Genomic DNA, 72089 nt, shown 5'->3' on the forward strand with positions numbered 1-72089 from the left:
TGCACTTGACATTTATAAAGCATTTTATATTATTCTCATATTTGATATCAAAACAAAATTTAAGGTTTTATTTCACTATTATTGCCTGTTTATACATGAGAAACAGAGGCTGAAAGAGGGCAGATGACATGCTCAAGCTGGTGGACCCAGGCAGAGGCAAATCTGAGCAAAATCAGCACCTTCTACTTCCAGATTCTTTGCTCTCCTGATCTGAACCAGTTATCTCTAAACATTTCCATAGGATTTGAGAAGGTGTAAAATTATTTCACTGCAACTTCATTACTCTTCAGATTAAAGAATTTGGTGCTCACAGAATTCAAATCGAGGATGAAGTGGGTCCCCTCGGCATGTGAGCATCAGTAGTGAGGCCGGCCCTTCGGGTTTTACTGCTCTACACGGAAACCTTCAAATGTCACTATTATTCAGAGCCTGTAACATTTGAGGCTTATATTTAAAATCAAAGCTGTTCTAGACCTGACTCAATTGTTAAACTCATAATAATGCAAAATCTCAAAACTTCCTCTAAGTCAATTCAATTAGTCCATTAAATTACTGCCCCTAAGCGTTTTCACAGACCAGGAGATCTATGTACACATTAAAGATTGAGAAGGATCACTTGGGCCTACATCTAGACTTTTTCTTCTGATAGATTCTGTTGTGTTACAACCAGAAATGTAGTGAACTGTGAACTAAATGTCACCCCTAGTGCTTTGTTCCTTTCATAAACTGCTAGACTCAAGCTACTCATTTTACACTCACATGTGTAAAATGTATGATTCCTTTTCAAAGAAAGGAGAATATAGTAATCAGAGCACATAAAAGACAAGCAGAGGTGAATGCAGGTGACTCTACAATAGAATTTTGAAAATAGATCACAAGAGGTTTGGCAAAATGCTCTCATATATTCGAAATATCTTTTTTATTTTTTTGTACCAGGGATCAAACTCACAAACTCACTACCTCATACTTGCCAGGCAGGCGCTTGTGCTGCCGCACTAAATCCCCAACCCTATTGGACATATCTTTATTTGAAACAAATTAATTGACTAATTAATACCAAAGAAATGAAGTAACTTATGTCGATTCCAGTTTTACTTAGTCCTAAACGTTGTTACTATGGGCTAATCTGTAAACACCATCAAAACATACTATCCAATCATCTAGAAACTTCTATAAATGCTGTTAACTGTGCCCCTGAACCAGCTGCCTTAAATCATATATATATATATATATATATATATATATATATATATATATACAGTCTTTTTGAGACAGGGTCTCACTATGCAGTTCCAGCTAGCCTTGAGCTCACTTTGTAGCCCTGGCTAGTTTTGAACTCACAATTATCCTTCTGCCTCAGCCTCCTAAGTGCTAGGATTACAGGCAGGTGCTACCACGCCTAGCTATGATATATGTTTTTAGATGATGCATATTATTCTTAAATAACTACTTAGCTTCATAAAAGAAACATGATAACCTGCAATAAGCTTCAAATTTTCCACAAATAATTCTTAATTAAAAATTGACTGTGGGGGCTGGGGATTTAGCTCAGCGGCATAAGCGCCTGCCTTGCAAGCAGGTGGTCATGAGTTCGATCCCTGGTACCGATAAAAAACGAAAAAGACAAAAAAAAAAAAAAAGTTGACTGTGGTTTTGGAATTTGTACTCAAAGTCGTAGAATTATAGAGAATTAAATAGATACCTCGCATATCAGGAAGCCATGAACAGCAAGGTAGGAAATCAATTCCGGATCATATGTCTTTGAGAATGAATAAAATCTGGTATCAACATTAGACTGAACATTAACAAACCAGAGGGCCCAAAAGGACGTGTAGTACTATTAACTGCCTATGGGCAGTGACAATGAGACCCTTACTGAAGTGTCACCTGGCGTCTCAGCCCATTTGAATAGCAATAATTCTAATCCATTGTAACTGTGCAGTGTCATCATATCAGTAGCATGGTCCCATATAAAATCCTCTGAGATGGTAGGATAAAACATTAAGCAAATATTAAGAAAAAGACAAAATCCAGGAAGAAGCATGGATTGATAATAGACAATAAGTGTTTGTTTAAAAATCTTTTAAAAAGATCAATAACTCAATGGAAGCCATAATTATTACTAATCCCACCCTGGCTTTCTATCTAGTATCCTTTCTCTACTTGAATGTTAAAGGAGTTTTGAGTTGCTGCGTTTCTCTTCAGAGCAGTAGTGAGCCTCACCAAGTCATAATGCAGAAAAATTGTTACCTTACAAACATTTCTGCTGGAGTGGCTAATACACAGAGAATGTATGACATTTAAAAAATACAACTGCAGCCAAGTTTAGTGAACTGAAATAGAATTTGTAATGCAGAAAATAGAAAAGTAAATTTATAATTGTCACAAACCTTCCAACAGTGAAGCAAAAAATGCCTGAAAGAAAGAAGCAAAGTTTTTTCAGAAATTGAAGAAAGGATTGCAAGTCAGAGCACAAAACCGAATCCCTCTTGGCAGCAGGGGAAGGAATATTAATGAGACTATGATTTTATCGAGCCACACCCACACACAGTTATCAAGTTCAGTGGCCCTGATATTTTCTCAGAAAATGTGATACTCATATCTATATACATACATACATTTCAAAATTCAGTAAATGTTCCAAAAGTCAGCCTAAAAGTCAGGATTAGAAAGCTGATAAACCTATGAAACATTTTCCAAACATCTGCTTCGTCTAAAAGCACTCAGGAATATCAGTCGCGGAAGTAAGAGATCTACATTAGCTATAAAACCAACCATATTCATGAGTATTTCTCTATGCTACATTTAAATCATTCTTAAAATTAGTTTTTGTGGGAGAAAATAATCTCCTTCGAGCACTTTCACATTTTCACAGAAATTCAGCTACATTAGACACAAGATATTCCCTGTAAAATGAAGAATAATTAGTTATTTTTCTAAAATACCTCGTATGATTCAAAGGGTCAGCAGCCACTCTCTCTTAGGGGGAAAATGGGCAAAAATCTCTCCGATAAAACATTCAACATGTGACATTATGAAGCTGGTGACCTTTGTTAAAAGGTCAGAGTTGAAATTGGTAACAAAACTGATCTGAATTTACCAGAGAGAAAGAATCAGAGCCCTGAGTATGTCCATATTACACAGCAGAACAAATACGAAAGTAATAAATTATGATAAAATGTTTTAACTTCTCAGTAAGCATACAAAATCATAAATAATTAATAAATTTGAAATGTTTGTGATTTAGCAAGCCACTAGTCAGACTTTGAAAATGGTAGCGACTAAATGCATAATTGTCAAATTGAAAAAAAACAATAAATCTCTATCTCTGAGTTGTAATATTTACCTCAAGTTGAGTAAGTGACTTTATGCTAAATTTATTCCCCAACGCAAGGTCTTATATCACAGTACACATTTTTTTAAAGAAAACTGCAAATATACTGATACAAGACACAGAAAATATACCAAACAATATCCCAAAGGTAAACCCCCCAAATATCCCAAAATAAACCTTTCCACATTTCAGATACGTTGTAAAAGCATAGAAGAGAGAGAGGGAAGAAACAGAAATAAAAATGGGGAGATGAAAAGGAGAGTTAGAAATATTTCTGACCTTTCCAATGTCCTTTCAATTTCTAAATTAAATTGAAAAATAAATGGTTTCAAAATGAAAGCATGTCAGCCAAAAGGTTTGTTAACCAAAGTGAAAGTCTCTATTAGTCAGTATAATTTTTTCCACATTTAATTCCACCGCACAGAAGTGTAGCTGCAGAAGACATAAACATGAGACGGAAATAACACATTTATGAGACTTGTAAAGGTGAAGCACATTACAGCAGGGGAAGAGGACATTGCGGAGAGGAGAACTTTGAAGTGACAAGAAAAAATGAACAGGGGAGGAGAAGAAAAGAATTGGAAGAAATGGAGCAAGGAGAACATTATTTTGTGTAAATTAAAATTAATATAAAAGGATGGCAGTAACTCTGATCTTGTCAGGCTGAGGTATTTTGGTAGCAGACAGTAATATCAGAATTATAAGCAATTTGCAAACCACACGTCTGCAAGGACGCACATATCGCCTCTCATAGCATGGTTAATCAGAGGGGGTTTTTGTTTGTTTTATTTGTTTTTTGTTTTTTCATGGAGAAAAACAAATTCCATAGCATCAGCTTCATGAATTCCTGCCAAAATCAGGAGCTGTTTGGTTTCTGCCTGTGACATTCTGGAGAGCACGGCAAGATTATATAAAGACTGGATTGTCAGTGATACCCTACAGCTTCTTCCAGGAGGCCCTCTTGCAGACAGAATACAGGCATTCGATTTCCAAGCTGCCTTGCAGACTTAGCTCCCATCCTTGTCTCCTCCTCTGTTCAGTGCAGTCCCCAGGGTCTCCATGTCCCCGGCCACTGCCTCATCTTTGGTTGGGCTGGGTACTCCTGCCCAGGCCCTTCTTCATCCTCTCGTGCTCCTTTCCTAAGATCACAGGAAACACTGCATCAGGGAAGGGGTCTTATGTAAAACTATACAGACATCCTCCTCTTTTGAAGATTGTCCCCCTCCCCCTGGCATAAAAGGACAGACATATTGCTCTGCTTCTGCCAATATGGGTTAAGATTGTCTCTGAACTTATTCTAATGTGCTCCTCATCACAAAAGCAGAGCCCACTACTGACTGGAGGAAGGGAGAAAGGGTAGGAAGGAGGGCGAGCAGTCTCTAGAGACAGCATTTCCACTGTGCTTCAACGGTAGAGGAGGTGGGGAGACATTTGGTCACTAGAGTCATCCCAATGCCTGACCACTGTAATGGACCCAATACAGGTCCACTGTTCTTTCTTTTGCTTCTTGCTGTGGTAAACAGTGACTGCTTGTCAGTTTCTACCACTGAAAGACATGAATAGGTGTTGGCTCTGCATAGGTTTTGGGGAAAGTGCTTTAGCCCCATAGGGTCCCTTAAGTAGGAGACCAGGCTGAAGCTGACCTAACACCAACCACAGCTAGGGCTTCCTCCCATAGGAGAGCAGTGAGCCCTGCATAACTTAAAATATGACTCAAATCCATGGAAACGTATCTTTACTAAACATAAGAACTAAGACTGATCCCTTGCCATTCCCAGTTGTTTCTCTCCTGCCCTTTTATTTAAGCCCAGAAATATAAGGCAGTATGTTAGCTCAGAGCTCAGTAGCTTCCAGAAAGAGATCATCAGTTGAAGGTTTTTGGGCAAAAAAGAACTCAGAGAAGCCTTCAGTACCAATACCATCACAGCACAACTACTGAATATTTATGTACCCACAATTTATATGTATTAAGTGATAATGCCTTGGAGGCTTGACTTGGTCTTACATGGCAACCAGGCTATCAAAACTAAGACACCCATAGTACACCAACTTCAAAGCCTCACACAGCATTCCATCATACTCATGATTAATACCAAAAGCAATATTAGAGAGCCTTTCACATCACTACAAAATACAGACAAGACCACTGTTGTAGCTGTTCCACACTTCAATAGAGGATAAAGAACACCAAACGTAAGAGTCCTCATGTTTGCCAGTGAATAACAGAGAAAAAGAGAAGATGACAAAAGAAATGAGCAATATTCACTGAGAAAGGAAAGCAACAGAAAATGTGATACAGCAGAAACAAAATAAGGAGACAATTTCCAAGTAAAGTGGGAGATACAAAGTGAAGCTCAGGAATTGGTCTTTAAATGAGACTGGCCATAGGACACTGTTGACCTTGAGATAAGTGCTTTATTAGAATAATGAGGAAAGAAGCTGCATTCAACCATAAAGATTAAAAGGACATGAAGAATTAGGTGATATTTAAGATCATTATACTTCATGGTAAAAACAGCACTTATTAGCACTTAAACTATTTTAATTTATAAAGTAGTCCTATCTGTCGCCAGGCACCATGCTAAATACTTTATAAGTATTATCTCGCTATATCTTCACAGTAACAGTATTAGGTATGAAAATTTAGAAAGAATCAATAAATTACCTAAAGACAAATTTGGGAAGCTGCTGAATAATGAACCCCCAGTATGTCCAAAGCCTAAATCCTGTAACTCATAATGTTAACTTATATGGTAAAAGAAAAATTTCAGTGTGAATAAGTCTACATGCAAAAGACGATATGTTACTTGGGTTATCTGGGTGGAACCTAAATGGGTCCCAAGAGGAAGGCAGAGGGAAAATTGACACAATAACCCAACCTCAGCAGGACAGAGATTTGAAGATGTCTTGCTGACTTAAGAGAGGCCAAAAGATATAAGAATGAAGCTCTGGAAGCTGGATCAGACAAGGAAACATTCTCCAAGAGCCTGAAGAAGAAGAGCCCCACTGAGACATCTTCCAAACTTCTGAGCTGTATAACTACGGGAAAATAAATGTGCTTTGTCTTACTTATGAAGTTTGTGATAATCTGTTATGGAAGCTATTAGAAATTAATATAGAAAAGGTCATTCTTCAATTTCTATATAATTCTAAATAAGTACTTGTATCCCACATATGGACACAAAGGTCAGAAGGAAAAAGAAAATACGGAAGAGAAATAGAGCCAAAGAACAAAAGAAGGGAAAAAGAAGATTTTTTTTAAAAAGCAAGAAGAGATGAGAAAAGGAGAAAAACGTGACTAGGATCACAAATGTCTTAAAGTCTGCAGCAATTCTAAGCTCTTCTGGCTCCAAATGAATTTTGGGAATATTTTCCCTAGTTTTTGAAATACGTAAACAGTATTTTGATTGGGATTTCATTAAATCTGTATAACAATTTTGGAAATATGGCCATTCTCAATATGGTGGTTCTTCCTATCCACAAACAAGGGATATCATTCCACCTTCTGATATCATCTTCAATTTCTTTTTCAGAGTACTTCAGTTTTCAGTGAAGAGATGTTTTACTTCCCTAATTAGACTGATCCCTAAGTATGTCATTTTTCTTGATGATATTGTGAAAGGGGTTGTTTCCCTAATTTCTCTCTCAATAAGTTTATTTGTATACAATAAGCTATTGATTTTTAAGTGCTGACTTATATCCAGCTATGCAACTCTGTTGGTTACTTTTTCCTAGTTTCTGGGACAAAATACCCAACACCTAAAGTTAAAGGAGGAAAGGTTTATTTAGCTCACAGTTTGTGGAGGTTTCGGTCCATACTCACTGGCTCCAAAGCAGAATTGCACAGACAGAAGACAGCAAAAACAAGAGCAAAAGGGGAGAAGTATGAGAAAAGACTCTTCCCACCCTAAGGTGGATGCGGCACTCACACCCCCATAATCCCAGCATTGGACCATGAATCAATCAAAACTTGAAATCCGCCCACATGACTGCATGAGGCTTTGCCATGACATCTAGACACAAATCACAACAGCAACTGAATTTGTTAATAAATCCAAAAGTGTTTTGGTGGAGTTTTTGAGATCTTTTGCATATAGTATCATGTCATCTGCAAATCATGATAATAGAGTCTTCAAAAAGCTATTATTAGAGGCCCCATTTTACCCAGCTATTCATCTTCTTGAGATCTTCCTAAAAGAATTAAAAGCATACCACAGTAATGTATGCACATCCATGTTTATAGAGGCACAATTTGTAGTAGCTAAATCTTATAAATAACCCAAATGCCCATCAACTGAAGAATACATAAAACAGATGGGGTATTTTTTATATAGGGAACTACTATTCAGTCATAAAGAAAGATAAACATGAGACATTCATAGATGATTGGATACATCTTGAGATCATACTCTTAAGTGAAACAAATAGAGCATATGTAAATATCACATTGTTTCTCTGGTTTGAGAAACTAAAAGTGTAAATAGGAATCAAATTATATAATAGTATTGTGAAATAGGAAGAAATTGTTCAAAAGAAAAGGGAACTAGGAAGGGAGAAAAAGAAGGAAGAGAAGAGAAAAAAGTGAGAAAAGAAGGATAAAATGGAACAAAGTTTTCTAAATTAGGAGGGAAAAGGGAATTGAAGAGAGGGGAGGGGAAAAAGGAGGAATCAAGAAGCATCATACGTACAAATTCTCTAGGATGAATCGGATCATTATGTATATCTAAATTATACCACTAAACTCAATAATAATTTTTTAGATGTTTATGGTAAATTCACTTAAGGACTATTATTGCCACATGAGCCAGAGTGAATTTTCCCTTAGCTGAAAGTTAGCTCCAGTGCATGTAATTACAGTGTAGAGTAACCCATAGGATGAGGCGGCTCAGCCAGAGTGAAGACAGACTGATGCAACACGCGTTTGGAGGTCATTTGGCTCTGAACGTGTTGATAGCAGCAATGATTAAAGACAAAAATATTACATGGTGAGACATAATGTTCAAGAAGAAAATTTGACTCTTCTGTATCATCTTTTCAAGTGAGGCCTTAATTTAATTTTACAGATAGATTAGGTGAGGGTTTTTTTTAATTTTCATGTTAGCTTTCTGGTTCTTACTATTAGTTCTAACTGGCTATAGTGAAGTTATGCTGAGACTTTTCACTTAAATGTTATAAATAATTAACTAGTACTTTTATAAATGCATGGCTCCCTAGGTAACCTACTTAATTTCATGTTTAAATGATATTATTGTATATATTAATGACATACATGCGAAAAAATATATTTGTATCCAACATGTAATAAAATATAAGCAAACTTAGCAGGGAAACAGATGGCCTGTGTGTCTGACATCACCACTTAAACAACCTGAAACTCATTGCAAGGTTGTCCATGACTCAATCATGCATCTGAGAATTGTCACAAAGACTGAATCGTTAACTCTCAATCTCTGTGCCTTCCCGGGATTCTTTTCCTAGTCAAAGTTAGAGTTAAATGATTTTCCATGTGTTTTGAAGATTTTTGGGAGTTTGGAAAAAGATTAGAAAAAAAAAATATTTGGAGTCTATATTTAGATTCTGAATATACATGTTATGTTCACTTTCCTAATTTCTATCAAATATTCCTCATATAATAGAGCTGAAAGCTACATTAAAAAATAAAAATTAAGAATTAGCAAGAATAAAGGGTAAGGTATATTGAGAAAGACATTTAATTCTATGTCTCCCACTCAAAAACAGCAAGGGAAGAGAAAACCAAATAGCATAACACATGGAGTATCTGTTTTTCGATAAAAATGCCAGGCAAAGGGGTCTTATTTAAATCCACACAGACAATATTATCCTCCTCTTTTGAACATTGTTTTTTCCTCTGGCACAAAACGGGGAGCATACTGTTCTTTCTGCCGACCAAAGGCCCGAGTAACAGTGACATCTAGTGGATCATCGTTAAACAAGAACACAAAAGTTATAAAAGCTCAGGGAGCCCAGAGGGGAAAAAACCCAGAATGATGCTGTCAATATAAAGCTGCCTGATTCATCTGGAAACAAAACTGTATTCTAATGGACTCATCAAGTCCTTTCTCCCAAGAAATGATAACGTTCTGGGTCGATATTGGGGACACGTGAAAGTCACTCAGTCTTCATTACTAAGCCACGGAGAAGCCTAAAGGTAAATTCGACCACTCAATTTTGAAGTCAGATACGTGGCAATATTCTGGAAATTAAAAGATATGTATCATCAATCCAACCACAGAGGTTATGCGTCTTAGGAGAAAGGTGAATGCATAAGCTCCTAAATGTCAACCCTAAAATTCTACCAGGGATAGAATTTTTTCCTTTTATTTCTTTATAGACTGTTTTTCCACTATCTACAGAAATGGCCACCTCAGGCCACGCTCTCGCAGTCCGAACTCTGACACTCAGCCTTTGTGTTACAGCTACCAGCTACTCCGTTCTGCTCTTTTCTCCCTCAGGTGCCAGCAGCTATGTGCCTTTGTCCGGCTGCCAGGTCAGTAATCTCTCTTGGCATCTGTCTTTTCCACCCCTGGCCTCCTCTCCCCCTCCATCAAGAAACTTAATTCCAAGCTGGCAGGCAGAAGTTCAGAAATCTTTGAAAGCTACAACTTCCACTGCCTACTCAGGTCTCGACTGCACATGCTGCCAAATGCCAGCTTAGTTTTCTCCCCCTTCCATAACATCCTGTGTCACAGAGGTTGTCACCTGAATCTTGCCCTCACATCTGTGTCCTCCTCTTCCTACAGCAGCAGCGCTGTCTTTTATTAGTAACATCCTGCCTCATCCATCCCAAAGGCTCAGCACATCTTGTCATCTTTGAAGGATCTGCAGCCTCTTCAGTTATGGACTCTGGGCTTTGCCTCAATCACAGGATCCAGGGCCACCCCAGAACACCTGGGGAAAGAAAACTGACAGCCCCTGAATTCCACACAGTTACGTCTTTGGGCTGTGTTAGAGTCGAGAACTACAGGCTGATGTGGCAGAAAATAGACAAAGGACAAAAACCACACCAACCTGAATAGATAATAGGATTGTTTCCTTATATATCGTGAAATGACACATTGAGGATTGACTGTGCAGTAGACTTTCATGAAAAAATATTTTAATGCATCTTCATAATTTTTTGTCCACTATGAAAGAGATGTTTAAAAACACATTCATTAGAAGTTTTATATGCTTGTTAGTTTTTAAAGGGGACAAACAGTATCAGTGTATGGTTTTAAAATTAAAAATTCCGTATAAATTATATTTTACAAAAATAGAATTTTCATCCTTCTTGTTTGTAACCTCTTAATATGTCTGTGCTTTTTCTATTATTTCTCCCCTCAAATAGTAAAAGTCAGACCTATCCATAAAAAGGAGCAATAAGAAAAAAAGAGCAGGAGGAAAACTGAAAAGATATAAAAATTTATAGCTATAATACAAATATCTACCAAGCAGCAGCTGAAAAAATTGACTCAAAATTCTTGGAAATAAGGAAAATGTCCCTTTGTAGCAATCCAGAGAAAATGAATAAATCACAATCTAGCAAGAAGTGAAGTTATAGAAAAATCTTTGATGTGTACCTTGGTGATATTTTTACCTCTGTGTTGCTCTGTTATGAATGTCATGTCAAGACTCTTGGAAAAAATTGTTTAAACTGGAAAATTATATGGAGATCATTTATTTTTCCCTTCATTCTTTAATAGTCTATGAAGCAGAAGTTCAAATGTTAAGATATTGGGATTTTTGTTTTCTTTTAAAAACAAGAATCAGAACTCAACTGTTTAGTTCCCAGTCCAGAGTTATGTGTATGCTTATTTATGTTTTAAAATATAAAAGGTGACTATATTAGATATAAATTCTATTTTGAATATTTTCTCATTTCTAAAATAAAATATACTTATAATCATGATGTCCTAACTATGCTAAATCAACCAATTCAACCAATCTTCCAAGATAAGCCATAACATTTGGACAAGAGTTTAGTCTTTAAAATGCAAGCTACCTCAAAGTGGAGGTAACGCCACACCAGAGAACAGTATTCCGCAGAGTGTGTAAAAGAAAAAATATAGACACAACCAAGAAGAACAGAGGACTGGAAAGAGAAACTTGATGATTACAAGATTCAGACTTCAGACATGAGAGTACATTAGAGCAGAAGGTTTGGATGTTTGGAACTCACTTTGACATTACCACAGGTTATTTGTATAGCTAAGAAGGCATTCAAGTTCGGATTACAGGAAAGCCAGCAAGTCATCCAAGGACTAGTGGTAAAGAATCAGGTATATGGAATGAACAGGCTTCTTGCAAACAGAACAAAGGAGACTCTTCCGTTGTCTGCAGAGTAAATGATGGACTCAAAAGATATCTTTCACTAATCTTTCAGAACAATTTGTTTTATGTTCTCTACCTTAAATCAAAGAATGATGTAACATGGTTACAGTTTGTGAAAGTAACCATTATACTTCAACATACCCAAACTGAAGTCTCAATCCACTTTTCCTAGTTATATAACCAGCTAATTCGTTTCACTGAACATCAGTTCTCTGCTTCGATTCAGAGACAACACATGTCCACAGTTCCTCATGTGCAGTCCTTATGACCAGACTTCAGGAATTTTTTATACTGTAATGTCATTTATAAACTTTATTTTATGTAACACATTTAATGACTGGGGCAGCACTTAGCAAGGAAAACACTATATTCCTACAGATATAAAGTATCCATAATCCACTGAGAGAGATAAAATTTATTGTCAAGTTACTTGGCAGTTCAAATCAAATATTTTTACCAACATTACAAAATAGTTTTCCAATTTAGATCCTTCTGGATTTTGACATGGTAGATAAGAGATTAGTGAACTACAAATATATTAGTCATAGAGCTTTGTGAAACATAAATTACATAAAGGACATCCATAATAGTATCTAGGATACATTATGGATGAGACTCTAGAAATCAGAGTATAAAGGAGGGAAATCTTTGCTGAACTTAAATTCTGTTTTCTAAGATCACCAGCATCTAGTTGTCAAGTATCTACAAGACGCAAGTGGGAAGGTGCAAAAATTTCATTTCTTTCTACTTACAAGATTTCTCTTCATAATCTAAATCTTGGAGCCCCTGGAGAAAGGGAATAGGAGGTGGAGATACATATAAATAATGTTTTCCTTAAGGAGAAAACTTTACTGCCTTGTGTGTCTGTGGGTGACCAGTGAAGAGCAAAGTGGTTTGTGCTTGCCTTCAAGGATTTAAAGCACATGTATTTACAACAGCTTCTGTAATCATGACACTCACCAATGTGAGGGAAAGATTATTTGCATTTAGTGTCAGGAATTGTGTTCCCTAGTAGGATGCTTTCATTTTGGAAACTTCTTGGACTCCCATAGGATCCCACTTAAAGTCCTGGAAGTGCTCTAATTCTTCTTAGTTCAAAGTTCATGTCTCCCTTTCCAACCACCCCACTAGTTTCCTGTTTCTAACCCAGTGGCTCACTCTAAAGCATCCCTCACACATCCCTCCTCAGTCCCCAAGGACCCACCTTCCTGAATTCTATTACTTGGGGTTTTACAATAGAAAATTGCTTCACAGCTTTAGAAATAATGGCAGCCTTTTCAGCAATCAGAGTTAGCACAGATTTGTTTTCTCATAGTTCCTGTGCAGCTGAACAGTAGTCATAGACACAGACAGGTATCAAATCTGTCATTTCTATCCCTTGAATTACTGCATGGACATGTAGCTTGACTCAATCTAAATTCTAATTTTTCAAAGCCCTAGTGACAGACTGAGACAAAGATTTGTGGAAGTGAACAATTTCCACAAAGAGGCAGCCACCTACACAAATATAACTTATACATGATATTTCTTAAACATCTTCTTAAAAAGATGATAGTAAGTCAGGATAGGACTAATAATTTCTAGTACTTTACTAACTAGTAACAAGCTTGTCACAGCAACTATCAGTGGTGATTAAATACAGAACTCAAACATCATATGCATATATATATATGTGTGTATGTATGTTTCTATGTTTGCATATGTGCACTTAAATCTCATGATTTAGATACATTTAAAACCATTAAATGTAGTCTGTTCCTTTGTCATGGTAAATAAGAGTGTTTTAAAGTAGCTTATGTATCTCTTAGAGAAACATTAATTTATTATTGTAATGACGATTATTTCAGTGATTTAGACTATTCTTATTTCATGGGCCATCATTCGGATCTGATTCCAAAATGTACTCGTGGGCTTACTGTTCTTTATATTCTACTCATGTAGATTGTTTTTCTCACATTACTAAACATGGTGCTATTTGGCTATTGGGTCTCAAAACACCAGGTGGTGAACACTTGGAGAATTCAAGATGCTGTTACCATGGGGACAAGATGTGGGTCCTTCTCAGAGCAATCAACACACTTCCTTTTTCAGGAAAACTATTTCCACTGGAAACTAAATGAGCTTAGAAATTGAAGTTTTTAGTTTTAAATGAATGACTATTTTCTTTAAGCTTTATATTTAATAGTGCTAGCAGAGGTAGGTTAGCAAAGGAGAAATATACAGGAAATCCTTGTTTTCAAAGGCTTTCTTCTGACTTTTGCTAACTTCACTGGATAGTACTAGGTGAAGAAACAAATTTCAAATATTTTAGACCACACTATTCAAGGATTCATCCTATGTAGTAGATTAAAAATGGTCACAAACTGTTTCTCTTCTGTTATTTTCTGTTACCATTTATATTTCAGTCTTGATTCTTGCCATCTGGAGGTGAACGTATTTCCCCATTCCTTAATGGGGTGATATTATGCCTTGTCCAGCAACAGACTGGCGCAAAATACCAGTGATGCCAGTTCCATGCCTCCAGTTCACACATGAACACTCTGTTTCTTGCGATCCTGCCCAGCTTGGACATGAACACACCTGGCTATCCTGCAGGAGGTTGGAGGCATCTGGCTCTGTCATCACCATCACTGCCCAGCCTACAGCCACCACCGCTCAGAAGCAGAGCTTCCCAGCTGACTGACAGCTGGCTGCAGACCACTGAGGCAAGAAAAGCCACTGCCCAACAGAATTATGGGCTGAACATATTTAAGAATTTAAAGGCACAACTTTCTGTGTTGTTTATTATATAACAAAAGGCAACTTTGTGCCATATTATCCTTCGTTCTGTCAGTTTTCAAGAACATATTTGTCAATATACATGTGAATTCTTAAAAGTAAATATACACTACAGTGATATGAATATCTATTGAAAACCGCAAGCAATTATCCACAGGATTAAACAAATTGATCCACTTTAGCCTTGATAAATGGACAACACATAGTTTCATTTCATTCAAGAATTCAGATTTATGGCAGAACTTAAGGAATTCAAACAAACAAAACAAATAAAAAATTCCTCCCCACAAATTGCACACTAATTTAATGAGAGCAAGAATCTTTACTTTCCCAAAGGTAAATCACTATCCTGTGGAGAACACACAACCACACACACACACATAAAATGAAAGAGGATTCTGTAAATACTATGCCTGCAACATGGAAAGAAGTATATCTTCTTTATTTTATTTGCCAGTGGCAGGTGAGCTTTCCATACAGTTACAATTAACATGTCTTGAATTTTTAAATATTTATCTCTAAAACAGCTCTCCCTACATCCATCCACCCCCAAAATGTTTTTCTCTACCTCCAATTACGTGCATACATTATCCTCTCTCTTTTCCTGTGAGAGAGTGCACTGAGATGGTGACCCTGCAAATGGAAGGAATCAAGGCTTCCTGGTCACTCTTATGGAACAGAGCTGCCCGCAGAGCCATCCATCACACATCTGATGTTGCATGAACAAGAAAGAAATCATTGCTGTGTACATTAAGATTTCAGGTCATTAACTGCAGTACACCAAAACATAGTCTAATAAAGTATGAGGACACACGCATATGCTGATACAAATGATCCTGCAGAAAAGATGCAGGATTTAATGTGGTGGGGGTCAATCTTAGAAGCAATTTCCTTGCATAAGTGATCCAGTGCACAAGCAAATGTGTTGCCTTGGTTAGACATGTGAATGAGTCATTCATTTTCACAGACAAGACAATAGGAATGGTGTGTAAGAACAAAAGCGTGGAGTTGGTAGATTTGGTAGAGGAATAATCATGCAGTTCTTTTTTGATTCCCTTTACTTTGGACCCAATTTTAAAAAAAAAAGTTTATCACTCATTAAGAATACAGATAAGATGGGAAGTCTGCCAATGAAGCAATAGCGTGCACTCTTCTTCACAGAGAGGAGAAAAGGGGATACCTTGAGAAACACTGCAAATGAGTATGGACTCATAGGGGTGATTTTCTGTTAGGCATGCTTAGCTGGCCACAGGCTTTATTCAAACAGATAACTGTATATAATCTAGGTGGAAGTTTTGCAAGACAGGATTTATGTAACAGAAAACAAAGTACCAGAACAGTAAGTGGTAGAGAAGGATATTATTTTCATCTCAGACCATGAAATATGAGTTGAGAAGGTGGAATATGAAGATATTAGAGAACATATTATTTGCTGGAACTGTCACAACAAAGTACACAGATTGAGTGGCTTAAACAATAGAAACGCATCATATTATCAGTTATGGAGGTTAGAAGTCCTACATCAAGTACTACTAGAGTTGATTTCTTCTAATGCCTCTCTTTTTGGCTTGCAGATGAGTGTCTTCTGTAGTATTTTTGCATTGTCATCTCTTTGTTATCTGTGTTCTCCTCACTTCTTCTTACAAGGATTCCATTCACATTGGATTGGAACTCGAAATATGAATTCTAATTTATTTTAATGAAAGTGCCTTTTTAATGATCTCATATCCAAATACAGGTAAGCTGGTTTTAGTTACAAGGGTTAAGGACTTCAACATACACATTTTAGAAGAGCACAATCATTCCTTAACAAGAAAGTTAAGAGAAAAATACAAAGTGGAAGCCAATAATTGAGATTTAGGAATTGAAGTTTTCAAAGGTCAGGTTCTAGATTATGACTGTGGTGGACTAATTAGTGGTCAACTTCACTGGGAATGCACAGCTGAAATGAATCAGCATGGTTCTGGATGTGAAAGACCACCTGAGTATTATTACCCAAACAGCATAAAAAAGTACAGGGAAAGGGGGAAGACTGCATGCCTTTGATTTTCCTGCTGCAGCCTGCCCCAGATGGTTTTCCTGATATGAACGTGTCTGTTCTTGCCAGGCATGACTGCTGCTTTCTTCAGGGGAGCACCTTGAGTGTCGCTTCCCGGCTCCAGTGCAGATCCCTTAGCCTTCTGATGTAGATCCTTCACCAAGCTGGCACAGACTTTCTAGCTTCTACTACTGACCTCTGGACCTACCTGATGCAGATCCTTGATATGGATTTGAATGAGACTTCACCACAGGCTTTAGGCTTTGGACTGGACTTCTGTGGAACATTGCCATGGGATCCAAGGCCTTAGATGTATTATTTAAGTTTCTAGCACACAGACAGATCTCTTGCACTCCTCTACATTTTATTGTTTATCTGAATATTATAAAATAATCCTATAAGTTATGTGTCCTGTATTAAATCTATTCCCATGCAAACCTTAACAAAGACCAAAGATGGGTTTCAGGGGTAACAAAAAAGAAGAAAACATTAAAACATTTTGTGATTAAGAGATTAAGAATGCAGATATGAAATGAACTGTGCTTTTGAATATTGAAGCCAAAAGAGAAAAATGCAGTAAATCACAGAAAGTAAGTTCTAAAATCTCCCATTAATGCATGAGTGAATGGAGAAAAGGATAGTGAGCAGAAGGATGACAGAGAGCTGAAAAGAGGTGGGTATCACGTATCGCAGTCAGATGACAGGATGAGAAGAGAAAACAAAGAGAAAGAAATGGTAAGCAAAGGCAAAACAATCTTACTTACAAGCCCTGGAGTACACAGTGCACAAGAAAAAGAAGAGCCATCATTTAAGAAGTAGGGGAATGGGTGGGGGGAGTGGAGAAGATGGTGGATAGATAACAGCATCTACGGAGACTCTCTGAGATAGCCAGCTTAGATTCCAGGAATGGCGCGGTGTGGGGAGTCCTAAGCAGGGGGAGATATACCCTGCTGACCCAGTAACAACTAAGCTGAGAGAAACCAATCGGAAATGCAATCCCAGTGCTACAATTTGAACAGCTAAAGTCTCCATGCCGACGCTGTAACCCGTGACTTGAATTCCCTGCTGCTGCTGTGTCTGAATGCGCACAGCAGAGATAGAGACCTGAACGCTCTGAGAGCGAGAATCCACGAACCAAATTGAGAGCAGAGATGGAGGGGAGGCCTGCAGTGACCTGCGGTGAGTGAGAGGACCCTTCCATAGAATAGGAGGCTTTAACAGAGGACATTCTGGGACCCGGCAGACTGGCTGGAACAGGGCGCTGCAGTGACTTCAGTCATGTATTCCCCTCTCAAGCGGGATTGGTGGGGAGCACTTGACCTGAGTGATGCCACAGACTGAGGCCCAATAGGCTAGCCCAAACCAAGTCCCTGCACCTGGCAGTGCACCCTAAGGCAGTGAAGCCTTCAGCAGGTTGACTGACCTGGAGGAGGATGCCATGATAGGTCACCCTGGTCTGTGTCTCCCTAGTACACTGCAGTGGGCAGGAACACCTAGCCAGCATGATTCAAATAAACTATAACCCAAAAAGAAAGAAACTGGGCCTCCTATATACGCCTGTATGGAAGGAACAAAAAATATGAGAAGAGGAGGCAACAAGAAAGGGTCCTTGGTCCCCAATCCTGAGAACACTGATTCAGGAAAGGTAAATGCAAAGGAGAATGAGGCCAGAAAACATGCAGTTTCAGGCATGGCACCAATAGACATAAAGCAATATCTCCAGGACCTCATAGATGAGATCAAAAGTGAAATATTTAACCAAGTAAAGCAAGATATAAGTAGAATAGTCAAAGAAATGCTAAGCACCTCCCATGAAAAAACAGATGGTGGAATGGAAGAACTGAAAGAAAGGAGAGAATTGTTTGATAGATAAAATAGAGAAAACATAGAATACATGAAGCAGGTTCTGATTATCTGAACTGGATTATCTGATTATCAGATTATCTGAACTGGAGTACAGATTTGTAAGGTGGGACCGTGAAAGGAAAAACTTCTTAAAAATAACAAGAAAACAAGCAGTAACAATACAAAGGCTAGAAGATGGTAAGAGAATCTATAACTTAAGAATAAAGAATGTGAGAGAAGAAGAAGGGGTACAAACAAAGGAACTGCAAAGGCTATTCACAAAAATAATGAGGGAAAACTTCCCAAACATAGGAAAAGGGAAAGATGCTCAGATGTATGAGGCATATAGAACTCCAGCCACCTACAATCAAAACAGAACTACACCCAAGCATATAATAATCAAGACTCCAGAAATCCAATACAAGAACAGAATATTAAAAGCTGTCAGAGACAAGAAACAGATAACTTACAAGGGAATGTCCATCAGAATTACAGTAGACTTCTAAGCACAAACCATAAAAGCTTACAGAGCATGGGGCAAAATAATCCAAGCTTTGAAAGACAATAACCTCCAGCCAAGATTGATATATCCTGCACACTTGTCCCTAGAAATTAATGGAGAAACAAGGTGCTTCCAAGATAAAGTGGAACTAGGGGAATTCGCAACCACCAATCCAACTCTATAGAAAATACTGCAGGACATTCTAAAGAGAGAGAAAAGTACCAGGATCCCAGAAACAATGGCAGACAGGCCTCAATGAGTGGAGCAGAAATCAAAATGAAAAAGACAAACAGACAACTAATGACAGAAAAAGAGCACAACAGAAACGACGCAAAAAAGGTTGGATATAATTTCTAATATAGATGGCCTAAAAACACTAACTTAAGGGAAAAAGAGAGAATCACAAGCAGAGTGGATCAAGAGGTAGGGTCCACCATCCACCAAGAGGCTCTTTATAGGAAATATAATTAGCCTGAAGAAGATTATATAGACCAAAATCAAATATGAGTAAATGGAACTCGAAGTGATAGGGAACCAAGGAGTAATAGAGGGCCAGTATTTATGGAGAGGTTGAACATACAGACTTTAATAAATAAAGAAGTATAACTAGAAATCTAACCCAGGAGAGAGAAAGTATAGAAATACTTAGGTAATAGCAGGTTGCCCCCCCCCAATATAAAACTGTGAGTGCTGGGGAGACCCGAAAATACACAGTTCATTCTGGGGGAGTAATAGTCTTCAAAAAAAAAAACAGCAGAAGATATAGCTAATAGTGTATCAGGAATTAAAACCCTTATTACTCACACCACTCTGCTTGGTTGGAACTTGTTCCATCCTAGTTTACATACAAGCACTGGATGTGAGGGCACAGACAGCTGTCCTGAAGATATCAGGACATAGCACAGTGGTCATCTTTAATTTCCTATTAACTCAATCAGGATCCCTGTAAGACTTATACTGTTATATCATGACTGATCTTAATTAAATCTAACTTGTTTGATTGTTGCTTATTATTGACAGATTTTATTCAAAACTGTTAGGTTGCTGGTATCAAATTGAGGAGTTTGACAACTATACTAAAAATGACAATTATTCACCTCGATATTCATTGTGATTTGATTACTATCTGTGTTTGTAGCTCTACACTATCTACAAAGTTGTATTTCTGTTAATTCTGTTATGTACTGATATGTTCAATTATTCTTTATCTGATGATATAGCCAATTCGGTTGATGATAGCAAGAAACAGCACAGTAACCATGGTAGAACTACTTATACAGCAGTTTTAGATGTCTTTTTAGTTTTATGTATCTATAAGAATATGTTTAGTTCTGTCTTGTTTTGTTCTGTTTCTCCCTCTAATATAGAAAAGATAGAAATACTTGTTAAGACTCATGCTTGCATAAAACCTATAAACAGTTTATGAGAACAGATCTTATGACACATGATGAAATGAACAAATACTTTGAAGGTAAGAAAGGGGCACTGCAGTACCCAGTGCTGATTCCGGAGTGTTATGATGTGAAATCCAACAATATTATTAATCTTTGTTCAGAAGGATATTAATTTAATAAGTTGTGTTAGCTCTCAACATAAATGAAGATGTGGATAAATGTGTACATGACTAAGTGTATAGGATTGATACTCATATTAATAAGTTTTTGTTGGATAGTTGAACAAAATATCACTTTTGCACTAAACCCTTTGCAGTCTCCCTCATTGAAATCCCATTTATATGTTCCACTTTTGTATCTTGAACAATTATTTGTGGGGGGACAATAAGTAGAAAATCAACTAGTGATTTATTACTGTTTATTTCTTTTCTTTGAAAGTATACAGTATTTCTGCCTGTTTTCTATTCTCCCCCCATTCTCTTTTATCTTTCTCTAAATAAGAAAAAAAAAATAAGTAGGGGAATGCACTGGCCACAAAAAAGCCAAATTTTATTTGGAGCAAGAAGTTGAAGAACAACAGAAGATATTGAAGGTATGGGAAGTTTTTAATGACTAAAATAAACATTACTAGGAAAGGCCAATTTGGTTCTCTCTTTTCAACCACATAGAAGACAGAATTTCTCAACATCATTGTTCTGGGGATTGAACTCCTGACCCTGCACTTGCCAGGCAGGCACTTGTATCTGCTGAGCTAAACCCCTACCCTACACCATTGTTCTTTTAAGCAAAGCCATCTGAATATTTCCAGCAAAGAATGGATACCACTTCCAACTGAGGCTATGTGGGGCCCGTGCATAATTCCCCCATTTCACTCTGCCTGCTGAGGTCACCATGAAGGCTTCATTTCCAAATGTTTTTCAGTAGACGGCTGTAGAACCTCTTTCAGCTTCATCTCTTGAGATTACACGGTATGGACGCCTGTGGAATATAAAGTATAAATGAAAAGCAAGTCTTTATTTTCTAAGGGACAAATAGTGCTTTGAGTGACAGAGAGAGAAATTTGTGATTTGCTACCACAGCCTCTTTGACTTATATACACATCGTGAATTCCAGAATGGAGAGGGAAAGACATCATGATTGATCAGGGAATCTGCACAGCCACATTAAGGATGTGAAAATAAGAATAGTGGATAAGCTGTGAGGCTTGGGCTTCCTGAGGTGACCGAGTAAAGTGAAAGTGCAGAGCTTGATGGCATCTTGGAGAAAGATAGATCATCAGTATAACTATAGCTTTCATTAATGGGCCCCTTGGGCACTTTGAGGTGTAAAGATGGGGACTGTGGTTAGACGTGAGGGCCAGGGGGGATGCCACCACAGCACACACAGCTCTACAACTGGTCTTCCCATCTGCAATATCCTGTCACTAGCAAAAGGAAAACATTGTCATGATTTTAATTTTTAGGGGATTATTATAGGAAAAATTCTCCTTGGAACACATACTGGAAAATTCAGGCTGGAGGGCATGTTGGGTTATGTTTTTGTGTGATTTAATATCTCTACAAAGCATCCCCTGAAAACTAGAAAATGTGACAAAACCATGAAAAATTTGTGTGTTGAGAAGCTAATTCACCTGGCAGATGCTCTCACAGGTAGGTCTTTTTCTACTTAAAAGGGGAAGCTTCCTAAGCAGAAGACTAAGCTTTCATTTTATTTATAAAGGCTAAAAGTGAAAGAAATGGGAACAAAAGAGCACATAAAAGCAATTATCCAATGCCTATGTCTCTTGGCTGAACTAAATCAGATGTTAAAGGGCAAATAAGTCCAGAGGATACAAGCCATGTGTCATAGCAGAAAAGACAAAGGAAGGAAACAGAGCATACAAGAAAAGGAAATAGATGGCAATGAAGCCAAAAAGGCTAAACCTCTAAACAGAAGACTTGAATCGGGAAGGAGAGACGCAGCAGTATCTGGACACACGCTAGGAGCCTAGAGCGAGAACTGCCTTAAGTGAACAATGAATATGCTTAGAAGAGGAAACAGAGTCATAAAAGAAAAATGGAATAAAAAAGAGACAGGAAAATTGGGAAATTCTAAAACCATCCAGAAACTCTAAGGCCTCCCAACTTCTACCCAATATTTAAACCACATTCCAAGAAAGGAGTTAGGAGACAGTAGATCCAAAAAAAAATACTGATGGAAAAATGGGGAAAGGTGACACAGCAAAGCAACACGGGCTTTGGGAGTGAGCCAAACTTTCTCTAATACTTGGTTTTGGCACTGCTGAGTCAACAATGATGCCTTCTGTGTTCTTCATTCTCATCTGTAAAATGGCGATGACAGGTACAGTCACTGTTTTGCATTGTTGAAAGGATTAAATGAAGTATTAGCTATAAGGAATCAGCCAAGTCTATGCTACATAGAGAACACTGCAAGAAAGACTAGCTTTCACTTCCAGTTAGCATCACTGAAATGCTGAGGTATCTGTGAAAAGCTAAGGAATATTCACCTGCCTCAGTATGCAAAAGGTTTATTGGCCTTACTTCAACTTAGCTTAATGCCTATTCAACTCCATAGCAAATTCAGTTCAAGGTTCATACACAGAGTAAATACTCTGTTTTGCTAATATCTAAATAAAGAACACTTGCAATGATTCTGAGAAATGGTGAATATCACTTTTGCACTGAACCCTGGTAATCATCGAATTGTTAGCCTGTAGTTGAGGCCAAATGGAATTCTTGATGATACCAGCTTCTTCTCCTCCCAACAGGAAGAAAACTTGAAGATCTGTGTTCAGCAGTTTAAGTGTCTCTCTCTTTACAAAAGTTTTAAACTTAAAAGTGTCACTATTTGTGCAGACAAAACAAGGAGTAAAGCCGGATGATCTGCGCAAATCGAGCCTCCTGAGCCCTTCATTAAGCCTTTCCTTTCCAGAATGAAGCTCTTAGAGCACAGGACGAGTGCCCACTCTGCTGGGTATAGCTGGTGCACAGCAAAATCTAACACAGATAGCTATTAGTGGACTGGTGAACTTTGGAAAATGGATAATAGTTTCTGATTTCTGCATATTCATATAAGCTGTGCTACCTTTTTTTTTTACATCTTTGATTCAGAAAGCCTTGTTATTAGGCCATGCTGGGACTCAGGAAGCTTATTCACCCGCCCTCTTGGTAAGCACTTGTGGAGAGGGCCAGGAGGAGAACCAGAACTCCCTCCCGAGATCCTCTGGGGCCATGGTGGGACTCAGGCAGCTTATTCACCTGCCCTCTTGGTAAGCCCCTGCGGCATGGGCCTGGAGGAGAACCATTACCTGTAAGCCTACTGCCACGTGGGCTGAAAATCAAGTATACCTCCCCCGCCCCCGCCATAGCTACTGGGGATAGATGTCTCAGATCTCTTTGGAGGATGACCATATGCAGTATAGCAAATATGGGGGATTTTCTTCTATCTTCTGTTTTAAGGCAAAGGTTGTTTTCACTGTTTTGTTATGTTTCTTTTGCTCTATTCAGTATTATCAATTGGTTTTATAATGTTCTATTTTTGGTTTGATTTTGCTATACCTAATTGACTGGACAACTATTGTGAAATTAAAGAAATATACCATAGGACTTATTACTACTATCCCAGTATCCTACTGTGAAATCCTGTACCAGTTTCATCGCATTGTCTCGACTGGCTTTGTTCTGTCTTGTCCTGTTCCATTTTTACTACTTTCAAAATAAAATTAAAAAAAAAAAATAGCAGTTTCCTATAATGCCCCTCAAGTATTCACTTTAAAATTCTTTCAGTTGTTTTGCTCTATATTTCTAAGTAATAAGGTCACAGAATTTATTGTTTTTTTTTTTCATTTTCAGACATTATCTTTTGACTGCCTACTACAGAAAACAAGGCAAAACAGTGTCTACTTAAGAAAATACAAATATATACCCCCTCCCCAAAAAAAGAAAGCCTTGTATTTGATTAGTTATATCCTAGGTCATGCATGAAAAAAAGGCTTGAGCTTACAAACATGAAAAGATATTTTCAGAGAGCTGCCCAAACAAAACGCTACAGACTTGGAAGTTAAAACAATAGAAATGTATGTTCTCATGATGCTAAAGCCTAGACAGTCAAGACCAGGTATTAACAGGGTTTTTTTCCTTCTGAGTGTCATGTTGGATGAAACTGGATGGTCTCCTTCCTTGACTGTTTTCTCTTTTCTCTCAGTGTCTTCACATTGGCTCTCCTTGTTCTGTGTTTCTGTCCAAATTTTCTCTTCTTATAAAAACAGAAAACATATTGTGTTAGAACCAATCATATTTCTCATTTTAACAAAATTACCCCCGTAAAGATTCTCTCTCCAAATAAGATGATATTTGAGAATAAGAATTCATCATAAAGAATGGCAGGTAAGAACCCCATTCAGCAGATGACTGATGCATTCTTTATTTTGGAATGCCCATCTTTAGTTGTTTACTGAGATGCTCCCAAAAAATCCTAGGAAGGCAAAACTTTTGTTGCTCTCTATCACTTACTTAGAGTTCTGTTTTCTAGCAATGAGCTCACCTTTTTTATACTCAAACTGTATTCACAACCAGTTCTCTGTTAAGGGAATATTAAGTTCTGGCCATCTCCTCTGCCAGAAAATTAGAGAGTTGCTATATATGTTCAAAATCCTGTAGAAAGAGAAATTATTGTAGCTCAATTCTTACAAAAGCCATACATGAATACAGAGGAAAATGCTAGTGAAGTAACAAGACAAGTTCATTTCAGAAGGAATGGGGCTGGGGTGTGGTTTGGAGATAGAATGTTTGCCCATTTCAGAATGAACGAAATGGTTAGTTATCCACATGCTCTCTATCTATACTCTTTTATTTGTCTCTCTAATTCTCAAAAGACAAATTTCTTTTTCACAGGACTTTGTTCTTTTTTTCCAACCTACACTGGTTCCCATGGACCAGACATTGAGAAAAGAAAATTCACATGCAAAAGCAAATTTTCTACTTAAATCATATTATCAACTATTAAACAAAGAGGCAGAAGCATCACAAAGCATTGTATTGCTAGTCTGCTAATTCAATGATATTTACACAGTGTTATTAAGAGCCACTTAGCTACCAAAATAACACTCCACTTGCACATGGCATCCATTTCAACTGAGCTCATAAAATGTACTCACTTGCTGCAGATCAGTCGCTTGTGAAGTTTAGGATCAATTTCTGCCTCTGCCTGAGCAATGTCAGAAAGATGATGGAAGGAAGAAATGTGGAGCCTTTCGCTCTTCTGTCCTTTGCTTTCCATATATAGTCAACCTCCAAATTCTTTTGATGCTACCAAGCTCATTTTATTTATTAGCTCATTCACTGATCAGCTCACTATCATATACTAGAAAGTAAACTAAGCGTTAGGGAAGTAAAAGCAAATAAATGGTCCCTTCTGTCAAATAACTCATAGCATAGATAGAAGGCAAAGTCAATTATTAACTACAGCAATAAGGGTCAAGGCAGATCTATATTCTGGGTGTTTGGGAAGCTCAGAAGCAATATTCCTAAAGAGCATTTTAAAGGACAAAAGAATTCATTAGGGGCCAGATTTGGCAAGGGAAAGAAGACAGGCATCAGGGTGGAGAGATAAATCAAAGAATGTGAAAAAGGATATACATGAAACTGCTTAATTTAATTGGGAACAGCCAAATTGTGGGATGGCTGAGCAAAGTGTATTACACATTGGCAGGATATAAAATTATATAGTGAAGTAGGGAACAGATCGGAGACCAGGTTATATTTGAAGTTGTGAGTGACTCATTAAAACTTTTCAGCAACGAGGCAATTTGATACCTTTCCTAGAAGGCCTGTTCTTGGTGCATGACATGCATTAGATTGAATGTATAAGTGCTAGAATGCTGAGAGAGGGAAATCAGATAGGAGGTATTGAATGAGTATGAAGGAGAAAAAGTGAAAATTATGTCAGCCTACAATCTCCATTCTCCCCAACATCAATTACAAGTAAGGATTAAAAAATATTTTTTTTTAAAAAATTCAGAACACCAATGCATAAAATTGGACGTTTGATGGTTATCCCATTCACATATTGTTAATTATAAAAATAGCCATAGAAACACTACATCAAAAAATAGTATAGTATACAATGGTGTAGTGCACAGATCATTAAAATGCAAATTTTGTTATAAAACAGATATTTGTCTAAATTTGGTGGTATAGATGTAACCAGATTACTGAACTTCACTAAACTTCATTTTATTCATTAAACACTTGAGATTAATAATCATGTCTACCTCTCATAGTTATTACAGGAGAAAAATGGGCTAGTTCACATTCAGCAGAGCAACAGACAAAGGAAGTAACCTATGAAGAGCTGTTCCTTGTAGGTCAGTGTAGAATTATTTACCTCCGTAATAAGCCTGTGGTAAACTAAAGAAGATAGTACTGGATTGAAATATCTGAGTTCTCTCTCTCTCTCTCTCTCTCTCTCTCTCTCTCTCTCTCTCTCTCTCTCTCTCTGTCTCTCTCTCTGTTTTGAAAAAGGGCCTTGCTATCTAGAGTTCTGGGATTGCAAGCATGTTACACTATGCACAGCTTAAGGTCTATTTTTTATTAGTTATCTAACTTAAGTAAATTATTTCATGTTTCTGCATGTTTGTTTCCTCTAATCAATGAAGGCAAAAGTTTTTGGCCTATTTATGTAATAAGATTATTTTTTATATGGGACTAAGTGTGAGGTGTGATCAATAGATTCAGTCAATATTGGAAAACTTTAAATTATTGCAATAAAAGACACATTGCAACCACCTCAAGCTTCCTAAAAACATTCAGGAAAGAGGGCTTCCAGTAGTGCTTCAGAAAATGATAATAAGATAAATATGTTTGAATGGATGCAGAGTATTTTGAGGGGGAACATTAATGACAATGTATCTTTTTCTGTAATAAATTATTAAAAATTAAACATCCTATGTATATTTGGATCATCCTTCTGCATGAAAGTAATTTGATTATTCTATAGTGATAAATACACAAGATGAAATGTTTTCTCCTTGTCATATTTTATTCTGAGTAGCAGTGACCACATAGAGCTAGTTATGAACTGCAGTTTAGAAATACTTCCAAAAGAACACTGACTCAAATGGGAGGATTAGCCAGACAAAGGGGCCCCAGAATTGCCACTGATCTGTGTCGCAAGCCTTCCCTGCTTAAAATCTGCACTTTATTATCAGCAATTTAAGTGGATCAGTTCCATAACATCTAAACCACTTTACTACAGTACCAACAATCTAGTTCTCTTGTTCGCAACGACCATTTTAAACATTCAGTATTTCACACTTTTTCCCTAGACCAATAAATGCCACTGAAATGAAATAAATACAGAATTAACTATGGGTCAAGAATCTTTCTACCCCAGAGTCAATGCAATCTCACATTACTTAATTTTTCACATGCTTTAATCTATGGTGACATTCAGAAACCAGCAGATTAAATGTAATTAGCCCATCAGAGCTCAGTTATCAGGCTTCACCCTGAAAAAGATTCATGCAGCACCTTTTGATCAAAAGAGGATATGGGTAAAAAGATGCTAGTCAGAACCATAAGAAAAGTAGAATAAAACTTCGCCCAAAAAAAGTTAACATTATACATACCATCTAATTTTTATTATTTTCCAAACACATAGAAACTAATTGCTTGCTATTATTTCCTCTTAATTCATTTTCATCTGACTGCAGTAGATAGTTTATTTTTCCACCAACAGTCTGAAAGGTTAAAGGGGGAAAGGGCCAAGGGTAGATAATGCTATGAGAAAATTATTTTTCTGGGTGAATCAGTAGGACAACAAACTCTTCCATTATCTCATGAGGTTCAAGTGCCTGAACTATAAACCAACTGGAAAACTGCATGAGATTTTATCACTGTTGATATTGTTGCTTATTCTGAGCTATTTCTCTGAGTGGAAATCATTGTACCCAAATAACAAATGGCAGAGCACTCCATTTAAAGTGCTATTCCTTAACCTTAGCACCACTACACTCTGGACCAGATATTCTGAGTTATGGAGCTCGGTCCTGTGCCTTACAGGCTGGTTAGCAATATTGCATGCCTCTACCCAGTAGATACCAGGAATACTCAGACAGCCCTAGCCTAGCGGCAATAATCAGAATGTTTTCAGACATTAGCAGAAGTTCCTTCAGCTGACAAAATTGTTCCCACTCGTGAACCATGCCTTTAAAGAAATCTATCCTTGCTCAGCGCCCAAACTACATTGTCCTGTTATTATATCAAGAACATTTTTTATGTATTAATATGAAACAAGAAGTTGTCAGTGATGAAGGGACTTTTTTAAACATATCGCCTTCACAGGAACTATCAGGTCACCAGAACAATAGCCAGCAAGTCTCCTATTCCATGAGATTTATTCACCAAAGATTTTCTGGTAGCTCTAATGACACAAGGGATTCTTCAGTACCTGGCTGACATCATCAGCACAGGCTGACCTCACCTTAGCCCTGGCTTGTATGTGATTCCTAGTCCCTGAGCCCAGGGAAGATGGTGCCCAGGAACACCTCTTAATCAAGCCCTCATGTATATGTCTTACTTCCGCAGCGAGGGATTTTCAGATATCTTTCAGTGTCTTACCCTTAAATAAAGGAAATACGAGAATGCTGGCAGTTCAGCCAGTACCAATGCCCCTTCCCAGAACTTCTGCACTAACCTGGAGACTGAGAGCCTGAGGGTTAGGATCTCCTCCCCGGGAACTGCAGCGTGACTGATTTGCCAAGGTAATTGTTCCTGCTACTCCATCATCAGGCTGTGGCAAGTGGAAAGCAAGCTGTTTCTCTCAGGTTGCTATAAATTTTACTGACATAAAATATATCCTCTGTTGTTAGGCAGATTTTAGGAACTTACATCTCTCCTGAGAGTAGCTCTCACCTTGGTGGGGAGAGGAGAATGGCTAAAAACACGGGAACACGTGGATATCAAAGTTTTACTTCATGTTTACATGAGCTTACATGTACTGGTTTCAGCTAAAATATTCCAAGAAAATATTTGGAAGAAAAAAATGATTTGCCAGAATTGTCAGCACCCTTTGAAGTGTTTGGAAAACAGGCATTTTAAGGTAAAGATCACGTGCAGGTTGGGAGAGGAATGTTGGAACCTGCCTTCTGTTTTGACATAAGGAATCTAGAGAGCTCTTTTTTACTTTTTTTAAGTCTCCCTTTCTGCTTTTTCTCTGTATGGTCTTTTTTTTTTAACCTCCCCCTCCTCCAAAAAAACAGAAGCTAACATTTATGAAATTTTCCAGAGGGAAACACAGGAAATTATTACAGAATGTGCTCTAGGCAAGGCAGCTTAGATAAGAAAGGGTCACTAGGCTTCTTTTTACTGTATTACCTCCACTGTGTTTCACCATTTTAAACTTGCATGACTTTGTTTTAAAATTTTAAAAACTAATTATCAAAATAAATTTAAATTATGATCTGCCACAGATAGTCTGCAATGTCTTTACTTTTAAATTAGAAGGCAGCTGCAATACTGATTTTCCCTATGGACAGAATAGCAGTTATTTGTGACAGTGATTTGAAAGTGTCTAATACTGTTCCTAAATGAGAGGCCAGCTACCTATGCCTGTGGCATAAGCAATGCACAGAAAACATAATTGGTATGCAACAGACAGTAGATGAACTTGAGACTGCTGCATAACAGAATTTTAGAGGGATTCTACTCTACTTCTTTAATTAAGTTTGGGAAGTAGGATTCCCCAAAGCCCATGCTTTCAGACAATGGTTTTGTAATTTTTTATAGTAAAATCCAAAGCCTTAGGTTGCATGTTGCTCAACAGAACTAGGACTTTCATACTTCATAATATATTAGCCATGAATTCATTATGAATCATTAAGAACAATTACATGTAAATGCAGGATGGATGAAATATATTTTAATTTCTAATAAATGATCAATACTATGTATATATAATATACATATATTTGTACCCATTCGAAAAATTCAAGGGCTGGGGATTTAGCTCAGCGGCATAAACACCTGCCTTGCAAGCAGGTGGTTGTGAGTTCGATCCCTAGTACCAGTTAAAAAAAAAATTCAACACATTTATTAAAGCATACCCTTATTTGAAATGGATACAAACTTCTTACATTTTGCTTTATACATCTTTGCAAAGCTTTTATTTATAATGAACCCTACTTTTCTTTTATTATTAAAAAAATCTTTTAAAAGATGATATTTATCACAACACAGTGAATATCCCAACTTTTCTGTAAAAAATTAGTTCCACAAATGCTCCCACAAAAATACTGTGGAACAAAGAAAAAAAAAGGAGGGCGGAGATTTAGGTTAGTGGTTCAAGCATTTGCCTGGTAAGCACAAGGTTGTGAGTTTGATTCCCAGTGTCCCGCCCCAAAAAATTGTGGGATAGAAATCTTTATTTAATAACTGAAATGTAAACAGGTAGAAAATTTTGTTCTATCAGAATCCCAAATGCTTTTTACATCCACAGAAAGAGCAAAAACAGAGAAAGAGGAAGAAAAAAAGGAAATTACAAGCGTTTAACATAAACTTTCCTCTAAGCCCTGCATTAGCTGCATTCAACAAATTTTGATAGGTTGCACATTTGTTACTCTATTTTAAATGTTTTCTAATTAATTTCTAATTCATTTTGATCTATACTTAAAAGATATAGCTGAATTGTTTTTGTTTCCTTAATGTCTCAGTTACTTTTCTCTTGTTGCTGAGACAAAATACTTGATGCCCAAAATGAAAGACAAGAAGGTTTGTCTAGCTTACTGTTTTTAGAGGTTTCAGTCCATATTCAGCTCCAAATTAAGCTGGTGTGGCTAAGGGTCAACCATTCACGGCAGCTGTAGCAGGTACAACAACAACCAGAGCAAAAGAGCAAAAGGGGAAGGGCACAGAGAGAAGACTTTCTGTCCCTTCTATTGCATGTAGGCCTTATCTACTGTGTGTAACACTCACATGCATAATCCCAGCACTGAACCATGAGTCATTCAAAACTCTAGAAGCCCACCTCCATGACTGCATTAGGCTTTGGGGGGACATCTAGACTCAAACGATACCACTTAATATCTTTAAGATTGTGCAACTGAAAACAAACAACAAGCCAATATTTCACAACATAATAAAATGACTATGTTCATTAGAATACTTCTTATGAGGAGTACTGACCTATCTTCATGTTTGATATGCATGTTTTAAGTTACATGAGGATTCGTATTGTAAAGTCAAGTCCTTTACAAGCTCTCCTATTATCTGTTTTGAAACTCTGTTCTATTGTTATTTTTATTTTTTCTCTTTAAAAAGAAGTTCTGGTCTGAGCAACAGCAATATTGTACATTTATGTTTTATAGCCCACTCACAATCCTTTAAGACATTTGTGGACTTCGCTTTGAATGAAAATCTCTCTCCAGCCTGCTTTCCTTCCCATAGTTGTCAGTGAGCCATTGCCTTGCAGCCAGCAAATTCTCTGTGTGCCAAAGAGGTCTCCCTTAGCTCGTGTACCCTGCCCCAGCCTCCTTCAGGCTTCCTCTGTCCTCTTAGTGAGCAGCAATTGGAGGGCAGGTATGGTTTTATGCTCTACTGGGGCTTCTAAAGATATAATACAACAAACTAAACCCAAATATCATTAAAACTTATGCAAATAACACCTGATTTGTTTTTATTTGATTTGAGATGGATTGTGGCTCCTCTGTTCCTCCCTCTGGATGTTCCATAGGTTCCTCTCAGGTAGAAAAGATTTACTCCTTTCTGGAATTTAATCTGTTGGGCTGTTTGTTTGTTTTTAGCTCTTTGCTGTTACATTTGATTTAGTTGATCTCATTCTTATAGGGGTAGTGATCCTACTTTGCAACACTCTGCCTCAGTACCCAAAGCAGAAGTTCTTCCATGTAAACATATTTAAGTTTTATGCCCTTCTTGTTCAACAGATCAGCCCATTATAAAAAATCTAGCAATATCTACCAAACTTCCTTCTCAATTACCAGTCTGCACTAAAAGACACCCTCCTAGTGGTCCAGTTCATAAACTAACCTTCACCAGAGCAGTGGATAAATCAGCAGTCTACCGTGTTGTCTACCACCTTGTGGTTATACAGTGCATATGGTTCAGAGGTGCAAGTTTTAGCATTAGAGTCAGTGTTTGAGGTTAGCATGACTGACTGCTCATTAATATACCAACAGTTCTCTAGCACAGGACCGTCCCTTTTATTCCAGATGCCTCCCACAGTTTCCATTTATGAGGCTGTATGTTTCCACCCAGCATTTCTGTGACATTGAATGAATAGCACCTCTGAGCTCCATCCTACATGACAAGGATCCTAAATGTCTCCAGCACCAAGAGTTTTCTATCTCTTTCCCCCCAACCTCCCAATTACTATTAAGTACCCTGTGATTGTGTAAAAAATAATATCTGCAAACATAATGCTATACTGATCATCTTTTAGGCATTATTCTGCTCCAATATTTTGTACAAAACTTAGGAGATTTTTTTCATCTCCATATCCTCAACCTAATGCATGCTGCAAGGTTTTCCTTCAGTAAATGTTAATTATCATTTAATTAGAAATCATATTGGATAAATTTTGTCCATATGGAAGGTTAGGTAGACCAGGTCAGATACACAAAAGAAGACAGCTTAGGTGCATCTTACCAATCATAAATAGGCTTGGTTTTACCATAAAGTTAAAGGAAGGGTTCTCAGAGCAGAAGTATCTGGGCTAGGAATGCATATGTATAAAAGCATGGTCAGTGGAGCAGGCCTGAGCTCCCGACTGCCCTATCTTCAGCGATTGTAAAGCACTGACTTGTTCCCTGAATCTGGTATGAGGAGGGCAGCTTTCCCCACAAAACCTGCCCAGTAAAGCCTTGGAACTTATCACGGTCAAGTCAAAAAGTCACATATGTTTTTGGCCAAAAGCCCAATTCTTCATCCACTGAAAAAAAAAGGAAACAAATGTGAGTAAGAACCAGGAGAGTACAGAGGGTGACCCATTTACGCAGTCCTGGTAACCCTGCTCCCCTGAAGAGAGGCTAGAACAAATTCAGCACTATGCAAAAGTTCTTTTCCAAGTAAATCTTTCCCCATTGCTCTCTCGTCTAAAGAATTGAGCTTGGTGATCCTTGCGTACATATGTGTGTCCTGTTAGCCTAGGGACAAACTCAGAAACGGTTTATGAAATTTCTATGAGGCAGTGTAGTTTCCAGATAGAAAACACCAGCATTGTTATGATTCTCACACTAGTTAGAATTAAAACCTGAATCATCTCCATTACATTCATGGTCACTTAATATTTTGTATCCACAGCTATTAATTAATGTAAACTCAAATATATCTTCAAAAGATGGTAACTTCTGTTCTAAAACACCTTACATTCTATAGACATGCTTAGATTTGGGGAAAAGCCCTTAGAAAATGTACTGGCTAATACTAACAATAATAAAATGAATGAATGGCCTGGAGCCCCTATTAAAGACAGTCTCTCAGTTTAGTTTTCTTTAAAGACTCAATAGACATTATTTTAGTATGGCATATACGTAGCCTTTGGACACCAGAAGTTTAATACTATTTGATAAATCAAAAAATAAAGGTATAGAATGGTTTATAATATCATTCTTGAACAGTGATTCTGGATAATGTATGGGATTCTTGAGATAAATCACATTCTAATAGTATTTGTAATGAAAAATGCTCTGGAAGGATAATAGCCTAAGAGGCTGTGTCATACAAGGTAACTAACAGTAGTAATTTTCAGTGATTATGTCCAGACGCAATGTCCTATAAAAGCATGGTACACAGACAGAAATGTGCAGTTCTGATATTTTCTTTGGAAGTAGGCTGATACCCACACTGTGGGCCTGGCAGCTGAAACTGAACCTGTATAAATATTTAGATAGCAAAGAGAAAGAGAGAAATCATTCCAATTTCTAAGCTGTTCTTTCCCTGTAGCTCTTTTCAAAAATAAATACTTAGGATTCACTACTTGTCCAAATACCCAGTTGCTGTTTATGGGAAAAGGATGCACATGCACACACAGAAAAATTTAATAGGTTTCAAAATGACTACCACATAAGTCACATAAGTTTAGCTTGCCTAGAAAGGATTTTTAAACATTTTTCTCTGTTTTTAACCAAAGGAAATTTTATTTTTTCTGACAGTTTAATGGGTACCGTTCTCTGCAAGCATCATCTCTAGCCATGGCTTACAGCTTATGTTCACTGAAAACCAATTCCACCTCATTTTATGGTTACCCACAAATGAGTGATGTCTTTGGATTCACAGTAATGCTGTGTGCTTTTGGATAACAGTACTGCTGTTATCTCTAAAGATTCCTACTGAATTGGCAAGCTCTCAATGAATCTCTAGTAATATCTCATTCAGTCAGTGAAGCTATTAAACATATAAGACTTAGACTGAACCAAAGAGCCACAGCATCACAAATCTCAGTCGGAATAACATTTCTAATAAAGTACTGCTTAACCTATTCTTAAGTGTTATCCCTGCAAAAGAAGGCCTGTAGCAGGTGATTCTGTTAGACATGATGTTAAGGCAAACACTGAAGTATCTAAAAATGGGGAAAAAATTTAAGAAAATATGCTAACAACTTGATATCAAAGGCTATTTGTTAATTAATACAAGCTAATTCCTTCTCTATCCTTAACAATATTAATAACAGTATTAATAGGTATTGTGTGATGAGAATCTTATCAGTAACATTGCCTGTGCACAGAAAAAAATAAATAAATAAACTTGAGACCCGCCTTAAAGTTTAAACATTCAGCTACATAATTGAAGGAATTTCATTGTTCACTCAAAATTTCTTTCCCTTGTGTATATGTTTATCTTTTTTTGGCCCCAGAGTTCTGCAGTGGGAACACTCTTATAAAACAGCCTTAAGCATGGAATTCAGAATGTGATTTGTAACCAATTTTTCTTCTTAGTTGTCTATGTATTCCAGATACTTAATGTTTCTTTGCCTAAATCCTTTGAAGGCAAGAAGTAGTCTCTTATTTCTCAACATTGAATAATATAGTTTAATGAATATTTTAAAGTACATTTTATTTCAAATAAACATCTGGGATGAATTACAATCAAATTTTAAAATCCCATTTTGTTTTGTTATGTAGATGACACCTATCTCAAGTTCAACAATAAAATTTAAAAGCACAATTTCATAGAGCAAATAGGACATGAATATACTTTCTTAGCTGACAAATGTTTTCAAGAAAGTACAACAAATGTCATTGTTTTATAATAAAAAAGTGTGATGAGTTGAGAGGCTCAGAATGATCTCCTAGAGACACAGAATTTGAGATTGGGTTTGAAAATGGCTATAATTTCACTATGATACTCTCTAATGCCTGTTAGTTAGTTTGTTTGTTTGTTTTAAATTTCATTGTAAAAAGAAACAATTTGATAGAAGCCGAACTAGTTAAAACTCTTGAAGTTCTAGGTTCAGGCAAAGACTTTCTCACCAGAACCCCAGTTGCACAGAAAATACAACAAGAATCAAAAAAATGAGATCACATCAAATTAAAAAGCTTCTGCACAACTAAAGAAACAATCAACAGAGTAAACAGACAACCTACAGAATGGACAAAAAATTGGCAGCCATCTCTCATATCAAGGGCTAGTAGCTAGACTATATAAAGAAGTCAAAAAATTAGACTACCCTTAAATAAAAGACCCAATCACAAAATGAGTAAGTGAAATAAATAGGTATTTCTCATAGGAAGACGTACAAATGACCAATAAATACATGAAACAATGTTCAACATCACTGACTATTAAAGAAATTCAAATCAAAACACTGAGTTTTCATCTTACTCCAGAAAACATGGCTATTATTGAGAAATCAAGTTTAACCAGTGCTAGCGAGGCTGGTGGAAGAACGAAGTCCTTCTACATTGTTGATGGGAATGTAAACTATCACAGCTGCTGGAAATCAGTATGGAAACGCCTCAAAAACAAAACCTCGAAATTTCATTTGACTCAGGTATCCCCTTTCTAATTATCATCCCAAAGGAATTAAAGACATCATATTACAGTGATACACACATACCCAGTTTATGGCGACACAATTCATGATAGTTAAATCTTGGAAGCAACCTATATGTCCATCAACAGACGAATGGATAAAGAAAATGTGGCATTTATATGCAATGCAGTAATACTCTTCTGTAAACAAGGATAAACATGACGTTGGACACACCTTTGGAACATAATATTAAGTTAAACAAGTCAACCACACAAGTTTCAATGTCATATGGTTTCTCTCATATGAGGAACCGAAGTATATTAAATAAAGAACAAAATATAATACAGATAATTGGAAATAGGGCGATAAATCTTTCTCAAATGGGGAAGGGATCAATATATGGAAGGAAAGAGAAGGAGGGGAAAAAGAGATGAAAACAGAAAGAGAATGTGTGCCACACATGTACTAACTCCCCACCAGGAATGCACCATTATGCACTGCAAAAGTACTAATTTTGAAAAAGTTTCAAATATTCTTTCAAAATATACAAGACAGAAATGCAGGATTCACAAGTTTAACTTGAATATCTGCATATATATATGTCATTAAAATTCTATGTAATACCAAAAAAAAATAGATGGAGGCTAGCTCAGTAGTAAAGTGTTTACTTACTCAGTAGTAAAGGGACTCAGTTCAGTCCAGACCATAAACACCAAAAACAAAAAACAAACAAACAAACAAAAAAACCAAAAGCACACACCTGATTCTATTTTTCTCCATAACAATATCATAAGGTGAAGAGCAGATGCCATAATTACTGGGAAATAAAGATACTATAAAAGAAAAAAAAATGTCTGCAAAACACAGATACATATATGTATTACTCTTTTGGCTGATTTTTTAGTTTTCAAGGAACATCCCGCTAATATTTTATTGATAGCACCAGGCACAAAAAGAGAAATCTCTGAAGTGCACCCAGCTGAAAAGATCCTAAATTAAAAGATTTGCATGAATTGCCTCAAAAAGAGGTGCAAACTAGCCACAGGCAGAATAATCATCTATCACAGTAATATGTCTCCCCAGGTTTCTGCTCTTCAATCTCAGAGAACTCTAAAGTTAGTGACAGCAGTGTTTATCTCAGCATATTTAATAAGCCCTTTACAATACTACAAGTCAGATGTACCACTCACAATACAAACAAAACACACACTAAAAGTATATGTACCTAATCCCAGAATATCGTATCCATTTTCATTATAATACCTTAGGGACCTTTGGGGTCCCTAAGAAGAAAAAGTTAGTAATTACGAATCTTAGCAAAGTAATCCAATCGATGTATTCTGCACAAATAAGCACCTGCTACTGTTCTAGGGACTGAAGATATAGCATGAGTCAAGAAAACAAAAAATTCCCTCTTGGAAAGTAGGAGAAACACACGATAATCAATGTGCAGAAATAAAAATACACAGCACAGCACAAGCTATAGAGTGCTGTAGAGCAAACCAGCTAGATGATTGAAGAGACGTAGGGTGGTGCTCAGAGTCTTAATCCCCGTGTAAAATGCTTGGCCAGGGTAGCAGAGGAAAGGAGCTCCAGTTAAAGTGGCAAGATCCCCAGCAACAGCTCCGTGATGTGTTCATGGAGCTGCAGAGCGAGGGAAGCTCCCTGGGTGGGGGGGGGGGGCACTCTCCTGGGAGTTGAGGTCTAAAGGGAAGAAAGAGAAGTCACTTCTTAATTACATTTTCTTTTTCCTTTTCATATGCAATCTCACTAGTGTCATACTTTTTCAGATATTTCCTATTCCTTTCATTTTTCGCCTTCCTGAGTTACACGGTTTAATCTTTGATGAAAATGAAAAGGATCGAACTCACCCAGTGTGGAGACAGAACTGGAAATGAGATGTAAATAATCCACTGTTAAACCTTTTATCACTGCTAAACCTTTGAGCTCTGGGTTGCTATTTTCTCAGCAGTCATCTTCAAGCTCCACCGCCAGACCTTTCTGGGGTCTCCTCACCTGGTCCCTCCCTTAGTTTTCCAGTGCCAGAATAATACCTACCCCAGTAAGTGAGGGTTTTGTGTCTTTCTTTGAAAGCCAGCCAGACTAACCAACAGATGGACTGAAAAATAATCATACGTTATGCCTTGGATGGCATAAATAAGAGGGTTTGGTGTGATGCAAAATGAAGAAGGAATCCAAAAGCCTCATGAGTGGTGATTCTGCTTTCTGAGAAGAAAGCGCTATCTATGGGCAGTCAAAATCCTACTTTTCTGTTCCCTACTCAGGGGAATCTGCTTCATCCACCTGTAGCCAGACTGTGAAGAAAAATTGTAAAAGCAATAAAGAAAACAGTCAGGAATTCATCTGTCCAAAGATCCATAAATTCTCTATGGAAAACAGAAACAAATGATATATAAATAATTTTAATATGGTTAGAAGTTCAAATTTTATTTGCTTTCCATCATTACATTTGTTTTAAAGCAGCTTGTACATACATTTGTCATTCAGATTCAGTATATTTATTTATATAACACTTGAGTCTAAATAGAGAAAATATGCCAGTATAAAAACATTTACCAAAAGTAGATTGTAAGAATTTATTCCAGGTAGATAAGGCTGGTTCAACATTTGAAAATAAATTAAGGTAATTCATTCTATCAACAACTTCTTCAAAACAATATTTCATCATAGTATTTTATCAAAAGATGCAAAAAAAAGCATGTGGCACAATTCCATTTATAATTAAAAATTCTCAGTAAACTAAGAATAAAGCGAAAGGTCTTCTACTTGATAAATGATATCTACAAAAAACCTACAGCTCACACCATTACTATGGTGAAAAACTTGAAGCCTTCTTACTAAAGTCAGAGAAAAAGCAGGACTTCACCAGTCCTTTCAAACATTGTACTAGAAATTCTATGTAATAGAGCAGGAGAAATAAGGAAATAATAAACTGAAAAGAAAGAAAGAAAGAAAGAAAGAAAGAAAGAAAGAAAGAAAGAAAGAAAGAAAGAAAGAAAGAAAGGAAGGAAGGAAGGAAGGAAGGAAGGAAGGAAGGAAAGAAAGAAAGAAAGAAAGAAAGAAAGAAAGAAAGAAAGAAAGAAAGAAAAAGGAAGGAAGGAAGGAAGGAAAGAAAGCTATCACTGCTCTCAGCTGAAATGATTGCTTATGTAGAAAATTAAAAATAATCCATTAAATAAAAAATGATCCATTAAAACCATTCTGGAACTAAAAGGCAATTATAGTAATGTTGTAAAGTACAAAGTCAGTAAAACATACCAGCAATGAACAAGTAGAATTGAATCTAAAAACACCAAACCATGTCAACATCCAAAAAATTACAATACTTTCCATATAAATATAATGAAATATGTACAAGACCCATACAAACAAACCTACAAAACACTGATGAGAATTAAAGATCTAGGTAAATATATATTTCAGGAAGACATGGTATCATCAAGCTGTCATCTCTTCTCCTGTTCCTGCAGATTTAAAGCAATCTCAAAGTCCCATCAAGTTATTTTGTGAATATAAACAACTGATCCCAGAATTTATATGTGAGAAGCAAACACAATATTTAAGGGGAAAAAAAACGAAATTGCAAGGCAGACACCATTTTTAAGACTTATCTATTAAGTTACAGCAATCAAGACAGCATCATATTGATGAAAGAATAGACACATGGATGAAGGAAAGAGAATAGCAAGCCCAGAAATAGACTCATACAAAAATACAGTCAATTCATATTTAACAAAGAAGCACACAGAAACCTGCACTTTGATGTTCATTGCAGTTCACTTACAACTGCCACAACTTAAAAGTAAACAAGATGTCTATCGATACATGAGAAGATAAACTGTTGTAAACTCAGATGATGGAATATTACTGTACACTAAAAGGAACTGAGCTATTAAGCCACAGAAAAACACAGAAGAAATTTAAATGCATATTACTAAGGGAGAACTGTCAATCTGTAAAAGCTACCTGCCATATGAGTTCAATCATATTACATTTGGAAAAAAACAAAACAATAAAGATAGTAAAAAACTCAGTCATTGATAGATGTTGGGATAAGAAAAGGTATGAATACGCAAATCACAGGATATTTTAGGGCAGTGAAAATACTCTGATTGACACTGCAATGGCAGATACATGGTATTATATAGTTGTCTTGATCCATAGAAACTACAACACCAAGAATAACCATAACATAAATAGAGATTTTGGATGATTGCGATGTGTCAATGTAGGTTTATCAATTAAAACAATATTACCACTGTCATGGGAGATGTTTATGAGTGAGACAAGTCATGAAAGTGGAGAGACAAATGGAAAATCTATGTACCTTCTAATTTTGCTTTAAACTTAAAAATAAGAAGTCTTTAAGGAAATGGATTACAGCTGGGTTAAAGGTCTAACTGGTAAGACATAAAGCATGATAAAAATGTGTAAAAAGGAATAAAATCATGAAATATTATACAATAAAGGTTTGAAGGCTTTCTTAAGTAAGATTTAAAATCTCATCTATATAGAAACAAATTTTCAATCAAAAAATTCTGTGTTAACGAAGTTAGAAAATAAGCAACAGATTGGGTGAAAACATTTGCAATGCATATAGCAGCAGAGGGATTAGAAGTTAGAATAAATATGAAAAACTACAGATCAAACCCTCCGTGCAAATGATTGGAGCAAGAAACATGAACAGAGCTCAAAGTATACAGATGCTCAACTTTTGTAAGGAACTGTAACAAGATACAAATTTTTTAGTCATACCAGCAAAAAAAAAAAAAAAAAAAAAATTAGAAAATTTGATACTGTTCACTCTTGACAAGGCTGTGGAGAAATGGATGCTCATTTTTTAAAATGTAAATTATACAAAGCTTTTGAAAGATAATATGACAGCATCTATCGAAAGGTAAAATTCTTAAACCAGCAGTTAAATTTCTAGCTATCTTAATCAAAAGTGATATCAAAATATATAACAAAAAGTCATATGTAAGGATAGTCTAATGCAATATTGATCCTAATAGTAATGAAATAGATACGTACTAATTTTCCAATAATAAGAGCATTGATAAATAAACGGTGGTAGAACCCATACCCTGAATATTGCATGGTTAAAGCAAGGCAAAGAGAGATAAAAAATACCTCCCACACCTTCATCTCAGACTCCAGAATCCAGAGATAGGAGACAATTGACTTTTTGTTGTTTATATCATTTGGCCTATGAATTTTTTTACTGTAGCAAATTTATATGACTGTTACATAGAAATATAGTAAATGCAAAAGCACTAGTTCCCCTTATATTTTTACTCTGAAGAGTTAAACACAAGAAGTAAGCAAGTTAAAGAGCTTCTTTTCTTAACTGAAGTGATGACAGAGTGCGTCAAAACAAATCCATACTTGTAGATGACAACACTATGAAGTTATTGTCTCAATTTCTTTGGCATCCTCCTGGCACCCTCTCTGGGCCTTCTCTTCCCCTACCACTCACTGAACCTAGCCACTGTGGCTGCATCTGCGATCCTCTGATGCCACAGCCCTGCGAGCTGAGATGGAGACACAGATTTGACTAAGAATACAGAAAACTGATCACGTATTTCTGCTCCTTTCCTTTTTACTTCCATATGTAAGCAGCTTCTTCTTTACAAAAAAAAAAAAACTAGAAAGGAAAAACAACAGTGCAGAGGACAGATTACAAAATTTATATAGATCACAGGCAAGAAGGGCAATAGAAATAGTTCAGATTAAAGAGAAACCATGTTTTGGCACTCTGAAAGCCAACCCATGGAATCGCCCTCAGCAATCAGGTGACTAGGGTAAAATGAAATGGCAGTAGTATGCCTGGACTGAGAGAAGTCCTGAGGCAGTACTGTGCCTTCTCCAGACCCATGTGACAGTAAGGAATCCTGAATTATCCTCAGTCCCAAAGAGAACAGCAGAGGTAGCCGGAGAGTGAGTTCACCCAGCATTGCAGCCAGTGACAGGAGAAATGATCGCGAGAATGAGAGTGGCAGGGCCTCTGGTAAGCTGAGGCTAAATGGGAGTCACAGCCAAACTTCAGGGATACAGGCAGCAAAGCAGAGGGAGAGAAAGAGAAAGAAGAAATCAGCATGGGCAGCCCAACAATTTAGAGCCCACTGTGCTGTTGATCCTAAGACATTGGTGGCCAACACGTCAGCAATAGAGTCAGAGACACAAAGTGGCCCAAAGGACTTGGTGGTCTGCTGCCTCTTCAGACTTCCAGATATCTGATGCCCAACTACCACTGAGACAACTTGTAGTACTCCTCTTGCACCTACTTAGCATCTGGGGAAGGAAGAGAGAGGCACCTGGCAGCAGTACCACTTGTATGAAAAGAAGCATCCCTGTCAGAGAGTTTGAACTTAACAGATTGGCTGTTTATCTAAATGAGGCTGTTTTAGCCAGAAGAGATGCGATTATCTTTAATTGTCCAGTATACGTTTTTATCCCATTAACACAAAAGGGACTGCAGTTCAAGATAATATCAGGTGCAGAAAATTCACAAAGCTCCTTTCATCCTGCATGTGAGTTCTACTATATATTTCACTTCCTTCTTGCATTTTAGGATTTTCCTTAAATAAAGAAAGCATAAATGTGAAAGACTCTTTAGGGAAAATATTGAAAACTCATTTTTATAGAACAATGGATGCATGCAGCTCCCAGCAGCGTGCACACACACACACACACACACACACACACAGCACTTGTGTGCAATTGGCACAGCTACATAGTGGAGACTTCTATACCTGTGTGTGGAGTACAGTCCTGCAGTGCCATCCCCTGGCAAGGGACAGACATAGACCAAGGCATTGGACATTCGCATTCTAAACCAAGCACCTGAACTATAACTTGTAAATCAGCACTGACAGTTTGTTTCTCTTGGCTGCTTTATTAAGAAAAGTGTAGACCTATGTTTTTAGGACACAAAAAAGATTTTCACTTTCCCTAATTAAAATAACCATATATCTTCAATGCACTCTTCAATATTCAAGAGGAAGTGGGCATATTTCTTGATTTGCATACTCCTGATTTCCATCTGAGTATATCGTTATTGCTGTAAATAGTTGCAGATGCTTAAGTTGCTTTTATTCTTAATGTCTCCAGGCATTTTTTTAAGGAAAAGTGCACAAAGCTTTTAAAAATGCAATAAATTATATTGAAACTTAATTTATTTCATGTTATACCTTCTATTGAGGAAGGACACAAAGTATTCTTAAATTTCGATCATGCTTTTTTCCCAATTGAGTAAATATCTGACTTACTAAAATGGGCAAGACATACTATTTCAATGTTGTTTATCTGCCAACAATTCCTCATTAGTTAAAGAATTATATCTTGACTAAAATGGATAAGAAGCTTATAAACTGTCTTATTAATGTGCAAATAACAATAACTTGTAGGTATATATTATATTGAGCTCATGTTAACAGAAACGAAAATTTTTCTGAAATGATTTTATAAAAACATTGATTACCCACTCTGCTTTCTGGCCACACTACTGCAGTAGTCAACAGAAATTCCCTCAATTCAGTGATTATGTATAATGACATTTGGGAGGGATTAAATAAGTATTTTGTAAAAATCAACATGATGGAGTATAATTAAATACACACTACAGATTATAGAATAACAATTGCAAACAGTTTAAAGTTCAATTTTTTCACTTGCAATCTAAGTGAACCTGGTCTCGTTGAGTTTCCTCCATCTCATCTCAAAGTGCTGGAAATCAGACTTCTCATGTTACACATCTCAGTAAACACACGTGCACACACTCACAACACACACACACACAGCAGGGGGAGGGAAAGCAACTATTTTTCTTAATGAGAGAAATGTCCTCTAAAGAATAATGACATTTATTTAAGAATAATAGAGTACTACAGAGGGGTAACAGATCACTGAATTTGAAACATACCAGCATAGTAAACCACGGGTATATTAGGGCCAGGAATTTAGCTTAGCAGGTCAAATGCTTGCCTCGTAACCACAAGATCAGGATTTCAATATCTGGAACCACACAAAAAAGAAAGAAAGAAACTATGAGCATATTGAAAGTGGTTAAGACCAGAGGAAATTTTTAAAGAAAAAAATGAGAATTACATCAATACGTTGAAACAATAATCCTTGGCCACAATGATTAATAATAAGCAGAGCAGCAATAAGATATTGAACAGACTGTTGCCAGGCAGATGTCCTTGTAGAAGCACTTCTTGTGCAAGGTTGTAGTGGCCTTGACCAAGTTTGTAGTCTGCAGTCTTGTAATTGTTCCTTATCAGGTAGTTGTGTCTAAGACTTCCCAGTCTCCTGGCTTTATTTACTTTTTCTTGTTAGGATTTATACAACCAACTCCATTCTGACTCTGACAACTTACACATTACTTTCACAGTTCCAAACATAAATAATGTCACTTTATTTGCAGTGTCTACATGGAAAGAAAAAAGGGAGTTCCAAAGCATCCTGCCTATCAAAACATCAGATATGCTCTTTTTAAAACTGTTCATATTTACCCCCAAATCCCTGTCTCACTTCAGGTGCTGAAAATGTTCCCCTGTGCAGCCTCCTCTCTGCTCTCAGACAACTTGCACCTCTCAAGCCACTTTTCTTAAATTGAGCAACCCCATCCTCAGCTTGCCAGTGTTTCACTGATCACCCACCTCAGCAAGATGAAGGTCTCTTCTTAGAACCTAAACACATTAGTATTCAAGAGATTTTGAATGACAAATAGTTTGTTACTGGTACAGAAGTTTAAACCTTATTCATCATCAAATCTGCATACAATTTCACTTATTCATTTATAGAATATTGCAGTCTGGTCCTGGAATTGGCACCCAGCCCCTAATGGGAAGAATCAGAGAAGCCAAGGAAATGACTCGACACTATTCTAGTTTGGCCCTACGTTTGGTTAATCATCTAACTTTTTTTTCATCTGCAGATCTTCTTGGTATCCGACACTGATGAAATAGCCTACACATATCTGTATCTTTATATCACTTTTTAACTCACAAGTGATTTTTAGTCTCCATCACAAATGCTACAATTCATAATTTCAGTGCTGTCTACCCAAAATGCATTTCTGTAGCAAATGTTTTCTTCCAAACACCAGGAAAATCCTGGATACAAGTGTATATTACTTGAGAATGTTTTTTCAGAGCTCTGCATAATCTCAACTGTGTGTTTTTCTTTTTGGCTTTATTACACATTGAGATTATACAGTAGAAAGATTTTTATCCCACTCTGGTAGAATTTTCAGATTGCATTCACACACAAAAATGTTAATCTACTTTATCCATTAAGATATCTATGAAATATTCTATCTATTGACAGTAAATAATCCCTGAAAATAATCACTTAAGGGCTTTCTCTTTAGCTATTTGATTTATTACTTCCTGGGATAGGAGGTCATGGAGGTAATGAATTTTCCTGAGCGTTCTCCTAGTCAATTATCCCAATTATTCAAAGTTGTCTCAATTTGGCACAAAGCAAAAATATACAAAGGGGAACTTAAACTGTGCGGAAGAATATTGAAATTTATCATGCCACATATAAAATCATAGATAGCATTGCTAGGTTTATTATTTTTAACTCATTTTTCCTAAAACCACTGGGCAATGTTGATAGAATGTTTTAGTATTTCTCTAGAAAAAAATTGACCATTTAAAAAGCCTTCTTATAATTCTCCAAGTTATTGACTTATGCAAGGATTCACATGTATTGGCCCTGAGGATTCTAGAACCATATTCATAGAATACTCTGCAAAGCTAAATATTCTATATTGTAAGATCTAAAAAAAAAAAAAACAAAACAAAAACAGGCTGACAATCAGAGGTCCATTTGGATTTGAATCACTTAAGATCTGCCCTGAAGACAGATCTTACATCTCTGAAATACTTACATCTCTGAAAACTCACAATTTTTCCTCACTACCAAATAGTCCATTAAATTTCTGGTCATTCAATATTTAGGACTTTTTTTTTAAATAAAGCACTTTAAATTTTGGGTGATTTTTAGAATATTTCTAAGTCTCTTCATGCTGCTAAAACATAATAGTAATTTATAAATAGTAAAAATATATTATTTACAGTTCTGGAGGCTGGAAGCCCAAGAGCAAGATGCCAACAGGTTTCTGCCCAGCGTGGCTGCTCTCCTTTCTAATGTCCACAGGGCAGAAAGGTCAAGAAGGACAAACACTGATTCCTTGAGAAGAGATGAAAAGATTATGTGGCTTTCTGAAGCCTTTTTTTTTTAAGCTTTAACCTTGTTTGAGGGCATTAATCATGGTCGTAGACCTCCCATAGACCCCACATCTTAACTTTGTCACCTTAGAAATTAAGTTCCAACATATGAATTTTAGAGGGACACATACATTCAAAACGTAGCAATGTCAAGTTAGTTTTTTTAATGTTCATGGTTTCAAAATGCCTTTCAACTATTTCATTTATTCATTTGGTTCAAACAGAAGATGTTTCAGACATACAAATTTTCAATAGTTCCTGACTCTGTGACCTTCAGCTTTTAAATTACTAAGCTGCAGAGCTTTCCTTAGGTAGTGCGATTCTAATTTTACCTTCTTTGGCCCAGAATAAAGTACTAAAGTACTAAATGATCATTCAATTTACATGGATACAAATATGTAATTAAGCATAATACTCTCACATAAAATGCATGGCTTGTGGTGAAGCTTGGGGCTGATTTTCAACATGAATAAAGTTCTTTGACCCAAATTCCTTTTGTTAATATCAATGTCAGTTTTGACTCTAGAAGAGTCATTAAAATGTACAGTATCCGCTAGTCCTGTTGGGCAGATGCGTCAGAATACAAGGAATACATTCTACTCATCTGCCTAGTATCTCTTTTCCTCAGAAGAGGGCAAATTTATGAATAAAAAATTTCTTAAATCTTCCCTTCTTAGGAAGCTAACATACTTAGCCCAAAGAGGAATAAGGATTATTTCATGCAGATTTTTATATATTCCAGTTCTACAATGATACTGAATCCATTTGCAACGTGAAGAAATCATTTGCTTATAGTTTTCAACTTCAGAATAATCTGAAACTATGCACCCAAGGATGAGTCCTTAACAATGTGATATTTATATGGCCCACATCAATTTCAGAGGAGTAAAAGGACACAGCACTCAGAATTTTTAACCCAGAGTCTGGAGCATTTAATATATAGTATTAAGGAATTTAAGGGGCTGGGGATTTAGCTCAGCGGCATATGCACCTGCCTTGCAAGAACACAGTCATGAGTTCAATCCCTGATAACAAAAAAAAAAAAAAAAAGACTTTAATACATAATAAGAACTCAAGCATTATATGGTAGGAAATCTTAGCACTTTGACAAAATACTTTATGCCAATTCATCTTTTTTCAACAAACAAAAATTTATTGTATATACAGTTGGATTTCTAAGTGGGTGTTAATGTGTTTTGTTTTTTTGGCTGGTATGAAAAACATCTGATGCTTTTAAAGTATAACTAAAAGTCCACAAATGGAAAAGTACTAGTTTTCCAAGGGAATAGTTTTAAACATGTTAGTAATTTCAGATTTTTTTTATATAATCTGTCAACAATTATTTAACTAAATCATTTGAAAAAATTTAAAAATAAATAAATGAGTCATCAGAAAACTTATTGCCTTATTTATGGTTATTTTCTCTCAATTTATATTTTTATATATTTACCTTGCATGATTTTAAAAAACCATACAATGCAAAAAAAAAAAAAAAAACTAAAATGCAAAACCAAATAATATACTCTTGGGAAGGCAATCAATGTAGCTTGTTTTCTATTTACACAATAAATTCCCAATTAAAAACTATTGTCTAAATATTTAATTGCATTTTGTGAGATAAAAGAAGTGCTTAATTTAATAAGGTTTTTCTTATTCATTAAGGTGATGTCTTCATTTATCTTTATATGTTAATTAAACTAGAATATTCTTCATGCAGCAAAACATTGCAACTAGTATTTTTCTATGATATCACTGAAATGAGCTCTTTTGTCAATTTATTTGGAAAAACTGTCAACACAGACTTTCTCATATGAACAAATGTTTGCTTCCTTATGTCATTTGTGACTGAAGATTTAAAACCACGCTTATAAAGTCCACAGCCACAAGCCCATGTCAGCAAGCAGATTCTAGAACACATACAGCTATGCTTCTAGACATCCAAAGAGCCTCCTGATTGCATCTGACAAGATGCAACAGAAATTCACGATCTAGTCCCCACATGACATTTCAGTTATGTCCCCTATCTAAGAAAAAAAAAAGAAGTAACATAATTATTTCTAAGGCAAAAATTTCTCATAAACTTCTCAAACTTAAAATTATGTGTTCATTGAATAATGCTAAAGTTCATAATACAACTATCCAAATTAACATCAATCATTTATCAAAAAATGTTAATTTGTATCATATGTAATCTAAACAATGCTATTTTGATTCAAATGTCTAGGAGTAGCTTTGAGAACAAAATTAGTTTAAAAAAAGAAAAAAGACAGGAGGTAAAATTAAAAGTAATAACACTGATCTTCTTATCAATCTGTTCTAAAATACAATTATAAAAATGACCTATAGTAAATCTATAAAAACAGTGCAATCTCTGTGCAAAACATTCCGTTGTCTTCCAAACTCTGTTTAAACAAAGGTATCTTTACTAAGTTCAGAGGTTTTAGATTTGGTCAGAATTAAGCTCACCAAAGAATTATCTATTCAATTGCATTGTGCTTTGCAATGCACCAAAGTAATCCATATTGAGAAATTCAATTATAAATCAGGATGGGATACCAAAAAATTGAAATAACTCAAATATATCAACTTTCCATAAAATATCCATTAAGAACATACTGTATGCCTAGCAAGACGTTTGATCTTGTGTTTCTTAAAATACACTGTGAAAGCAAACTGTTTCATTAAATTCAAAATGACAAATTTGAGCCCTGTAGTTTATAGAGATGTATCCATCTAACTAAGTAAATATTAAAGTCTTCACAAAGACTTTAAATATATATTTCTCAGTAACTTACTAGCACATTTACTTGGATAACGGCCTCAATGACTGAAGTTATATTTTGGTATATCTAATCTCAACATCTTTGTCTACTAGAAAAAACTGTCAACTAAGTCTTCTGCCATGATTTAGAGCCAGGGTATTGGGTAGGGGATGTAGCTCAGAGGCCAGGTGCCTACCTGGCAAGTACAAGGTCCTTAGTTTGATTCTTGGTACAAAAACAAAAACAAAAACAAAATCTTTTTTTTTTTTTTTTTTTATAAAGCAAAGTGAAAGGGGACTTTTGGTTCTACTTTTGAAAGAAAATATATAGTCACTTGTAATTTGCTAAGGCAGTGACTAAATCTGTTCAGAGACTATAAGGCAGATAAAGCCAAATTTTGCCTTTGTGAATTTTCCAGTACTTGGTTTGCAGTGATGCAATTCCAAAGTGTAGTTCAAGAAAGAGAAAAAACAAAGATGTGATCTTAACTTTTAAGAAATTTTCAGCCTATCATGACAGATGAAGTTGCAGAAGGTTACCAAATGGGCAAAAGCTTGAGCAGCTAGTCAAACAGGGTTCATCTTGTCTTCAAGGATGACCAATATTTGTAGATATGGAAAAGTTAACAATAACCAAGTGGGAGCCACAGCATGAGAGGTACCCTGGAGTAAGCATGAGCAAGGAGCTTGTGCTTGATGGATGTGAAGACAACAAGGTAACACACTAAGGGCGGGAGAAAGACAGCATAGAGAAAAGAGGCAAAAAGAACAGAAGACAGAGAAGGAGGATTTGCAAGAGTCAAGCCCCTACTTTCTTTCAATATCTTTCTATAAACATCTGCTGTGCAACCTAAACTTTCCTTAAATATTTAAATAGAAAAATTTATAAAAGAGGAAGTAAATCCAGGATCTTTCTTCCAGGCAGCCTGCCCCTCCCATCATCCTGATGTGTCCAGTAAACTTTTAAAAAGCTTAAAAGATGAGAGTTTGTAACTGTCATCTCTGGACATAGACTTCCGGTAGGTGTCACAACCCCCCTCAAAACCTACTGCTCCTGTCTGAAGAGTTGCCCACTGTCACAACTACCAAAACTCAAGACCTGAGGGACTGGGGATTTAGCTCAGCGGCATAAGCGCCTGCCTTGCAAGCAGGCAGTCGTGAGTTAGATCCCTGGTACCAATAAAAAGGAAAAAGAAAAAAAAAAAAAAAAAAAACTCAAGACCTGAGTTCATAGCCAGTATCTACAATTTCCAGTGTTGTTTTTTTCGGCATTCTGCCCTTGTTCTCCATCAAAGAGCCTTCAACACATGGAGAGAAGAGTGCCCCTTCCCCACTAGCTCAGCGTTATCCCCAAACAAAGGTGAAGAAGTTATCCCCAGAATCACTGAAGCAGCCACATCCTCAGGCTTCACAGCTGCCAGTCAGCTGACTGGGTTAAGTGAGATTTTTATTGACTGTTGATTTTATTGACTGAGCACTGCTGGGGACATCAGCGAGGCGATTCACTCTGCTACTTTTAACACTGTGACAGTAGACCTGTGTATGTCCTAAATCCAGGTCTTTTTCACAATATCCACGTCTACTCTTGCAGTATCAATTACCTGTAAATTCTGGAATAGGAAGTTGCAGATTGGATTTTAACTCACCACTTTCTACCACCACCAAAAGGACCTGATATCCTCATGAAAATTTATCCACATGAAAATTTTTCTAATTGCCCTTCAGTTGCCACATCTCAATTACTGCATAGAAGAATTAAATTCCACTCCACTGGCTGCTTGTCATGGGTTAAGAAGAGATAATATTTTGATTGATAGCTAGAGGGAGAAAGAAAAGATTATTGAAGTTATTATTAAATTTATTCTTTTCTATCATGTTAACTGTGTTTCAGTACTTAGGATTTAAGGATAAATGCAGCTAATTTAGTGACTATAAAAAGAATTCACAATTGACTGAAGCAATATCATATTGAATAAAACATTTATTATAGTTTCTATAAAAGCTGACATTTACCTCTCAAGTCTTCCCAAATAGTGTTTGAATAAATCTGATGTATCTTTAAGTTATTCTTCAGAATTAGTGTGCAAATAATTTAAATCATTATAAAATATTGAGTACCTATTTGCCAATCGTCTCAGGGTAGTGACAAGCTAAGCAATGTGATACAAATGTATTTTCAGATTAAAGTAAATATAAAGGATATAATTCAAAGAGAAAGGAAAAATTGACAAATATTAATGTTTAAACAGAACTATAATATTTTCTGCTCAAAATCCAAGCTGAAGGGAAGGCAGGACATTTAGATATTCAGTGTAGATTGAATGTAACAGGCTTTAGGTCATCAAAGACTACCAATTCTATGACCTTCAAATATCTAAACTTATAAAATAAGTAACAATTCTGAGAAAGGAACATCTAGGTCGTTTTAGATGCTTCAGTACAAATGGTACTCAGCTATGGAAGAAGTCTCCATTATTTCAAGTCTCTGAGGATACACCAGGCCACTAAATATAACAAACAGGTGTATTGTTTGCTTTTTTTAAAAGCCAAACAAGATAGACTGACTGATTGAGCCACTCACAGGTATTCATTCCTTAAACAAATATTTATTGAAGGATTTGCATGTCAGACACTGGACTAGAGTGTTTTATCACATTAGTTAATTGAAATTCTGCAAGTATTTTCTGTTATAATGAGGATTAAATGAGTTAATATTTGTGTGGTGTTAAAACAGTCTAGCACGCAGTAAGTGCTATACAAATATTTGTTAAATAAATTATGTTGAAGTTAATTGTAATATGATCTTCCTACGAGAATTTACTTATTCATTTCTTCTCTCTGAGTGGTTTCTATCAGCATAAGGGATAGCAGCACAGTCCTAAAATACCAGCCAGAGAGTTTAGCACTGGAGACAAGTCAACACACACCACGTAAAAGACACTTGGAGAAATGAAAACTTCATAGGACTGGCATAGTAGGTTTTCCAACATCCTAAACACTTATTTATCTTGTATTTATGAAATACTGAATTGAGCATCGAGTCTAAACAATTCACAAATAATAAACCATTTAATGTTCACAATACCCTAACATACTGTTATTTCTCTACTTTTCAGGTAAGAAAACTGAGACACTTAGAAACTAACTTGCCAGCATCATTCAGCTAATAAGTGACAGGATCTGAATTCATAAGCAAGCAGTTTAGCTCCAAAATCTTAGTTCTTAAACACTGCATTAAAAGACTGGTATATTTTGGCGGTGTATTCCTGTAACTCTAGCACTCAGGGAGCCTGAGGGAGGAGGATCACAAGTTCAAGCCCAGCCTGGGCAATTTACTGACTTTCCAAGACCTGTCTCAGAATTTTAAAAAAGGGGTAGCACTCAGTGCCAAGGCCTGGGTCCAAATCTTAGTGCTGGAAAAATAAAAGTTGGCATATAAAGGGACCAACATTTCGGAGAACCCTCAGACTCTCTCTCTCTCTCTGTCTCTCTGTCTCTCTCTCTCTGTCTCTCTCTCTGTCTCTCTCTGTCTCTCTCTCTCTCTTTCTCTCTCTGTCTCTCTCTCAGTCAGAGCTGTTCCATGTACACTGATTTGCTTGTCACACACCCTCATGATGGGAAAAAATGCACAGAATTCACCTTGTAAAAAGAAATAGTCTAAGGATATCTTGAAATATCCCTAAACTATACAGTAAGTTGAAAAGGAGAAATAAAATGACAGCTGAGACTTTGGAGCTTAAATAAGTCTTGAGTTCTACATGACCATAGTTAATCACTTTTGGTGTTCATATGTATTTGCCAAAAGACTTAGAATCCATCACTTATAGGCAAAGAACAAGGTATACCCAGATCCTCCTTACCTGGACATCCGTATTCTTTATTCTGGCCCTTGGCCCCTGCGCTGGACAGAACCAGTCTAAGTAAGGACATGCAACAAACATGAAAACCTACTTTTTTATACAATGGTGGTAAAACACTGTCAAAAGATCTCTTCAGTTTAGAAAAGCCGCTTTGAAAGATGGCCAAGGAACCCAATTTATGTGAACAGTCAAGAATGAAGAATCACATTAAGTTGTGTCCAGTGCATCCCCTTTTCCTGAAGACCAAATAAATTTTTCAGCTACTCATCAAGAACAATTAAGTCTGAGTAACTGCCAATAACTTCACCTCCTTAGAGAGAAACGTCCATCCCCGCATTCCTGCCTTGTAAGGACAGGGCAGTCTGGGTCCTTTCCCCATAGGTTGAGTGAAATTAGGAAACAGGAGAAAAAGGGAGATAAGAAAAGTGCAGGAAGGAGGGTAAGGGCTTCCTGGCATGTTGGCAAGCACAGAGCCTGCCGGTTGCTGCTTTCCCACTCCTGGAGCATGTCAGCGGCCCCTGAAGCTGGGGTGCTAGTTCCCGGGTTAATGGTGATTCAGTAAACAGAAAGACTACAATATGGTTTCCACCCAAAATGTTCATAAAGCACACAGCTTTCACAGGCCTGGTGCCCGTGCTTCCTGCAAATGTTCAGGCATCCTGTTCTATCAATCATGATGATTTGGTGCCCTCCTCTGGCCTCACCACAGCAATTTCATTTAGCTCCACTACGGTTTCCTGAGCAAAAGTCCTGCATGGACTCACAAAAATCTGCCTGCAAAAGAGGCCTAGTGTTGTCTGCACTTGCAATAATTATTCCAGGTCTCCAAGGCAAAAGACAATTTGGCAGGCCTGATCGCATGCTTTTAAACACAATGTACTTCAGGTGATAAAATTTTGCTTTATGCATTTTTAAATATTCTGCACAGAAACTGAGAATTCTATCAGTTCTTCACAGTTAAGATAACTAAACTGTCTGAGCTCTGCTCATAGGAGAAAGACTTTATTCAGGATAAGTTTATTTTTAAAACTTGGAAAAGAGCATACTTACAAAGAAAATGACCTGAAAAATTACTCAGCCTTAGAATATCATGCAGCTGAAATCTGTATCAAAAACTGAGGTTTAAAATCTTATTTATTCAGATCACACAATTTCCATCCTTTCAAGTTATTTTCTGTCTGTCACTCAAGTACCATGGAGGATTAACCAAAAGAACACAAGTTGTGTACAGTTTCAGCAAACTTCAAGTTTCTCAAAGTGAGATCCCTCTCCATATCCAAGGTTTCACTGTGGTGCCTCTCTCTGACATCACAGTGCCCTCCGTTAAGTCAATATTATCTTATCTTCCCTGAGGACAGCATATGCCAGGGTTTCCCACTTAATGTCATTTAACGGGTCAGGCAGGAGGATGAGGTACTTCAGGCTCAGAGAGAGAAGCGGGGAGGGTCCGAGGCTAGGACCAAAGAGAGGCCCCGTACTGTCAGACCATAATAGAGCAAAATGACTACATGTTATGGCAAGTTGGCGAAGACTAAGAACTTTCCTTGTGGATTTTAGGAAAGTGACTGTGGAGAAAGTCTTCAAGCAAGCTTTGGACGTGAGTGCCAGCTCTTAATGCCAAAGACATAAATAAATAAAATATATGTGCAGCACCTAGAGAAGAGTGTGCAGCATTCCAACTCTCCTGTTCTTGCCTTTTGCTTCAGAGTTCTCAAACTGAGGAACTTTTTGAGTTTTAGTGCACGACTGATTATTTCTATGTGATTGAAAAGTAAAACTTTTTTTAAATTGTATTTTTAAACAGGGTAAAATTAAATATAACAAAACAGAAGAAAACAGATCATAAGATAACAATGTAAGAGACATAGATTTCAAAGCAAGACAACCGGAGATGATCACTGTCTATCATATTGTCTCTTGTTTTCTTCCAAATAGTTGTCCATATCTTCACACACAATCAATTCATACAAAACAAAATAGTATTAAACTGATCAGAATGATGAAGGCATTATAGGCCTTCAAAACCAGACAATAGGGATCAACTACGGTTGCCATGATAATGTCTGTCATTCTCTTCAAAATAGCTGTCTATACCTCCATGTATGTTGAAATCAAACAAAACAAAACAGACTAAAATCACTCGGAACAAAGAATAATAGTATGCTAGATTTCACATCATGATGTTACAGGAAAAATAAAATTTAAAATGTCTCCAACATGGGCTGGGAACTTAGTTCAGCAGCATAAAGTGCCTGCCTGAGAAGCGCAAGGTCGTGAGTTTGATCCCCAGTACCAAAAAAAAAAAAAAACAAACAAAAAAAAAAAAGTCTCTGACAATGAAAAATTCACCTTTGGGATAAGGAGCAAATGAAAGGGTTAGGCATAATACCTTTTCTGAAAACCTGAGGACAATTCAGTTTGTACCCAGTAAATATTTTCATTTAGTAATAAAAGGAATAAGAAATAGAGTAACAAAATGAATCTCAGGGAGCGCTTCCATTAGTACTAGATCTTACAGAAATCAACTGCTTAGTCCTTCAATGAAAGATTAGATTGAGGGGGACGGGGGAATTAAAATGTGTTATGTTCATGTGCCAATACACTACTATGATTGCAATCATTATGTATTGCAAACAGATACTAATAAAAGTAAAAAAAAAAAAAAGAAAGAAAGAACAGATAGATAGGTGGCTAAGTTTGCATCATGCACTAAACTATGAATATCACAGGTGTTTGCAAGTCAAAGGGGACTCCGCTAAAAATAGTTTTATTTTCCCTCAATACTGTCTGTCAGGCAGTATCTACTCAAACTACCCAATAAATGACAAATTGATAAATAGCAATTTCCAATGATGTACAAAGGCAGTATTTCTTCACTAAATAAAAAAAAATCAGATAAGATTAACAGAATCAGAAACCTACAGTGTTGAAATCACAGAACCAAATTCTTTATCGCAATACTTTTGCTGAGTTAAAGTTGTTTGTTAAATATTTTTACTTCTTTTCTTGGTTGTTATAGTACTTGTCTTTTTCTCCTCCATGTCTGTCATGGAATTTGACATACAACAGGCACACAAATATTTTTCAAAATTCCATTAAATGTCCCTTTTAATGTTGCCTTGCTCACTAATTAATACAATAGAAACCTGTTAGTACAAGTTCATTACTAAGAAAAATTATTTTTAAAATGAATGGTTTAATCTAGCATATACGGCGTTACTTTAGAATAACACTGCACTATCTCCCAAAAAAAATTCTAGACCAAGTGGACAGCTATAATCTTATTTTAGCATTTCCAAAGAGGAACAAAATATTTTATATCTGTGACATAACAAAGGTAAAATAAAAAAATTTAAACAGAATAGTCATTTAAAAATAACATTGTGATCTTCAATATTGGTTTTCAAAAAGAATTTCAATAGTTTCTAAGTCTCCTATGAAAATATGAGAGGAGAATACAGGGTGCATATTTCTTCCAAATTAGCATAGAAAAATCATTCATCTGGACACAACAGAAATGGTTTGCTCATTTACTCAGACAATTGGTTATAGTTTATTTGGATTTCATTTTCACTACCTGATCTAGCACAGCAGTACAGACAAGTCTCCCACAGACAAGTTGAATCTAATGACTTAGTGGTTTCTAGTTCAATGATCTTCTTCTGACATTATGTCAATACTAAAGGAGATAATAATGAATCAACACTTGAGATAACTCATCTCCTCCCCTCTGTCTTCCCAGCAAGTAACATAACTCACCTGTCTTATGTGCAAAACAAGCAGTGCACAGCCTTGAATTATGAGTGTTCTAGGACTTGGAGCAGCCCCACCGATGCCACCTGGAACAGGCCTGTCCTATTCATAAGCACATCTCACCAAATGACCACCAGCCCCTCAGTGCAGAGATCAGGAATTTCTAGCCACATCTTCCTGTGTAACACAAATGCTGGCAAGAATGCAGATATTCTTAGGAATAGCAACAACTATAAAATCATTTTCCTTTGATTCTCTTTTTTTGGCTCCCTGCCCTATGATGCTTTCAAAACAACCATTCACTCTCCTTTGTAGGGGGAAAAAAAGATGTGTGAAAGACTGATAGCTTCCTTAGCTCATTAGCCTTCCTATGTTAAAATTAATACAAGAAACTTTTAAGTCATTAAAATTCATCATGCATACTCAGTCTCTCCCTGTGCCCCAATTCACACACTTTATGGTCTGCAAATGACTGCGGACTTGTAAGTTTCCAATCTAACTTTGTCAATACAGCCCATGAGTTTGTCTATGGCGTGGAAGATCCTTTTTCCCTTTAGATATTTTACTCAGTTCTGAGGATGTAACAAATCCCATTTGGGAGCTTCACACCATCACCCACATATTAACTTGTCACCTTCAGTAATAAAGTTCACAAACTCCATTTCATTTTTTTCCTCACTATGTTGCCTGATAATATAAAAAGGTGTCACATCTCTTTGATTTGTAGCTTGTGTGTTAGTGATATAGCCTCTCCACAAACAAGCTGATGAAGTCAAGAAAGCTAAATGACTTTTTTTAATACCCAGGCCTATTTCCCAGTAAATATTCATATGCATAAACATAGAAGTGTTAAATGAGGTGAAATCTTTATAATTGCACAAATAGGAAAAAGTCAAAGTATGATTACTCAGAGTAGGGTAGAAATTTCTTCTACTCAATGACTGCATTTAAAAGCAGTGACCCCAAATTAAACAAGCAGGTATGGCATTTCCACACATTTGAATGACTACTATATCAAAAATGCCACATTGGTCATATGTAATTGAAGAACAGCTATCTGCCCGTCCAGAGCTTTCCTTTATTTAGGCATGTTTGTGATATGCAAAATATATTTATACCTGGTCTATTTTAACGATCTGTTTTCTAAAGAATATATTTGTAATTCATTTTGACAGGCATTTCAATGACAATTATTCTTTTTCCCTCTTTATGTAGAGAGAAGAGAATAGCAATTGCTCACAGATGCCATTCGGGTTTCTAGTGACATCGTTCCCAGAAAAGCAAAGAATTTCTGTAGGTATGTGCATTGAGATCATCAGCTATTTTCATGATTATTTATCAGTTTAACCCTATATAGAGTAATTTTTAATGGTAGGGGATGGCACAGATGCCTTCAAGGATATGATAAAATACCTAGACTTCTCCTCCTCAACAAAATACTAAAAACATTTTGGGGTCTTTACCTCGAAAGATCCACACACTTCTAACCTTTGCCAGCTAAGGGTGATTTCAAGGTAGCAGTCTGCCGTAGGATTATAATTATACCTGTTTTAAACCGTCATTATGGTGGCAACGTGAAGAATGGGTTGGAGTAAGACAAGAAAGACTACACTGAAGAATAGATGTTTTGCTCTTCTCATCAAAAGCGTAGACTGATCCATGCATGGACGATAAGTAACTAAAATAGAAAACAAAATCTGGAGATTGAAAGAGGCTTTTTAGATCTGTATAGAAAGAAAAGAGAAAAAGAACTCCTTAGTAAAGTTAGACATTAAAAAGAAGGTCAAGTGGAAATTTGGCACTTCAAAAATTTTAAAGCTTGTATTGTTTTATCTTTACATGAAAATAATTCTTTGAACTCTAGAGAAAAGAGCCTGCTTGTACAGAATAATTTTACTGTTAGTTATAAAGAAGCTCCCCCTCAGCCACAGGAGATCTGTTCCAAGAATCCCAGTGCATGCCTGAAAGCACTCACTTACCAAGCACTATAAATGAGCGCTGCCTTTACTGTAATAGTGTATCTGAGAACAGAGACTGCTGAGTAACAAGTAGGGATTACACAGCATACATACACTGGGCAAAGTGGTGACCAGGGTACAGCAAGGACAGGGCAGGGCAGCGTGAGCCTTCCTCAGACCACCCACAATACATTGCAGTTTAAAACTCAGACCACGGTTTAATTCAAACCATGCAAAGCAAAACTCACTTATAACAGGAGAATGATGTACTTTCAATTAGGTTTTTTTTTTTTTCCCTAAAGTTCCTAAAAAAAGCTAGTTTCCAGTCCACCTGAAGGTTGCGTTCTACAGAAGCAGGGCCTGATGTTGTCCTCAACATACTTCATTGCATTTTTAGTGTCCAGGAAGGACAAATGGAAGATGCTTGCCTTAGAGGAAAAAGAATCAGGGTGTCCATGAAATGGATAGCTAATGTATATGCCAAAAAAACCTGACAAATAAAAGCATAATGAATTTATGAATTTAAAATGAATTTGTTCAGGACAACAAATTTATTTGAAATAATGTCAAGAAGTCCCCCCCAAATAAAAATTTAGGAATTAAAAAGTAAACAATAGAACTCACAGGAGGAAACAAATAGGACCAAAAAAAAAAAAAAAACACAAAAGTTGAGAGTTCAGTAAGTTTTTAAAGATAGACATATGAAAGAAATTATAATTTGAGTGTTCTGTAAAAGAAGCTACCATTGAAAAACAAGTCAGTTGGCCTTACTGACCCCAGAAAGACTCAGATTTGGAACATCAGAATATTGTGGAGTAGAACTCCTTAGTAAAGGGTGTATGGCTGAACCCAGAGGTGCTCACTGAAACCCTCTGTGCACCTTTTCCTGTGACCCTTACAGCTTGGTGGTTATCACTTGCCCACCCAACTCTCACCATTCACTCCTCACTAAAAGGCAGGAGATTTATCTTCTGGAGAAACCAAATCCAAAGGCTCCAGAGTTAAACTACATGCTTAAGCAAAGTATCCAGAAGTCAGAACGTAGGGCTCAGGAGGGGACTGAATCAGTAGTCTTGTACAGTGAATAGTTGTTTATTTCCCCATCTTTTTGTCTCAATCATTTGCACAGAAGTTAACACATAGTTAGACACTGGTAAAGATTTGTTGTGGGATACTGGAAAAAATCCAAGATATCTGCCCTACTGCTCTATTCAATTATCATAAATAGCTTGCTAAGTATATTGGCATACACAAATGTTAGTATTTCCATTGTTCTCACTTTGAAATAAAGTGTTTTGTTTTTCCCTAACTTACTGCCATTATTTAACTAAAAAACAGTGATTTCACTTCTTATTATCTTAGTGGATTTACTATAATATTTTTAATAGTTATTTGACCTATTATCTCTTTCTTACTTGTTTTGCTGGCAAAATGACTTAGTGATGTCTGAAATACTTAGACATTTTTCAAAGAGGGTTTCTTACATGAGGTATTTAATTCATTAGCTGCTAAACACAATCAAAAGTGGCATATTTGAAACACAAAACAGAATCTCTCCCTTTTTCTTTTATTGATTTGTTTTCATCAGCTGTTCTATTTTTAATTTTTAAGAGCTCTTTGTCTCCCATTGTTACTTTTCAATAGAATTCTCTTCTTTGTTCTAAAGCGATCTCGTTTCTCAGGGAACAGTAATAATAGATTTTCTAAATGCCTTCTTATGCTTTTATTCTATTTATTTATTGCTGTTAGAGAATTCTCTCAAAGACCCATGATACATGGCTGTCTATTCATATTTAAGAGTAAGCCAATAGGAAATTAACTGAAAGTTATTGAACAGCAGATCTTAGACACTGAAGCCTTCGCTATGCTTAAATGTATCCTCTCTGAGCTTCTGGTGTTTACACTGATAGTTTTAGGGGACCATCAAGGACCATGATGGTGCTCTTTCATAATTGCAATCAAGACTTTAGATAAGATATTTCACACACCATTTGACTCACTTACCCCTTATCATGTGAAGACATAGCATTTCTCCTCCCTGGGAGAAGGCAGCAACAATATTCCATCCTGAAAGGAGACAGCAGCCCTCACTAGAAAGGATATCCCGCAAGGCATTGCTCCTGGATTTGTCAGAACCCAGAACTGTGAGAAAATAAATTTCTGTTCCTTATAAATTACCCAATCTGAAGATTTTGTTACAGTAGAACAACACAAGTGGACTAAAACAGACTTACCGTAAGGTAATTTCCTTAAGAACTCTCAGTTTGGGTATCTTTTCTTTGGGAATATTTGATTCTTTTTTAGGGAGGGATCTTACAATACATTTTCCTGAAATAGGGTTTAATCTCCACTCTACAAAAAAGGTGGAAGAGGAAGACCCTACAGTGTATCAAGCCACAAGTGAAAGTGTGAGATGCCTATCATTTTAAGGGGCATAAAATGCTATATAAAAGAATTTGGAGTATGATCCTAAATCAGTGAAGAGCCACCAATGAATTTTGCTCAAAAGAGTAAGGTAATCTGCATTGTCTCTGGAAAGCCCTATAGAAGATAAACTGAAACCTGAACTAGCAGGAAAGAGAATTGGCTAGGAACATACCACATTAACACTTGGGAATAAAAGGAAACAAGAAATATGGCAGCTTTAACAACAATATAGAAGGAAAGATAAATTCCAGAAATATTTGGGCAATCAGAACAATAGAAATTAAATACTTATATGTGAAAGCCCTGTGATTACTGACATGTTTCTTATTCAGTATCTTATTCTTGTATCAATGGCTAAGTTTAGAGATGGAGACAAAGAATTTGGAATCATTATCATATAGGTTGCAGAGTGAGAAATAGCATTAACCAATGCCTAGATGGTAAGGGAAGGAAGCAGAGCCTAAGGATATAAAGAATATTCCTGTAGAGAAACAGAGCCTCCAAACTAGAATAGTGTCAGGGATAAAGGTAGAAAGAATTTCAAGAGGAAAATGATTGGTTAGTGTTACTAAGATTCTCCAGAAAACAGAATGCGAAATTGATTAGATAGATAGATGATAGGCAGGCAGGTAGGTAGATAGGTAGGTAGATAGATAGATAGATAGATAGAAATACAGATAATTAATTTGAAGAATTAGGATATGTGGTTATGAACTGATTCTTCCATAAGACCTAGGAAATGCTTGCAGTTCTAGTTTTAACCTAGAGGTCTAAAAACTCAGTGCAGTGGGGTAAGTCTCAGTGCAAGGACAGGAGAAATGAATATTCCAGCCCAATTCTGCAAGCAGAATTCTCCTTTTTTTCACTTTTTATTCTCTTCAGGCTGTCAACAGATCGTCTGTACTGAATAGACACCCACACTGAAGAGGACAGTCTCCTTCACTCAGTCTCCCAATTCAAATGTTGATCGTATCTGGGAACAACCTCACAGACACACTCAGAAATAATGGTTAGCCAAATATATAAGCTCTCTGGGACCAAGAAGATGCAAAATTAACCATCACAGCCAGTTTCTGCAGCTTTAAGGAAAAATATTTAAGAGTGAAATGTATCCGAAGAACTTAGTGATTTGGAATAAATGAGAAACCACGGCAGGTTTGCTGGGGAACTGATGACTAAAACTTTATGGCAGTGAGTTATAATGTCAGAAAACAGGGAAAGAAATTACAGGCTGATGTTTCAAGAAACTTGGCTAAAACAATGTAGCACTTGGCTTCTGCCTCCAAAAAAGCAACACTGGAAAATTAAGTCATGTGGGTTCTGCCAAAAACTCAGCATTTTTAGGCATCTTTGACAATGTTTCTTAGTCGTTAGCTGTCTAGCTCTGTACCCAATAAAACATATCCAGTGCAACCCCCAAAAAACCCATACCTATCAAGTTTATGTCATATATATATATATATATATATATATATATATATATATAATAAATCAGAGTTATAGTTAGTTGAAGTTTCAGCTCTGTTAAGACAATCTAGCCTTGCGTACGAAATAGCTCACCGAAATACAAACTAGTTTTTACTATTTAGCATGGTTCTTAAATATATCTAGAGGCATAAATGAATTTTGCAAGTGTATTATTGAACTTTGATTTCTTGAAAATTATACAGTACAATCAACTCTTTAGAGTGCTCATAAAAACAGAAATTATAAAAATTAAAGCAACTGCCCTTGATTTCTAGAGATGGAAGAGCTTCAAATATTAAATGGTATTTGTTTTCCCAACCCAAGTCACCAGATTTATGCATTTGGAGTAGGATCATTATCTCTCCTTAACTGAACAGTTTAAGTTTGAATAGATTAGGGTGTGTTCCAACAACAAATAGCCCTAAAGTTTTGATGGCCTAAATAGGAGAGCTTTATTTCTTTCTCATAGTATCTGCCCATAACAAGTCAGCAGGCACCTCTGCTTATTCTAACTCAGGATGATAGAATGGCCACCATTTTAAGGTTGGCCGAAGTCAGAGGGCTTTAGTAAGACTTGCAATCAGCCTGAGAGTGGCAATAGTTACCTTTGCTCATGACTAACTTAGCTAGAATTATGTACATATCTTAAACAAGATATAATAGGATTATACAATCATGGATTTCAGTCTTAACCATGAGGTATTAGAGGAAAATTTCATGAATGATTATCCTAATTCATGATGGTGAAACCAAGATATGTGTATTATGTGGATATATATATATACTCACTCATATGTATGTATGTGTGTATGTATGTATGTATAGTGATGAAAAACACAGCCTGGATGGGGACCCTCTTTTGTAGTATTATTTCTTGCATTATAACATTAACATCATTACATTATTCACCTGCATTATTCAAAGTCTAACAAAATCTAAGTCAGAGTTTTAAATATTACTCCTGATATGTATGGTTGTTTGGGCATACAGAGGAAACAAGCACACCAAAGGAGACATCTTGTCATTTTGCAGTATGGAATACAAAAATAAAGTTGTTTTATGTAAGGATAATTGAGTACTATGATGTTCAGAAGATGTACCTCTGCATTTAACTAGCAAATATGTAATCTTCCTTGATAAAGAGGTAATAAGGATTTATTTATCACTTGTAGAGAAAAGGAGAAAAAGAGAACACTTTCAGGGACAGCTAGTGCTATGTATTTTCCCTGAACAGTTCTCTCTAGTTGTATTTTTAATTTATTGGCTTCTTCCCAGACATCTTCGATTATATAGTGAACCAATAGCAGAAATTAAAAGTTTTGACCTTGACCTTGTAGTAAAGATGACTATTTTCCCCCCTAAGCTTAATGCTTCCCAGAGCCAAGCAGGCTTTCTTTTGCCACAATCAAGCATTCCTTAAATACAGAATTCTCATCATCCCAAAAATTAATTATCAAATGAAATTTTTAGTAGCACTTTTGGAAATTTTATTTGTATTTATTTGACATTTATTTCTATATAACATTTTTTTTTGTTGAACCCTCTCATCCTCCCTTATTCATTAGTTTTGGATTTCATCACATTCGCAACTATTTTTTAAATAATATATCCACTGATTATTCCATGAAAATGTTGGTTTTCTCCAATGAGAATGCAAGTCGCTATCTCCCTACAGCAGAAACCCACCTTTGAGAACTAAGCTCCTCATGTTCTTTTCTATCTAAACTAGAACATTCCTTTGAATATCTCAAGGGAACAGATTTCTATAGTGAATTTTCCCTTGTCTTTTTTTAAAGTTTTTTTTATTAGTATATGTTTGCAGTGCATAAGGATTCTATCCATCATAGGAGGTGATTCTTGCAACGACACATCTTAATTCTTTCTACATTTATTGCCCTCTGAACTTATAAATAAACCTGCTCTTCCTTATAGAATAAGCTGCCCTTTCAATACAGAATTCTTGTGGTACTTAAAATTGTGTGGACTCAGGAATAGTCTAAATTTGTATAAATGCCTCTAGTTAACACTGAATAAGTTGTTTGGCAAGATAGCTTTTCTAAAGGTTGAACAAATTTCAAATTAAAGCAGAATGAACAAGGTTAACCTCTGGCTCCAACACTTAAAAGTTAAAGAGGTTTGTTCTGCTTTGAATGTATCTGCATGGGGTGATGCTAATGAACCCCCAGCCCCTGGGACTCTCACTTACTGAAAGCCGAACAATCTCTAGAATTACTGGAGTTCTAATATTTATTGTTTTCTTAAAGATAAGCCCCAAATTATATAAGCTTCAGGCCCCACAAAAATCTGAATCTACTCCTATGTGTACTATTTAAAAAGACAACACTCTCTTGAAAATCACAAAACAGAAGAAAAGAAATGTTCAAAGAGAGCTGGGCTTTTCTAGATCTTGTATGTCATCTAAAGTGAGCAAAATTACAGATGTATCAATACCTGAAAATTAATTGATCAAATGAATAAATGTAAGTGCTAACAGTGGAACAGTTTAAAGTAGTTGTCAAAGAAACTGATGCAACATAAAGTATTATGTATACAGATAAACTTAATCCCTCACATCCTCCTATTCTGAATTTCTTCTTTGCATTATTTCTCGGTAATTGTGTTCTTTTGTCTCCTTGGTTAACAGCTTCCTTGATTATGATTCTACCTCTCCTGTGTTCTTAATCTCGAAGTGCCTGACTGATTTCAGACATTTCCTTGCCTATTCTTGGTGGTAGCAGGTGCTGGACAGACCCACCCTGTCCCACTTACACACCCAATAGCACACATTCACCTGCCCTCACAATCATGCACACTCAAGCCGCTATTTTCTCACAATGGTTTACGTTCAGTCCCTTGCATTTGCAGTCACTCAGCCCCATCTGCACTCACACAATTGTCTACAATCAGACTCCTGCTCAGGCCCACAGACTCTGCTGCTCTGAACACGTCTGCCAGTGATGTCCACCCAGTCCTGCTCAGTTCCACCCAGCCCCACCCATACTCCTAGACTAGCTGACAGCCACAGTAACTCACTCAAGGGCAACTGCTCTTCTCACGAACTCACTCCTCCTCAGGCGCATAGCTCATCCTCAGTGCTGTTCCCACTCCATGCCTGTCATGCACAGTCACACAAACTTTCAGGCCCAGCTAGTCCTTCTCACACCTACTCTTCTCATGCCTACTCTTTCCTATTCACACTCAGGCAATTCACACTCACTCCCACACTATAATCCCCTCGCGGCTGATCACACTGTCCTACAGCCCCACTTGTGCCACTTCTCGGTCACTTGCCCTCACATTACTCACACTAATTAGTGGTGACCTTCTCTAATTCACTGACACTGACTCAGATGGATTCCCCAGTATTACATACAAGTACACTCGCGTACTTACACCCAACCCCATTCCCTCACACAGTAATTCTCAACCCATACATATGCTCCGTCACAGTTCTGTGCATGTGAACATGCAAACCCAGTTCCTAACAGCACATACATATACTGCCAAGTTCAATGACAAGCTTCAATGTGCTGTGTTCAAAATATACAATGAAGGGCTGGGGATTTAGCTCAGTGGCATAAGCACCTGCCTAGCAAGCACGAGGTTGTGAGTTTGATCTCTGTCCCGCCAAAAAAATAAAAATAAAAATAAAAAAGCAATGACTACTCTTAAGTGAAATACATTGACCACACATGTTTAAATACTGCATTGTTTCTCTGGTGGAAGTATAAGAACCAAAATGTATAATAAATACTGGAAAGTGGGAAGAAAATGTTCAAATGGGAAGGGAAACAAAGAAAGGGAAAGGAAAAGGGAAGGAAGGGACAACAACAGAAAAAGAAAGAATAAAACAGAAACAAAGCTTTGTGAATAAACAGGGGAAGAGGGGACCAAGAAAGGGGAGGGGAGTGGTTTCAAAGAAGCAACATGCATCTTGTACAGGGAGAAATTCTTTATGATGAATGTTACAGATATCTAAAATGTACCATGAAAATTTTAAAAAAGAAAACTTTAAAATAAAAAAATTATGAATGTTTAAAGGTTAAAAATGTACTACCGTGCAAGCCACACTGCCATTAACCCCACTTTGAAATCCTTTCCTTTGCTTCAGACACAACCGTCTCATCATTCTTGCCACTTTCCGAAGCAGTTCTAGAAGTCCTCTTGCACAAGTGTACTTACAAGATGTGATCAATAATACAGTGAGTGCTGCTGCCAGATGCCGTCAAACAAAAATCAAACCCAAACACATCACGGTGCGTCCTCATTCACATATTCACTAGACCTGACACTCCCCTACTTCTGCCTCTTCTCCAATGTCAAAATGACTGTGAAAGGTAAATGTCTTGAGTTGACTTGGGACACTGAAGGAACCAGGACAATGCAACTAATAGCACTCACAAGAAAGAACTTCTGAAACTCTGAAACTGCTTCAGAAAACAACAAGAATGTAAAGTATGTTCAAAATAAGAGGGGTTACTTTCAGGAAGACTAGTGGCAGTGCATCTTTTACTTTAATCATTTTTAATTTAGATATTGACCATATTTTTATCACACATGATGAACTGAGTCCCGTTCACATGCACTCTGCAAACATTTAATCCCACCAGCTCATACAGAACCTCACAGCCAGTCCTGCTTCCACACTTGGTCACCAGCTCAGTCACCTAATTCTCTCATTCCATATGCTTAGTCCTGTATTGGGTTGCTTGACCATGGCATTGCTCCACCCAATAATTTTGTATTCTTTTATAAGTTTTATTTCTTAATTAGACAGGAACAGACAATGGCACAGAAATACAGTATCTTTTTTCTAAGGTTTTCTTGAGATTATCTGTATATACTTCTAAAGAAATGAGTCTACTTTCTCTTGAGAGAAAAGTGCTAAGAAAAAAGAAACCTGCCCATGGGTAAGGTGATTATATTTCTGCAAAGATAACGGAACATGAAGAACTGGCTCACAAATGGGCTAAGATCCCTAAAGATTTTAGGGGGAAGAAGGAGACAATTCCAAATCAGCAAGGAGAAAAAACCACTATCAACCATAAGGCTAGAAAGACAATGGAAGAAATAATTCGTTGGTTTTCTCCAGAGAAACAGAACCATGGGTCAAAGAGATAGGGGAGAGGAGAGGGAGAGAGAGACGAAGGAAGGAGGAGGAAGAAGAATAGTAAGAGGGGAAGGAGGAGGAAGAAGGGGAGGACAGGAGAGGAGAGGGAGGAAGAGAAATGAGGGGAAACAGGAAGCGGGAGGAGAGCTGGGGAGAGATGGGTAGGAGATGGAGGGCCGGGGAGGAGAGGGAAAGGAAGAGAGCTGGACCAGGAGGCAAGTGCCTGTAGGACCAGCTGCAAAGGACACTGAGGCAGGGGAAGCATAAGTTCAAGGTCACACAGCAAGACCTTCTCCCTCCCCTGCCCACCCCCAAAAACAATGAAAAAGGAAGTGATATTTGGTCTGAGATTGTAGATCAGAAGTAGAGCACCTGACCAGTATTGTGAGGCTCTAGACTCAATCCCAAGCACTAAATAAATAAATAAATAAGAAAAAAATGACATATTAATTTTAAGGAATTAGTTCATGAAATTTGGGAGTTGCCAAGTCTGAAATTTGGAGAACCAGAAGGCAGATTGGACCCTAAAGTAAGAGTTGGTGTTACAGGTTTTGAGGCAGAATTGGCCTGTTTAAGGAAACATCAGTCTTTGCTTTAAGGCATTCATATTACTGGATGAGAATCAGGCACCTTATTGAGGCTGACCTGCTTGAAGTCATCTGACGGTTCATGGGAATTTCCCCTAATACCTTTTCATCAGACCAGTGTTTGAGCAAACAATTGGGTGGGTGCTAAAGACTAGAAGAGTTCATATATGATGTTAACTACAATGGTTTATGATACTGGAGGTCAGACCTCACCTGAAAAGATCTAGAACCACAGAGGGAAAAACAGCCAGTGTTAGACACTGAGAAAGAGAAACCTGAATGGTACCACAGTCACTCCCGTTCTGCTCTCAGCTGTGGTCCAGGGCCCAACACTTCTCTAACCTAACTGAAGTTCATTGGTAAGACTTCTGGGAAATGTCTTTGCAAGTCTCAGCCTCTTGGTACAAATCACAATAAATTGGGACAGCTAGAAGTGCACCCAAGCATATCAGGAAGGATTGTTACAGCTGCAGGGGATGTTCTAGGAGTCTAAAACCAGGTCACGTTGGACCCTGTGTATAAAAACTAAAAACACACCAAAAAAGTATAGAGTAACTTCAATCATGCTTTTCTCAGAAAACTGGTGCTATCTACCCTGAAAGAATCCCTGGGGCTAAAGTTGGAAAAAGATTGCATTATGCTTAGAAACATTGGTATCACTGAACCAATAAGACTCTAGTTCCGGATAATATTGTTATAAGACGTTCTATGTGCTTCTAAACTAAGTACATGCAGTAATCAAAATATGTGGTGACTGTTAAAGAATGTGTTACATTATAAGACACATTGCCATTAATTTCCCTCAAAATATTCCCTCTTGTTTTAAATTCATGTATTCCATCGATCTTGTCACTCTCAGAAGCAATCCTGGAAATTATCTTTCATGAGTGTATTTATGAGGTGTGATCAAAAACACTGTGAATCCTGCTGCCAAGGGTCATCCAGAAGGAAGGCAAGATTGTAAAACACGATAGTGTGTCCTCATCAACCATATTCGTTTGATCTAGCACCATGCAACTACTGGATCTTCCCCAAAGTCAAAATAATGATGAGTGTTAAGTGTTTTAAATCAGTTCAGGACGTTTAGACAGTGATAGCACAACTACTGACACCCACAAAAGAGGACTTCCAGAACTGCTTCAGAAAGTAGCAAGATTGTTAGAATAACTGTGTTCCAAGTGACAGGGAGTGTTGCCATGCGTCTTTCATTGCAGCCATCTCCAACCTTTCTGGCACTGGAGACTGGTTTTGTGTAAGACAGTTTTTCCAGACAAGATGGGGACAGTTTCCTAATACTTCAAGTACATTGTACCTCATTTATATCTTTATTACATTGTAAAATATAATTAAATTATATAGTTTATCATAAAACATAATCAGTGAGAGCCCTGAACTTATTTTCCTGCAAATAAGAGATCCCATTTGGGGGTTGTGGAAGCCAATGCTACCCAAAGTGTGTTACTTATTTCCAGCCTATTCTATAATCTCATTTGTTTCCTGTCATTGCAGAAAACTATGGTTCACAAAGATAGAATATTGAAAAGGAAAGCAGGATTTCCAGTGTTTTGTGGCAATTTCAGGATATTTCACATTGACTTTTATCTAAAACATATAGAGATTTGAAGTTGTCTCAGACTTTTAAGGCCACCATAATTTGTGATGTCAAAAAGTTAATCATTTTCTAGCAAGAACAATGTCAATTTACTTTGCTTGGTCAACAAATAGTTCACGACACCTTTCTTTCCCAGTTTGGGGTCTTTTGTGGTTGGAAACTAATCCTCAAACTCTTAAAGCTAAGTGATCATATCCTGACTTGGAGAAAGAAGGCCTTGGCTTACTCTTTTGCAAAATTTCTGCTGAAGTTTGAAACATGTCAAAAATCCCAGGGTTCATTTGTCACCCCTAAAATTCCAGTGTGGTTTTGAATGCATCCACTTTATCTGCGAACTTGAACACAGTCATCATTCTGTCATAAGGTGTAAGATTCAGTTCATTGAGCATGGTGAATATTTTACATAAATAAGCAAGTTTTGGTATCCATTCTCTTTTCCAGAAATATGCTTTCCAGTAGTGAATATTTTTTTTTTTTAAAAATACTCAGGAGCGGCTCTCATAACTCAAAAAATCTAAACAGTGGCACAGTTTTAGTAAGTCATCTCGCTTCTGCATATAAAACACACATGCTCTGCAACCATATCCTCACAGAGCTACATAAATAGACACAGGTAGAGGGCACATACTTTAATGAGTTTGATTATTGTAATCATACGTTGTTGTTGAATTCAGGGAAATTATTCAACAAGCCAGTATTGTCAGCTAGCCAATATTTCTCCATGGATGATACAGTACATAGATTCACATTCAGAATGATCCCTTTGACCCAAATAGTGAAACCAGAAGGTTATGGCAGCTGCTTCATCCATACATATGCCAACATAAAAATGACCAATTCAGTTCTCCTGATTTGTAATCACTCAAAGTATATTAATAGTTCTACAGCTGTGTTGTTGCTTGTTAACAAATGCATACATAACATATCCTGAAAAATATACCATATAAAAACAATCATTGTTGCTTTACTACCAATATCAATAGACTCATCAAACCTGGGTTATATACTCTAGTGACTCATCAGTCCTTATAATTTTGTGTCAATATTCTCTGCTATTCATTATTCATACAGCTATAGTGCTAGCTGAAAGAGGAATTTATGCCACCTTTGGAACTACAGCTTCTCACAAAAGTTCTTGACAAATGTTTTTAATTACAGACAAAATCAACTCTTCACTATTAGTAAAAGGCTTCTTCTTAGTTCAGCAATGCCAGTAGACACTAACAATGATGCGCTTAGTACAGACACATGATGAAGTGGTGACCATAAGTAATTGCTTCTGTTCTTTGTGTTCATGGTTTTTTTTTTTTTTTTTTTTTTTTTTTTTTTTTTTTTTTTTCCTTTTGGAAAAACTCCAAAAGCTTGTCTTTAATACAGGGTACTTAGTCACCATATGGCAAAGCAGTTAGAAAATTTCATGTTTCATTGGATAACTAGTAACCACATAGTATATAAAACAGACTTAGAAAATGAATCAACTGTTGAAATGATCTCATAATTTAAGCGGGACTCTTGGTATTTTCTTTTAAATGTAGCAGTCATAGAGGCTTCCACAGTTTCATCATTGAGAATTTTCAAAGAAATTCTTCAATGCTATTTGTTTTTTACTCATTTTTGACCAGAGTTAGCATTTAGGTGATTGAGGCAAGTGTACAACATTGGAAAAATATGCCAAGAGAAATGATAAATAAAATAATAGGTTGGCTATCAAGAACTAAACCAAGTATCTATTTTTTTTTTACTGTCTGATTCTTTCTTAAAGCCTGCCACAGTTGAAGCTTGATTGTCACTTTCCACTCACTAATAGGGTTTTAATTCCATTCACTATTACAGTCTCACTCATAGGGAAGCTGTAAGCAATTGGTTTATCATGGTTTCTGTTCAGTCAAATCTCTATGCTAGTGTTAATTTGTATTTTCAGCTCTTTCCCAGGACTAGAATCACTGCCTCAGCTCCACCTCAGATCATAAGGCATTAGATTCTTATCGGGGAACACACACCCTAGATTTCTCTCATGCCCACTTCACAGTAGGGTTCACTGTCCTGTGAAAATCTAATGTCACTGCTAATCTGACAGAAAGTAGATCTC

General features: G+C 36.6%; 1 long non-coding RNA gene across 1 annotated transcript; it reads right to left on the reverse strand.

Annotated features, from left to right (window-relative positions):
• Window positions 1–20626: 20626 nt before the first annotated feature.
• Window positions 20627–57145, reverse strand: LOC134470577 (uncharacterized). The gene is made up of 3 exons (XR_010039517.1): window positions 56846–57145; window positions 44149–44240; window positions 20627–21200 (listed from the first exon to the last, which is right to left on the reverse strand). It is a non-coding gene; the product is annotated as an uncharacterized LOC134470577 (long non-coding RNA).
• Window positions 57146–72089: the final 14944 nt, after the last annotated feature.

Source organism: Cavia porcellus, unplaced genomic scaffold (assembly GCF_034190915.1).
Source record: "Cavia porcellus strain 051 isolate PalLab524CR breed Dunkin Hartley unplaced genomic scaffold, mCavPor4.1 scaffold_15, whole genome shotgun sequence".
NCBI classification, from domain to species: domain Eukaryota; kingdom Metazoa; phylum Chordata; class Mammalia; order Rodentia; family Caviidae; genus Cavia; species Cavia porcellus.